The sequence below is a fragment of the Cervus elaphus genome, chromosome 26 (genome assembly GCF_910594005.1).
Source record: "Cervus elaphus chromosome 26, mCerEla1.1, whole genome shotgun sequence".
Lineage (NCBI taxonomy): Eukaryota > Metazoa > Chordata > Mammalia > Artiodactyla > Cervidae > Cervus > Cervus elaphus.
The window spans coordinates 25812801-25884889 of NC_057840.1; the positions used below are offsets into that span (position 1 = coordinate 25812801).

At 36.5% G+C, this 72089-nt stretch overlaps 1 non-coding gene and 1 pseudogene across 1 annotated transcript; both read right to left on the reverse strand.

Annotated features, from left to right (window-relative positions):
* Positions 1–18533: 18533 nt before the first annotated feature.
* LOC122684562 lies at positions 18534–18612 on the reverse strand. Its single transcript, XR_006338100.1, has one exon. It is a non-coding gene; the product is annotated as a small nucleolar RNA SNORD51 (small nucleolar RNA).
* A 7613-nt stretch (positions 18613–26225) lies between these two features.
* Positions 26226–27080, reverse strand: LOC122684435 (annotated as a pseudogene).
* Positions 27081–72089: the final 45009 nt, after the last annotated feature.

A 72089-nucleotide genomic window follows, 5' to 3' on the forward strand; every position in this document is an offset into this window, starting at 1 on the left:
GTAACCATATAGTCAATAAACTCACTAGATTTGTTTGACCTAAAACGAATTAGCTTGTATCAAGTACATTATAGAGATACTAATCTTTAGCCCAATGAAATTTAAGTCTTATAATTTCAGAGAGAAACAGAAAAAAAAATGCAGGATATGAGTTGCCCTCCAATGCATCACTCAAACCCTTTAATTGCCACTCTGGAGGCTGAAAATCTGCAACATGACTTCTTACACTTCTGAGATTTTACTGCATGGATGTGAACAAACTCTGGGTGCATCTGTTTCTATATTTTATATTAAAAAAAAACAGTATACAAGAAGGTGGAGGTGTAGTATATCAAATTCTGATTTGTTAGCGGTTTCCTACTGTTGAAAATTAAACTGGACCAGAATTGAAAGGTGATCATGATCCCCGTATTTTATTACTTTGTGCAATGCTGATGTGTAAGTGGTGGTCAGTTAATATTACATTTGTCCTTTGATACGCAGGAAAGGGAAATTTGGATGCTGAGCAAGCCAGTCAGAAGGCCGGTGTCCCAGTTTAAAGTCAGAGGAATGTTGGGTCAAACCATAAAAATAGAAAATGCCTTAGGACAATAATGAAAGCAACAACATCATCTCTCAAGGTGACCGGGATCTATGTTTCTAAATACAAGATCCTAAGAGAGAAGGATGATGCTTAATGAACTATGTGGGTGAGGAATTTATCTCTCACGCTCATGAGTCATTCAGTTCCTTTTTCAATTTCAAAGGGAACAACTTCAGTTAACCTTCACTGGCAATACAAGGTTATCATTAATAAATAGCCACAGTGTAATAGTTATTATAATTTAGAATAACAGTGATTGGAATAAAGTGTTTTGTAGTCATTGGTGGAAAATATATTCATTCAAAATTATAGACAATATTAGAAGTTATATTTTCATCTTCATTTCTCTTCCTACACACTATAAAGGACCCCAAGTTCTCTCCTTCTTTACTTTTTTTTGCTTATTGTGCTCTAAATAATATTAATCCTATTAATATATCAACAAAGCCTAGTAGTGAAGTGTTTTTAAAAGATCACTCATGAACACAGTAAAAAAAAAAAAAAAGCAGCAGCAGCTCAGACATGCAAAGAATTGTAAAAAGAGTGACTCTCACCCTTACAAGAAGAAGAAAATTAATGATAATTTTCAAACTCAACAGTGAACTGAGGTTTCAGGACAGTCAGATAATCATAAATTTGAGAAAGAGAGCTGCCTAAGGGAGAAAGGGATCCTGAACACTTGCTTAAATTGAGGCAGCCATCACTGAGTTTCATATAAGCCAATATGAAGCTATAAGATAAGCTATAGCTGAATCTTCTGAATTAATAAGCGCTGAATGTAAAGAAAGAATCGTGCAGAGCTTTCCTGTGGTACTAATTGGGAGAGCAAAATAGAGCAGCAGTCTGTAACAATAGCAAAACAAAGCTGTCTTCCCTATTTTGCCGTGGACCACACACCTTCACCTGCTGGAGTCAGAAAAGGAAAGTGAAAAAAAAGTCACTAACCAGGGGAGGGGCAGGAGGATTTACTCCACCCAGCACTGTGGCTGGAGGAGGGACATGTGTTGAGCGTGCCCTGACCCAGAAATACAGCACCTGACTAAGACTGATGTTTAATTAGAAGTGCAAGCTCTTCCCCAGCCTCTATGATCAAGCAGGCATGAACTGAGTAAAAATAATAACAGTACAGTTAAGAGAGATGAAAGACATATTATCTCTAGAGACCAGCACAAAGGAAAGATTTAAACCCAGGTAGAAAGCAGACATTAAGAAACTGACCTCTGAAAAACCAGGTCCTTCCTTAATCATAAGGTATCAGAAAAGGGGTTTGAATCCTATAATGCACTGAGGATATTCATAGCAACAGCGTATCTCAATTAAGCCCATCTACTAAGGACCTGATGAAGAAATGAAACATTCACCTCTGAGCATTAAAAAAAAAAAAAAAAACTTAACATCATCATCTACTTTCTTACATAATATCTCTAGCTTTCATTAAAAGTTACGAGGCATAAAATCTATAAGGAAAAGCATACTTTGAAGCCATAAAGCATTCACCAGGACCAAACTCTGATATGATATACACAGTAGAAACAATCAGAAGAGCAATTTAAAATAACTTTGTGAACTTGGATTAGCTTTAAATATACATTAAAAACTCTAGGACAACGACTTAAAAAGGTAAAAAATATAAAATATAACAATGCAAATATGTTAAGAAAGGAAAGTAATGGAATCATGAGTGGTAGAAAAGAAATGAAGACAAAAACAGGAAAAAAAAAACATACAACAAATAGAAAACAGTAACAAATATGGAGGCTATTAATCCAACTATACTAATAAATACTTTGAACATCAATGGCTTATATACACCAGTTAAAGGAGATTATAAGAATGGATTAAAAAACACAACCTAACTATATATGTTGTCTACAAAATCCCATTTTAAATATAAAGACACATATAGATAAGAAGCCAATGGATGGAGAAAAATGTATAATTCTAAAACTAGAATGTTAGTCACTCAGTCGTGTCCAACTCTTTGCAACCCCATGGACTGCAGCCCACCAGGCTTCTTCTCCATGGAATTCTCTAGGCAAGAGTACTGGAGTGGGCAGCCATTCCCTTCTCCAAGGTATCCTACCGACCTAGGGATCAAACTCGTGTCTCCTGCATTGTAGGCAGATTCTTTACCATCTGAGCCACAAGGGAAGTCTGCTAACACTATTCCCTCCCCATCACAAAAACAAGGCAGGAGTAACTATGTTAATTTCAGACAGAGCAGACTTCAAAGCAAGGAAAGTTATCAGGATAAAAAAGGGTACATACATACATAATGATAAAGGAATCAGTTCTCCAAGAAGACATAACAATCCTTAATAATTCTACAATTAAGAACAGAATGTCAAATTATGTGAGGCAGAAACTGATAGAATTCCTCCCAAGGAGAAATTGTTACCCCTTTCTCAGAAATGGACAGAACTAGTGGGCAGAAAAGCTATGAACAACCTAAAGAGCATATTAAAAAGCAGAGACATTACTTTGATGACAAAGGTCCATCTAGTCGAAGCTATGATTTTTCCAGTACTCATGTATGGATGTGAGAGTTGGACTATAAAGAAAGCTGAGCAGCAAAGAATTGATGCTTCTGAACTGTGGTGCTGGAGAAGACACTAGAGAGTCCCTAGGACTGCAAGGAGATCCAACCAGTCCATCTTAAAGGAAATCAGTCCTAAATATTCACTGGAAAGACTGATGCTGAAGCTGAAACTCCAATATTTTGGCCACCTGGTGCAAAGAACTGACTCATTGGAAAAGACCCTGATGCTGGGGAAGATTGAAGGCAGGAGGAGAAGAGGATGAGAGGATGAGATGGCTGGATGGCATCACCGACTCGATGGACATGAGTTTGAGCAAGCTTTGGGAGTTGGTGATGGACAGGGAAGCCTGGCGTGCTGTAGTACATGGGGTCGCAAGAGTCAGACACGACTGAGAGACTGAACTGAACCGAACAATACCTTGTGCAACAATAACAGAATAAATATTTTTCTCAAACTTGCATGGAGCATCTACCAAGACATCACATTCTGAGTCATATTTTAACTGAGATACACTTTAGCAAATTTAAAAAGAGAAATGATTTAAGTTTTCCAATTGAGCCGCTATGGTTCCCACTGTAAGGTCTGGCCTTCAGAAAAGAGTAATTATGTAGCTCTGTGAAGATGGTGGGGCTTCCTCACAAATTTATTTCTTAAGTATTGGTGAAAGGTATGCCCTCTGGATCCTCCTAGTGTGGGTGAGTAGGTCTTAAATGACAGATCCACTCTAATGTTTCAATGGCCCTGAGCCTCTGAACCTCTGCAGTTCTTTTTTTATTATTATTATTGGAGTATAATTGCTTTACAATGTTGTGTTAGTTTATGCTGTAAAACAAAGTGAGTCAGCTATACACATACATACATTCCCTCACTCTAGAACCTCCGCTCCCAACAACTCCATCCCAGACCTCTAAGCTGTCAGCTGTCACAGAGCACCTCGCTGAGTTACCTATGTTACACAACAGCTTCCGACTAGCTAGCTATTTTACACGTGATGGTATGTATATGTCAATGTTACTCTCTCAATTTGTCCCACCTTCTCCTTCCCCCGATTAAACCAAGGGAGATCTAGCATTTCCAATTCACTCATGATCAGCTACCTTTTGGTCAGGAACATAAACGCTGCATTCCAAAGGGGTTTTGTCACTTTATCAGCAATCTATGAATATTCCAATTGTTTCAAATCTTTGCTAATACTTGACTGTGCTAGTATTTTATTTTTTTATTTTTTGCCATTTTAATAGATGTGTAATCTTATTTTATTATGGTTTTAATTTGCACTTCCCTCATGACTAGGGCTCCATAGCATTTTTTCACATGCACAGTGAACAGTTACATATATTCTTATAAAGTATCTCTTCAATTTTTCACCCATTTATAGTGTTGTTTTATTTATACTGCTTTTCTTTTATGGATGAATCTTAAGAAATATAAATACTTGAGCTATAAAAATATTTTCAGGATATAAGGTATTTTCAAATTTATTTATTACAATATTTTCTCCTAATTTATGGCCTGAATTTTCATTTTCTTACAGTGACTTTCAATGAAGAGAAGTTTTTGATTTGGATGGAGTCCAGTTCATCATTTTTTTCTTTTTTGCACTGTGATTTCTTTGTCCCACCTGAAAATCATAGTCAGTAACAATCATTTTCTACTACATACATTTTGTGGTTGTCTGTTTCACAAATTTTATAACTGTTGCTTTTATAATCAGGTCTATGATCTATATTGAGTTAAATTATTATTATGTACCATGTGAAACAAGAGTCAAGATTTACTTTTTAACTATATATAGAGAGACCCAGTTGCTTCTGTACCAGTTGTTGAAAATACTATCTTTTCTCTTATACAACTGCCTTGCCATCCTTGTCAAAAACTAACACAAATGTGCCTCAATTATCATAACAGTATAGGAAATTTTGCAACCAGCTAATTTATGTCACATAACTCTGGCCTTTTTAAATAATAATACATGGTAAAAATGGATTTTAAGAATTTTTTGTTGCTACATTTATTTTAGAATCAGCTTATCAATTTCTACAAAGAAAAAAATTCATTGAGATATTGATTTGGATTGTGTTGATCAATAGATCAATTTGGATCAAATTTCCCTTTTAAAAATATTGTCATCCAACACAGAATCACTGTAAAAATATCCACCTATATAGGCCTTCTTTAATTACTCTCACCAGTGTTTTATAGTTTCTGTTGTAAAATTATTAAACATTTTATTTAACATATACAAAATTGTTCATTTATGAGGCTTTTGATAATTTTCTTGTTCATTTTTAAAAATTATGCCTATCGCTCATTTATACAGTCGGACACGGCTGAGCGACTTCACTTTCACGTTCATGCATTGGAGAAGGAAATGGCCACCCACTCCAGTGTTCTTGCTGGAGAATCCCAGGGACGGGGGGAGCCTGGTGGGCTGCCGTCTATGGGGTCGCACACGGTCGGACACGACTGAAGGGACTTAGCAGCAGCAGCAGCAGCTCATTTATACAAGCGATTTTTTCAATCAACTGTTTCATGGTTTTATAAAGTCAGTTAGTAGTTCTAGCAGCTTTTATTAGACTCCTTAGAATTTCTAAATATACAATGATGACTTCAGCAAATAAAGGCAGTTTAATTCTCTTTACAGGTTGTATGCCCATATTTCTTTTTCTTGATTTAATAATTAGCAAAATATCCAGTTCAATATTAAATGGAAATAGAGTGAAAAATCTTTGTCTTTTCCTAATAATAGTGAATGTACAAAATAATAGTGAATATGCAAAAAAGATCTTCACGATCCAGATAATCACAATGGTGTGATCACCAACCTATAGCCAGACATCCTGGAATGAGAAGTCAAGTAGGCCTTAGGAAGCGTCACTACGAACAAAGCTAGTGGAAGTGATGGAATTCCAGCTGGGCTATTTCAAATCCTAAAAGATGATGCTGTGAAAGTGCTGCACTCAATATGCAAGCTAATTTGGAAACTCAGCAGTGGCCACAGGACTGGAAAAGGTCAGTTTTCATTCCAATTCCAAAGAAAGGCAATGCCAAAGAATGTTCAAATTCATCTCACACACTAGTAAAGCAATGCTCAGAATTCTCCAAGCCAGGCTTCAACAGTACATGAACCATGAACTTCCAGATGCTCAAGAAGATTTAGAAAAGGCAGAGGAATCAGATCAAATTGCCAACACCCAATGGATCATCGAAAAAGCAAGAGAGTTCTAGAAAAATATCTACTTATGCTTTATTGACTATGCCAAACCTTTGACTGTGTGGACCATGATAAACTCTGGAAAATTCTTAAACAGATGGGAATACCAAACCACCTGACATGCCTCTTGAGAAATCTGTATGCAGGTCAGGAAGCAATAGTTAGAACTGGACATGAAACAACAGACTGGTTCCAAATAGGGAAAGGAGTACGTCAAGGCTGTATATTGTCACCCTGCTTATTTAACTTATATGCAGAGTACATCATGAGAAACTCTGGGCTGGATGAAGCACAAGCTAAAATCAAGACTGCTAGGATAAATATCAATAGCCTCAGATATGCAGATAACACCACACTTATGGCAGAAAGCAGGAAGAACTAAAGAGCCTCTTGATGAAAGTGAAGAGAAGAGTGAAAAAGTTGGCTTAAAACTCAACATTAAGAAAACTAAGATTAAAAAAAAAAAAGAAAGAAAACTAAGATCATGGTATCTGGTCCCATCACTTCATGGCAAATAGATGGGGAAACAGTGGAAACAGTGAGAGACTTTATTTTTGGGGCGACAAAATCACTGCAGATGGTGACTGCACCCATGAAATTAAAAGACACTTGCTCCTTGGAAGAAAAGTTATGACCAACCTAGACAGCATATTAAAAAGCAGAGACATTACTTTGCCAAGAAAGGTCCATCTAGTCAAAGCTATGGCTTTTCCAGTATTCATGTATGGATGTGAAAGTTGGACTGTAAAGAAAGCTGAGCGCCGAAGAATTGATGAACTGTGGTGAGAAGACTCTTGAGAGTCCCTTGGACTGCAAGGCGACCCAACCAGTCCATCCTAAAGGAGATCAGTCCTGAATATTCATTCAAAGGACCTATGCTGAAGCAGAAACTCCAATACTTTGGCCCCCTGATGGGAAGAACTGACTGTTTTGAAAATTCCCTGATCCTGGGAAAGATTGAAGGCAGGAGGAGAGGGGATAACAGAGGATGAGGTAGTTGGATGGCATCACCGACTCAATGGACATGAGTTTGAGTAAACTCCAGGAGCTGGTGATGGACAGTGGGGCCTGGTGTACTGCATCCATGGGGTTGCAAAGAGTCGGACATGACTGAGGAACTGAACTGAACTGAACTGAATAATAAGAAGAAAGAATTCAGCTAGTTCTGTCTTAGATATTTTGTTTCTCTCTTTTTAATGTTCATTTTCATTTAAATATTTGTGCAAAACCCAAATAGCTCTTCTAAAATTCATGCTACTTCCATCATCTTTGACATTTTTGGGTCTATTTCTATTGATTTTTTTTTAAAATGTCTGGTTATTGAGTCACATTCCTGCTTCTTGCTGTGTTTAGGTTTTTGAATTGGATGCTGAACTTTGTGAGAATTGCATTAGTGAGTGTGTTTTTTGAAATGTGTTTCTATTAGGAATGGTAAGTGTTGTTTTGGCAGACAGTTACCAGCAGTTTAGTTTGATTCTTTTCAGGTATACACTTTTTTTCTTTTTTCTCTTCCAGTATACTGACACAGAATTGACATGCGCGTGCTAAGTAGTTTCCATCATGTCCAATTCTGTGTGACCCTATGGACCATGTCCCACCAGGCTGTTCTGTCCATGGGATTCTCCAGGCAAGATAGTGGAGTGAGTTGCCATATCCTCGTCCAGGGGAATCTTCTGCCTCAGGGATCAAAGCCACAACTCTTACATCTCCTGCATTGGGAGATAGGTTCTTTACCACTAGTGCCACCTGGAAAGCCAGAATTGACATGTAGTACTGTATTATAGACTTCCCTGGTAGCTCAGACGGTAAAGCGTCTGCCTACGATGCGGGAGACCCGGGCTCAATCCCTGGGTTGGGAAGAGCTCCTGGAGAAGGAAATGGCAACCCACTCCAGTATTCTTGCCTGGAAAATCCCATGGACGGAGGAGCCTGGTAGGTTGCAGTCCATGGGGTCACAAAGAGTCAGATACGACTGAGCGACTTCACTTCTATTTTCACTGTATTATAAGTACACTGTTGAACTTAGACATCAAGAAATGATTATCACAATAAATAAGATGAAATATCCACCATCTCATATGATAAAAAATTAAATACAGGAAACATGTTCTTTCTTATGATGAATACTCTTAGGATTTACTCTCTTAACAACTTCCATATATAATATGTGTGCATGGATGCTAAGTTGCTTCAGTCATGTCTGAGTCTTTGCAACCCTATGGACGATAGCCTGGCAGGTTCCTCTGTCCCTGGGATTTTCCAGGCCAGAATACTGGAGTGGGTTGTGATAACCTCCGTCAGGGGATTTTTCCAACCCAGGGAACGAACCTTTCTCTCCTGCATTGATAGGCAGGTACTTTATCATCAGTGCCACCCAGGAAGACTCCATATATGGTGCTGTTGTTGTTCAGTCATGTCCAGTTTTTGCAACCCCATGGACTGCAGCACACCAGCCTTCCCCATCCTGCACCATGAGTTTGGTCAAACACATGTCCATTGAGTCAGTGATGCCATTCAAACATTGAGTCCTTTGTCATCATCTTCTCCTCTTTCCCTCAATCTTTCCCAGCATCAGGGTCTTTTCCAATGAGTTGGCTCTTTGCATCAGGTGGCCAAAGTAGTGCAGCCTCAGCTTCAGCATCAGTCCTTCCAATGAATGTTCAAGACTAATTACCTTTAGGATGGACTGGTTTGATCTCTTTGCAGCCCAAGGGACTCTCAAGAGTCTTCTCCAGCATCACAGTTCAAAGGCATCAATTCTTGCGCCTCAGACTTTTTAATTGTCCAGCTCTTACATCCATTCATGACTACTGGAAAAACCATAGCTTTGACTATATGAACCCTTGTAGGCAAACTAATGTCTCTATTTTTTAATACACAGTCTAGGTTTGTCTTTTTGCCTTTTCATACTGTTCATGGGGGTGCGGTGCAAAGAACTGACCCATTGGAAAAGACCCTGATGCTAGGAAAGATTGAAGGTAGGAGGAGAAGGGGATGACAGAGGATGAGATGGTTGGATGGCATCACCGATCAGTGGACATGAGCAAGCTTTCGGAGTTGGAGATGGACAGGAAAGCCAGGCATGCTGCAGTCCATGGGGTCACAAAGAGTTGTACATGACTGAGTGACTGAACTGAACTGAGGTTTGTCATTTGTTCATGATATCCATCATCTTGAAAAGTTTATCCTTAGTACTTATTTATCTTACAACTGGAAGTCTGTACCTTTTGACTGCCTTCATCCAATTTCCCCTCGCTCATCGTCTGCCTCCAGTAACAACAAATCGAATTTATTTTGCTATGAGTGAGTTTATTTTTGAAGTATAATTGACCTAAAACACTATATTAGGTTCAGCTACACAACATAGTGATTCAATATTTCTATGCTTTTCACAGTGATTGCCAATTCACTTCAATTCACTCAGTTGTGTCCAACTCTTGCGACCCCATGGACTGCAGCACGCCAGGCTTCCCTGTCCATCACCAACTACCAGAGCTTATTCAAACTTATGTCCATCGAGTCAGTGATGCCATCCAGCCATCTCATCCTCTGTCATCCCCTTCACCTCCTACCTTCAATCTTTCCCAGCATCAGGGTCTTTTGCAATGAGTTGGCTCTTCGCATCAGGTGGCCAAAATACTGGAGTTTCAGCTTCAGCATCAGTCCTTCCAATGACTATTCAGGATTGATTTCCTTTAGGATGGACTGGTTGGACCTCCTTGCAGGCCAAGGGACTCTCAAGAGTCTTCTCCAACACTACAGGTCAAAAGCACTAATTCTCCAATGCTCTGATTTCTGTATAGTCCAACTCTCACATCCATACATGAGTACTGGAAAAACCAAAACTTTGACTAGATGGACCTTTGTTGTCAAAGTAATGTCTTTGCTTTTCAATATGCTGTCTAGGTTGGTCATAACTTTTCTTCCAAGGAGCAAATGTCTTTTAATTTCATGGGTGCAGTCACCATCTAGAGTGATTTTGGAGCCCCCAAAAATAAAGTCTGTCACTGTTACCATTGTTCCCCCATCTATATGCCATGAAATGATGGGACTGGATGCCATGATCTTAATTTTCTGAACGTTGAGTTTTAAACCAGCTTTTTCACTCTCCTCTTTCATTTTCATCAAGAGGCTCTTTAGTTCTTCTTCACTTTCTGCCATAAGGGTGGTGTCATCTGCGTATCTGAGGTTATTGATATTTCTCCTGGCAATCTTGATAAAGCAGCTTGTGCTTTATCCAGCCCAGCATGTCTCATGATGTACTCTGCATATAAGTTAAATAAGCAGGGTGACAAAATACAGCCTTGGCATACTCCTTTCCCTATTTGGAACCAGTCTGTTTGTCCATGTCCAGTTCTAACTGTTGCTTCTTGACCAGCATACAGATTTATCTGGAGGCAGGTAAGGTGGTCTGTTATTCCCAACTCTTTAAGAATTTTCCACAGTTTGTTGTGATCCACACAGTCAAAGCTTTGGCATAGTCAATAAAGCAGAAGTAGATGTTTTTCTGGAACTCCCTTGCTTTCTCTATGATCCAGTGGATGTTGGCAATTTGATCTCTGGCTCCTCTGCCTTTTCTAAATCCAGCTTAAACATCTGGGAGTTCTCAGTTCAGGTACCATTGAAGCTTGACTTGGAGAATTTTGAGCATTACTCTGCTAGTGTGTGAGATGAGTGCAATTGTGTGATAGTTTGAACATTCTCTGCCATTGCCTTTCTTTGGGATTAAAATGAAAACTGACCTTTTCAAGTCCTATGGTCACTCCTGAGTTTTCCAATTTTGCTGGGGTATTGAGTGTGGCACGTTCATAGCATCATCTTTTAGGATTTGAAAAAGCTCAACTGGAATTCCATCACCTTCACTAGCTTTGTTCGTAGTGATGCTTCCTAAGGCACAATTGACTACACATTCCAGGATGTCTGACTCTAGGTGAGTGATCACACCATCGTGGTTATCTGGGTCATGAAGATCTTTTTTGTATAGTTCTTCTCTGTATTCTTGCCACCTCTTCTTAATATCTTCTGCTTCTCTTTGGTCCATACCATTTCTGTCCTTTATTGTGCCCATCTTTGCATGAAATGTTCCCTTGGTATCTCTGATTTTCTTGAAGAGATCTCTAGTCTTTCCCATTCTATTGTTTTCCTCTATTCCTTTACACTGATCACTGAGGAGGGCTTTCTTACCTCTTCTTGCCATTCTTGGAACTCTGCAATCAAATGGGCATATCTTTCCTTTTTTCCTTTGCCTTTCGCTTCTCTTCTCTTCTCAGCTATTTGTAAGGCCTCTTCAGACAACCATTTGGCTTTTTTTTTGCATGTCTTTTTCTTGGAGATTGTCTTGATCCCTGTCTCCTGTATGATGTCACGAACCTCCATCCATAGTTCTTCAGACACTCTATCAGATCTGATCCCTTGAATCTGTTTGTCACGTCCACTGTATATTCATAAGGGATTTGATTCAGGTCATACCTGAATGGTCTAAAGGTATGTCTAAAATTATACTCCTCATCATATAAAGTATTACATAGCATACACATCATACATAGCTATATGTATGGTGTGTGTTTATATATGTGTGTGTGTGTATGTCTGTGTGTGTGTGTATGTGTGTGTGTATATATATATATATATATATATATATGATTATTTTAAGTTGCTAACCTCTTCAGCTCAAACACATTCAGGTTTAATTTTTAAAGCACTTCTAGGAAAGGTTTAGAGTAGCTTCCACTACAAAGGTATTTTACTCTGATAAGGTCTGACCTACTTGGAGTCTCTTCTAAATTCCAACTTACAACTCTCTGGTGGGCTTCTGCTGGCTTTGTACACGTTGACTTTTATATGTGTAAAACTCTTATTCAAGAAAGACTGAAGGAAATGCCTACCGTGTTTCCTAGAGCTCACTTTTCTGCATAACTTTCTTCACTCTGCCCTGTAAATGCTGCTGCCTCCATAGTCCCAGACTTCAGTCACCAACTCCTCATTTCAGTGAGGCCATAGGATTCTGTTTGGGTTCCTCCTTCATGTTCCTAAGGTCCAGAAATTGCCTCCAGCAGAGAAGTGGGAGAATCATAGACTTACCTTATCTTGTTTCCTTCTCTTGGGGATTAGAGTCCTATACTACCTATTTTTTCATGTCTGAAATAGCTTTTCATATATTTTTCCTAATTTTTTTTCACTGTTATGATTAAGGTCATGTATAGCTTTATTATTCTATCAGAGCTGGAAGCAAAATTTAACAGTTTGTCTCTGTTAAAAAACTTTTTAAAAATATCTCTTAAAATAATTTTAGATTTGTAGAAGAGTAAAAAGAATATTACAGAGAATTTATATATATATATATCCCCTACTGTTATCACTTTTACATGTACATTCGTCATGACTAATAAACTGTTCTTACTTCATTCTCATTAATTAGAGGCCATACTTTGTTAAGATTTCATTAGTTTTTCCTGATGTCCTTTTTCTACCCCAGGACTCCATCTATGACACACTACACTCATATGTCTTGTCTTGTTAGGATCCTACACTGTATAGTTTTTCAGCCTCTCCCTGTTTTTGATGACCTCAACAATTTGCTTTTGTTTCCTGCTTTCCTTAAGCTTTGTTAAAAACTTTTGTATATGAATCAAATAAAGAGTGTAATATGTCATTTTATCTACCAAATTAATGAAGTAGTCAAAAATTACAAAACTTTATTTTGATAATTCCCATATAATTGCTCTTCTCTTTAGAGTAACTTATAGCTGTACTTATAAGCTCCAAACATACCTGAATTTCTTTAATGCATTATTTACATTTTTACATATTATTTTATAAGTATCTTTGGGATGAAAACTACAGCATGTTACTCAGATCTCAAAAAGAGCTGGCAGTCATCATGGAGAAAACAGGCAAAATGGTGGAAGGTGCTACATTCATATAATCACAAGAGTGAAGACAGTTAAGCTTCAAAGGACTCTGATTAGGTTGGGGTTAAAGGTCTCATTTCTGTCCCATTGGACAAGGTCCAGTCTAAACAGTCCAGCAATAAACTCCATGCTTGAGAGCAACAGCATTTTAATAGCAAATATCCCATCTGTGATGGCTGTATGTTTAGTTGGCTAGGCTATGACGCCCAGTTCTTTGGTCAGACACTAGTCTACAGGTTGCTGTGAAGGTATTTTTTAAGATGTGATTAACATTTAGAATCAGTGGGTGAGACTAACCCAATCAGTTGAAGGCCATATAAGCAAAGAGTGGTGTCCCCGGGAAAAACATTCTGCTTCTGGACAGTCTTCAGGCTCAAAACTGCAGCACCAGCTCTTGCTGGAATTCTCAACCAGCTGACCTGCTCTGAAGATTTTGGTTTTGCAAGGTCCCACAGTCATGTAGGACAATTAAAATAAATCTCTCTTGTCTCTCTCTCTCTCTCATGTGCTCTCTTTCCCCCTCTCTCTATATGTGTGTGTGTGTGTGTGTGTGTACATATATATATATATATGTCCCTTGAACAACACTGGTTTGAACTGCATAGATCCAGTTACAGGTGGCTATTTTTCAATCATAAATACTACAGTACTACATAATCCCTAGTTATTTGAATCTGCAGATATGCAGAAAATAAAGTATATACAAACAAAGTATATATAAAGTATATACAACTATAAAGTAGATACAAATTTTTGAGTGCATGTAAGGTCAGGGCCTCTAACCCCCAAATTATTTAAAGGTCAGCTGCATATAAAAAAAATCTGAGATTGTTTTTGTTCCCTGAAGAACCCTTAATGATCCACTACCTAATGAACTAGTCGTGGGTCTACCAACGGGAACGGGGAATGGGGAGGGGTTGGGCAAGACAGAGAAGAAAAGTTCTGAAGAGAAATACCTCTCACGGAGTAAGTGTGAGCCTGTGCCCTCCAGAGACCTCTAGCTTCTGCTGCCCTGTGGCTGCTCTCACTCATTCCATTCGAATTAAGTGTCAACAACAACTTACATAATCATACAGCCTAATTTCTTTAGTTCTGCTCTTAATGAGATCCTGCTGGAATTCTAACAGCAGCCCTCAGGGACTTGGCCTGGGCCCAGGTGCTTGCTGCCTTGGGCCAACCCTCAAAGCGGAGTAAGGAATTATTACAAAGTATCAACAAAAAACAGAAAGAAAGAGATATATATTGGAAAATGCAACCTAAGGTTAAAAAAAATAAATCAATAAATAGGGCAAAGATATAATCACTGTTATTGAGAAAGCCTACAACCTGTATTAAAGCTAAAACTGTCTTGATTTTTCTCTTAATATTCTTTGAACTTGCATATTGTTGCAATAGCATCTTAAGCTCTTTATATGTATTTATTAATTTACTTCCAAGCTAACCCTAAAGGTTAAGTGCTATGATAAAATACATTTTCAAGTTGAGAAAGGGAAGGCAGAAGGAGATGAAGTGATTTCTACAAAGTTCCAGAGTTTTAAGTACAAGGGCTGGTTTTGCAGCCAGACAGTATATATCCAGAAGCCACATTTTAAAATATGATGTAGCATTCCCTCCATTGTGTACAGGAAAAAGAAAAAAAAAAAGACAATTTGTCACACTTCCTTCATATTGTTATAAACATCTTTTCTTTCTAGAATAAATAAGGCCCCAAAATCCAAATATGCCAGCTAAAGTATAACAATCAACAAAACTACATTTTCTAGCTATTCTAGTCAACTAAAATTAGAGTACAAATAAATAAACTTAGAAATGAGAACACAAAGTACAATAAATTTTTGAATACATTAATCTTACACCAATACATCAAAATCTAGATAAAATAGCTGATTTTTAAGAGTGTATATAACAGCATATTTACATAAAACTTAGTTACTATAAACTGAACAACATAGTGGAAAAAACTGCTGACACTTTCAAAGAAAATACGTCCAAAAGGTCTCAGGATCACACTGTCACAGGCTGTTTCAACTTGGAAGGCATTTGTAATTCTTTTGTGAACTAAACTTTTACAGAGCATACAGAACAATTTTCTTTTTGTAAAACCAGGAGAATAAGATAGCCTTGATTTAAAAACCCCCAAACTAGTGTATGCTAAGAGAAAATAACTGAAAATACATTTTTCATATTAATATAAACCATAGATCCTAAACATAAAATAGCAAAATTAATATGAAGGTGCATTTATAGAATAATACACCATGATTAGTACATAATTACTCCAAAACTATTAGGCTCATTGAAATAAATCTATTAATAGTCTTTTCAAACTGACAGGACAAAAACAAATAAAACACAAAGTAGAAAACATGCAAAATTATACGATAGGTATAAAAAGTAATCAAATTCAAAATTCATACCTGATTTTTAAAAATAAGACCTTTTATTAAGAAAAACACAGAAAAAAATTGTTTTAAATGGAAAGACTATATCTACTTCAAGCAAACATCTCATGCTTTGAAGTAAAAAGCAGAAGTGCTATGGTATCTCTACTATTTTGTATCTCTGTTCTAAACTTTTTAGACCAGTTTCCTGTGATTGAAAAAAAAAAAAAAAACTAAATGAGAACTGTAAGTACTTGTAAGTAAGAAGCAAACTTACAGCTTCTTACAGATATGATAACGGCTCCTAATAAGGGGCCACCCATCCCTTCTTTTTACAAGATACCAATGTCCTTTGACGAACCAGTTTTCCTGAACTTGAGAAATGGGATTGATTCCCATAAGCCTGTGCCAGTGATGCCATTCCCCTTGCTGGTGATGGATTCACATTTGTGAGTGCTACTAGTCTACAGACTTCACAGATGAACGGTTTATTTTAGCTTGGTGCAGACTACTTCCACTTTCTTTGGCAGATTCACAGGGCCAGAATCCTTGACCTGCTTTGAACGGAATGTTAGAAATCATAGGACTCTCACTGAATCACCTCTATAAATATCTCAATAGGCATATCCTGAAGGACACGTCCTCTCCCACATAAGACGGTTATCCTCCCTAACGTTTGGTTCTGTTTAGCTCTCCCTTCCCAGGAGTCACTGGCCTCAGTGCGACTCAGCAGTCTCCCGGGACTCACAGCAACCTAGCTGGGATGTCTTTCTCACTCCTTCCCTGTCTGCCTTAGCGGGGAAAGGAATTGTGATATAATTTCCTACACACTCATTTCCCCATGTACAACCTTGACGCCATCAGGAAATATCTATATTAATTAACGTTTATTTCTAAAACTGTGATTGACTAATTTATTCTTATCCTTCTCCATTACATATTTTATAAACCATTTAATTACATTATAAGCACTTCTTTCTACCATCACTATTACCTGCATAAAATAGATAATGCAGAAAAACTATAGTTCCTGGCTCATCCTCTGGAGGCAACTACTCTCAGTTATTCTAATTGATCATTTTTTTATGGGGGAGGGGGGGATCTTATAGTTGTATCCGTATTTCTGAAGAATATACTTGAAAAGTTTCATCTTTTAAATTTAAATATTTTCTATTTTATATCCGACAGTAGAAAATTAGATTTTAACATTCTCAGAACCAGATTCTCTCCTATACGTTCCTCACCTACAACCTAAAGCATATGCATGTTCCACTTGCTTTACTGTGACCAATTATATCCCTGTTTTGGCATGATTTCTGTTTCTTCTGTACCCTGCTGTTGAATTTAGTCTTAATATCTCATTTTAGATTATTTCTGTTCAGCCAGTTTCCCCACTGCTGCTGCTGCTGCTAAGTCACTTCAGTTGTGTCCGACTCTGTGCGACCCCATAGACGGCAGCCCACCAGGCTCCCCCGTCTCAGGGATTCTCCAGGCAAGAACACTGGAGTGGGTTGCCATTTCCGTCTCCAATGCATGAAAGTGAAAAGAAAGTGAAGTCGCTCAGTCATGTCCGACTCTTAGCGACCCCATGGACTGCAGCCTACCAGGCTCCTCCGTCCATGGGTTTTTCCAGGCAAGAGTACAGTTTCCCCACAGAATCCTTCATACTCTCTAAATTCCTGCCTAAGAGGCAGAGCCTGGACTTGACTGAGTAACAAAGTTGACGTACTCACCATTCAGTATCCAGAATTTCAAAAAATACTACTACAATATGATGGGGGAGGGGTGAAGGTGGTGTGTGTATGGTGCAAGTTTGCCTTTATACAACAGATAATCAGACATGGCCTCGCCAATGTCAATCATTTCACTGTTTTTAACAGAAATAATACCTAACATAGGGTACAAAAGTGATAAAAGGACTTATTGTAATAAAAGAATTACAGCAAATAAGAAGTATAGTTAGTGACTAAGTCACCTTACCAATTATTCTTTAGGAAGAATAGTTAAGTAGCCTCCTTGTTAACTATAAAAGTACATAATTAAAATTCCTAGAACAAACTTCTGTTAAAGCAGCTCCCCAAATGAGTCATCCACCTTAAGTAAGTTTAAAAACTGAGGAAGTGCCCACAATTATCATAAATTTCACCAAACTACTAAATTTAGGCAAAAACACAGCTTTGCTAAGATTAGAAATTTTGTTACAACTAAATGTTAACCTAAAACCTCCATTTCTTGAAGTGATTAAAGTGATTAAAGGATTTAAAGTGATTAAATCCTATGTGTAGTTACCAAATAATGATTCATTACAGTGAAATGCATTGTATGTTTGGAAGATTTTTAAAGTTATTTGAGCAATTGTAACTAACTAAAACTTAGATTTTTTTCAACTGTTGCTTTTTTTATATAAATAACAAGTTCATTATTTGCAAGTAAATGGGATAATCTACTAATTAGCTGCACTTGTTTTGTGATGAATATTCAATTACCAGAATAGAAAAGAGAAAAGATGCACCATACCTTAGTAAATTAATTTCTTTTTGTAGAGTGAATTTGCATCCACCTGGCAGAAAACAAACAGTCTCTTAGTGAAAGCCTTGGGAGATTGCCAAAATAGAGAAATTAAGGGGTCATTTAACCCTTTCACTCTTTGTCAGAATGACTGTCCCTCACAGATGTCTTCTTTATAATTCCACTGAAATTAATCAGATCTGTCTAAAACTAGTATATTTTGCAGTGCTGAGAACATAAATTAAGTGTTATTTCCTGTCATATTCAAAGATTCCTATATTTCATATAAAGGAAAACTGTAAAGAAATTGTAAAAACTATTCAATTATACACATGCAAGACCAGGTGATGTTTACATGCAATCATAATAATTTTTTTTTCTTTTTTTTTTTTTTTTCTTCTTTGTCAGATAAAAGCAAATCCATCACGAGCTCAGCCGAAAGATGGTGATTTGATTTTATTCATCATGTAGCCATAATAATTTTTTAAAATATTATAAAGTCTATTCCCTGTAGCTCACTCAGTAAAGAATCTGTCTGCAGTGCAGGAGACCCAGGTTCAATCCCTGGGTTGGGAAGATCCCCTGGAGGACGGCATGGCAACCCACTCCAGTATTCTTGCCTGGAGAACCTCATAGACAGAGGAGCCTGGTGGGCTACATTCCATGGAGGTCATGAAGAGTCAGACACCACAGAGTGACTAACACTACTCCTGCTATTACTATTACTACCCAAGGCATTTTCAGCCAGTTGTCAATTATCTTTTTTCTTCCAACGGCAACTTCTGCTTTCCCTTCTCTTGGTATTTATTTTCTCTCCATATCGAGTGATCTCTCCCTCAAGTTTAGAGTCTGAAAACTGAGAAGCCTGATGATTTACCTAGACATCTGTGGAAAGTATCTTGTTTCAGGGAGTTCCAAACCTTACAGTTGTTAGCAGGAAAAAAGATGAGTGGGTCAAGACAGAATGAAGACCACATCTAGGTTTTTGTAGACATTACCATCTTTCACAGTATTCTATAAAGGGGAAAGCAATTATGGCCCTATATCAGCCAGTGTTAAAGCCCAGCATCAAAGGAGGGGCATGCTTGGCTATGTTGAAAACAGAATGGGTAACTTCTAAGTCAGATAAATGCATTAATGTAAAAAGATGATGAATGTGATGCACTGCTAAAAGCACAAGTTGGGAGTCAGGAAATATGATTTTTGCCTCAGTTCTACAGCTAAGTCTTTTAGCTACAGTATTTAGGGTCCTGATACTCACTTGCAAAATGTGGGCATTCCATTTAGAGATTCTAAAGATATCTGCAGATCTAATGTTCTAGAATTATGTGTTTCCTGAATAAGTAATACAAGTCTCAATTTACATCCATCACAGATCATAAAATGAAGTGGTTTAGATTTATTCTGATTGTCCTGGTTGTCTGATCTGTAATCATAAAACAGTATTGCAGCTACTGAACTGTAGTGGCAACAGCTTGTAAAACCTTTCCTTTTACAATGAGCTCTTTCCACTGCAGTGAAATTTGAAAACAGGAGTTTAACTATGTCCAATCCTCATACTGAATTTCATCAGGAAATTTAATCTCATGATACAAGTGAAAATAAGGAGTATTTAATTACTGCCTATTTTCATTAACTAATGATCCAATTTAGAATTGATTAAGGTAGAGTGCCACTATTAGATAAATTTAATACAACAACATTATTTAGAGATGATTGCTCATTCTTTTTCTACTAAAATATAATTGATTATGGGTGGCTTTCCAAGGTGTTTAAAATTATGAATGTGATTTTATTGCTTATCACTTACTTCCTTAATTACTGGTGTTTTAATGATGGACTTACTAGAGAGGAACCATGGGAGTGCCTGTGAGAAAACATATTAATAGAATGGATTTTAAAGTTATGAACCGTGTGCATGTGTGTGTGTGTTTGCACACACATACATACAAGCACCAAGGAAAGGCCATATGAGGACTTAATGAGAAAACAGGAAGAGGGTGCTCACCAACACTGAAGCCATCATCACACTGATCATGGACTTCCTAGCCTCCGTAACTGTGAGAAATAAAAGTCTCTTTTTAAGCTGCCAAGTGTATAGCATTTTGTTATAGCTGCCCAAGCTAAGATAGCAGCCCTCCAGATAAAGATTCCTTATGTTCACATTTTTTTTTAATCTCTACTAGTAAATGTCAGATGACCAGGGCCTCAGAGCTGAGAGCAAAACTTGGAAGCAATGATGGGAAATATCGCATTTGGAGCATTGTACTCTAGGAAACAGGTAGCCTGTTTGTCTCATAAAAAATTAATGAATAAAATGGTGACATGGAAATATTCCTAGGACAAGTTCTGTCTTCTGAACCATTTTTCCAAGAGCTGATGTCCCCTGCACCTTTCTTTCACTGCATGTTCTATATTATTTTGTAATTACCCAATTCTGCATATATCATCCCAACTAGACCACATACATCTTGGACTCATGAGTATGTTTTTATTCATCTTTTTCTTTTTTACCTACAGAACACTTTACAGCACATAATAAATACTCCATACATATTTGATTAATGCATAGTTGAATTAAGGAAACACAAAGGCCCTGGATCACTGGCCTATATACCTCTCATGGGAATCTATAGGTTAAAATATCATTTTGATTTCATCACTTTCTATAAATAATCATGCCTTTTGGAATAATTACTGATTTTGGAAATTAAAGTTCTATATTTCAGACTGACCATAGAAAAACTTACCTAGAAAAGCCAGGTTCTCTTTTTATTTCAATAGAACGCACCATACCTTCATTTGCATACATGACACATGGAATTTACAAGGAAATTACATAAGGCAGAGATATAATACACTTGTATGTCAATCACAGTATCAGATTTTATAAAACAATCTATTAAATTTTTCTTCTGATTGAGAAAACTTCAATCCAACTTCAACCCAGAAACTTCCTCTTCATAGAAGTAAAATGAGTATGAAAATGATAGTACTTATAAAGAACTGTGAGATCCTCAGAGAAGGATACTAAGTCAAAATTTCTACTATTCTCAATTAAATGTGCACAGTATTTGAAATATACCATTTTTCAACTTGAGGAAAATAATTTTTAATTAGGTAAAATGGTTTTACCTAATTCCTTCCTAATGCTACAGTATCCCAAATAATTAATATTCATCATTCAATTCTCAAAAACCTTTTTCATGTTTTTAATGCTCACATTGCACCGCAGAGAATGAAGAGGGATCACTCCCCTCCCAGCTTCATTAGCATTGCAATTTCTTGCCAAGAGAAAGACTCAACCTGATGCACTTGAATTCAAGTTCAAGTTAAAGTGTACAATAATCCAGTTAAACCCTCTCTACAAATCTGACATAAATTAATGAAGTTTCCAAATGTTTTGTCAAACATACATCAAATGATGTAAGAGATCTAGATGGTCCCTTTTTTCAAGCACCACTGAACGTCTTGTCACTAACCTGGAAGAATGTTTTATAAAATTAAATATAAACACACTGCACTTCAAATGGTGACTAATTCATGGCCTGTGTTATATAAAATTACTTTCCAATTACTAGATTGCTAATATTCACTTGATTTTCAATTATCATATCAAGGAATATGACCCTTTTTGTAGTGCTACAAAAAGAAATGCAAAAGGTCAATGAAATATTTATTTGTTTAAATTGTATTGAGGAATAAAGGCATTTATTAAAAAGGGGAAATAATTTCCTAACAGCCCTATATAAATAAAAGGAGTATGAAGAACTGAATGCTATACACATATTACAGCAATTACATGCCATGAGAGGCGTGACAACTTACTCTTGACAAAAACATTACATAAACAAAGATGCTCTTACATTAAGGACCTGGTCGGCAGTTATGAATTTAGGTTTAAATCTTTATAGGAAATGAGAAAATAGAACAGCACATTTCCAATCCTGATTGAGGTCTTCACAATGCCCTGCATCAGAAATGATCGAGATAAAATCAAAAGTACTTGCTTATAAGCAATCACCTGCAAAAAGATGACATTGGTTCATGAAACGCATGTTAAAAATGTGAACATATTACTGAAAAGAGAAAATAAATGTGTCTCTCTGACATGTACAGATTTATATTTTCTATCATGAAAACTATTAGGTTTCCATTTGAAGAAACACTCTTTCTCTAACTGCATTAATACCCGGATATTCCTCAAGATACTATTATATCACCTGCCTAAAGAATAGAAAACACAGTGAAATGAAATTAAGTTTCATCTCAGGATAAAGAATATTTGAAAAAAATGAAATCATTGCAAACAAACATTTTAGTTTCTAACAATCAATACTGTCTACTTCAAGGCACCTAGATATCAGATATGTGTGTGTGTGTGTGTGTGTGTGCGCGTGCGTGCGCACACGCTCAGTCGTGTCTGACTATTTGCAACCCTATGGATTGTAGCATGCTCCTTGGTCCATGGGATTCTCCAGGCAAGAATACTGGAGTGGACTGCCATTTCCTCCTCCAGGGGATCTTCCCAAGCCAGGGATAGAACCCCTGTCTCCTGAGTCTCCTGCATTGTCGGATGGATTCTTTACCACTGAGCCACGTGGGAAGCCCACATAGATATCAAATGGGGAACTGTAAAATCCACTTGTGTTAACAAATGAAAAATTATCAGCTGGTCTTGAAGGGCAAAAAAAAAGCTGGAAAATTATATATCTTTGCTATTATATGCAACAGCAGAGTGAAATCATTGTGAAAGAAATTATGGCCTGAAAAAACCTGTACTATTTACTTTCTAATCCTTTATAGAGACAACAGATAAAAAACACACACTTCAGTATTTTTCCTTTGTCCCAGATATTCAAAACACACACTTACCAGTTTTGGCTTTCCCGTTCCCTCCTCTCTGCCCCCACGCTTGGGCACTCTAAGTGATCTGTCTTTGTCTCCTTGGCACTTTCTCTGTCTGTCTCTCTTCTTATCAATTATTTCTGTCATTTTCACCCTCTTGACTATTGCCCACATTCATCATTCCTTAAATACTAACCATCACTTCCAGAAGTTCATGTTTTATAGAGTAAACCTTACATTACCGTTGTTTAGCCAAACTTCCAGGTGATTCCAGACTCTTCCTATACCCTTCTCTCTGGACATGTTGTTGTTGCTTAGTCGCTGAGTCCTAACCAACTCTTTTGCAACCCATGGACTGTAGCCCACCAGGCTCCTCTGTCCATGAGATTTCCCGGGCAAGAGCACTGGAGTGAGTTGTCATTTCCTTCTCCAGGGGATCTTTCCATCTAGGGATCAAACACTTATCTCCTCCATTGGTAGGAGGATTCTTTACCTCTGAGCCACCTGGGAAGTCCCTCTCTCTGTACATACTCTGGCTTTAATCCTTCATTCTGTCTCGTTATCCCATCAAAGACTGAGTCCCAAGTAGTGGACTGCATACCATCTATGGTCTTCCACACTTTATCATCCCAGACTTATTTCATGTTATCCTAAACTTGTTAGCTCAGTTCTTAGTCTGGCCAGCTAATTCTTAATTCCTGTATGTAGACACATACTACATCCTATTTTAGCCTCTGAGTGTGGGCTCACACAGTTTCCCTCTCCTTATTGGCCTTCACTATTTCCCCTCATTACTCACAAACCAATCTATGACCACTGTCTCCAGGGGACATTTTCAGGACTGTTTCCTGTGATGCCAGTAATCTCTTTGAGCAGACTAGAGGTTTTCAGGTTTGACTGGGCCTACCTATATTTGTCTCCTAGTGCTGCCATCAAAAAATTACACAAACTAGGTTGCAAAGCAAGAGGAATTTATTCTTTCGCAGTTCTGGAAACAAGTCCGAAATCAAGGAGTCAGAAAGGCTTTGTAGCCTCCAATGGTTCTAGGGAAGAATCATCCTTGACTCTTCCTGAAAGAAAAAGTGAAGTTGCTCAGTCGTGTCCAACTCTTTGCAACCCCATGGACTGCAACCCACCAGGCTCCTCTGTCCCCTGAATTTTCCAGGCAAGAGTACTGGAGTGGGTTGCCATTTCCTTGTCCAGGGGATCTTCCTGACCCAGGGATTGAACCCGGGTCTCCCACATTTGCAGGCAGATGCTTTACCGTCTGAGTTACCAGGGAAACCCTCTTCCTACCTTCTGGAAATTGCTGGCAATTTTTGGCACTCATTAGCTTGTAGATGCCTCACTCCAACTTCTGCCTCCATTGCCCCATAACTATTTGTATATCTGCATGTCCCCAAATCTCTTTCTCCTCACCAGAACACCAGACCTTGGATTTAATGCCACATTAATCACGTATGACTTCATCTTAAATTGATTATATCTGTAAAGACCCTGTTTACAAATAAGGCCACATTCATGGATTAGGGCAGTTAGGACTTCTACGTATCTTTTGGGGGAACACAAATCAACCCACAACAGGGACACTCAAAAGCATCTTGACTAACTCATTCATATCATGATCAAGAGAAACTTCAAGTAACCCTGCTTACATAATTTTGTTGTCATTAGAAGTCCACACTTTATGAAGTTACCAGTTTTATTAGCAGACAGCTCAGTAAAAAATAATAATAAAAATAACTTCACTGTAGCCAAAGTACATTAGCCTTGTTTCCCTACTTCTATTCTTGAGCCTATGCAAAATAAAGAGTATTTCCCTGTCAATGTTATAGACCATTAAATTATTAAAGACAACTTATTCTCCCCAAAGACTTCCTTCAGGATACATGTTCCTATTTTATTTTTCTTTTTTTTTTAATATGTCATCAAGAGAGTAAAAACCATGACATGTTTCTCTAAAAAAAAAAAAAAAAAACTGATTTAGCTCTAATCATCTGATTTTGAAAGAACATATTTTATTGTCTACTTCTATATAGAGTTCATTTTATCATAATGGCTTGGATGTCAGATAGATGTGGCTATGAATCCCAAACCTGACACTAAGCAATTGCATTACTATTAAAATAAATAATACCTCTAAGCCTCAATGTCCTTCTTGAGAAATAGAATGCAACATTTGCCATAAAGAGTTAATTAAAGTAATAACAGATAATTAGCACAGTGCTTGGTAGACTTGATAACTGGTAGCTTGTAATAACATAATTTTTATTGGTCTACTATAGAAGTCTAATTTAACACATCAAAACTTGTATTATATTGAGCATGGCCTACAGCCCTTAGTGTTAATTCATGCCCTGACAGCAACATCACAGTTAATATGGATTTGTGTACCTTTCTGCAGTTCTAGCTATTCTTATCCTGCTGACTATCAGAGGGTAGGAACAGAATTGTTCTGATCACACCAAGATACTGTGGAGAGGTGAGCCTAGAAATTTGTTTTTTCACATTGGTAAATGGGTAAATGGTAATGAAACTCTTTCCCTCAAGTTTTGAGTACCACTCTCATCTCTCAAAGAGCAGGTCTCTAAAGAACCTGTGAAATTGGCTGGTTTCTCTAAAGAACTATCTTCTCTTACTTAACCTTTGATCTATTTGCAGGGCCTTAGTTTTCCATTCTGCATATGTTTACCATCAATCCTTGACAAAAGATGCAGAGACTTAGTTTGCTACATGATATGCAGGTAGCTGCTACATGATATCCATTTTCCCACTTGACAAATGATACAGAGACAGTTTGCTACATGATTTTCACATAATTGCTATGTGATATCCACTTTCCCATCATATATACAAAATTAGAGATAGTTTTAAAATGTAAAAGCCAAAGCTATAGAATTTTTCGGGGGTCAATATAAGAGAAGGTCTCATTAGGTTGTGAGGAATTTCTTAACCAATACAGGGAAATTAACTAAAAATAAAGGAAACTATGATAAACACAAGCACGTTAAAAATTTTTTATCACATTTTGCAAGAGATATTGAAAAGGTAGGTTGTAACTTGGCATCTGTAAAAATCTGGATTTGGCACTCATTTGGAAATGGCAATTCTGAATTTCCAAGGATTATTTTAAAAGACTGTACGCTCTTCAGTTAAGTTCTTCTCTCCAAACTAGATTCATGACTTTTTTTTTTTTTATATAATAAGGCTTTGTATTTGTCACCATTAAAAGTCTGATTTTTAAACGGCTTCTTGGACTGGCGTTTCATATCCATCAGCTTGTTCAATTTTAGCACCTGTGCCATCCTTAGTATCTTTTCAGAACTACTACCTTCACCATAATACTCCATTAGTTTCCCCAACTCAGATGTGGGCTTCTACAGCAATTTTACTTTGATAACAAAGACATGATGGAGAAGATAGATTGGCAAGCCTTTTCTAGATCTTTTCTAATGTTGTCTGGACTCAAATTATTGAACACTTCTTTCAAGTAATTTGTCTAAATTTTGAGTCATGATTTCCCTCATCTTCTTCAAAATTTGTGGGGACCCTTGGTCCTAAGTTTAAAAGGTCTTCTGAATCTATTATCTATATATATATATACATGTATATACATATATATTAATAGTTACATGTATATATATACATATGTATGCATTTTATAAAACCAACACAGACCAGATGAATCAAATAATCATCAGTAGTCTTGATCTCAATATAAGCTTTTTTCATGGTCTGCAATTTTTAGATGATAGAGCACATTTTGTCACTGGTAAGATTCATGTCATAGAAGTTGTAAGGCAGTTTTTGCCCAGAATAGTATCAGTAATTAACTTGAATTTTCTAGGTACAGGTTCATTATTCCAAAGCTCATCAAGGTTAACTTCAAAAACACTACCCATGAGATCATCAGATGAAATTTCAGTTTGGGTCCTTGAGACTACTGTTTTTCCAACACTGCTCACATTGTACATAGTTAATTAGTGCTTTTACAACACACCCACATGTCTTATAAAATGGATCAACTATTGATAGTTTCTTCTTGGCTCCTTTTTTGCTGCCTTTTGTAAGATGCTTTTTCTTGCCAATGACCATGGTGCTGCTCTGGGAGCCAAAGGTACACCACTATTTTATTTCATTATTTATTTAGGCAATGCAAAGTTCCTCAACCCAATCAGTAATCTTCAAAAAAGGAAACTACTTAGATATTTTAAAGCCCTTGCATACAATGGGTGAAGAACCATTATTCCATCATTTCCTTGTAACCCAAGTTTTTATTTTTTTCTAATGAAAAGCAGCTTAGAACAGAAAGGATACTTGTTTTGAGAAAATGATAAAGATTATGGTAACATGTTGCTGTGGTCTGAATGTCTGTGTCCCCCTGAAAATCTTATGCTGAACTTTAGTACACAATGCAGTGATATTAGGAGGTAGGGCCCTTATGAATCACTGAGGTCAAAGAGGTAAAGCCCGAAGGAATGGGATTAGTGCTCTTAAATCTCACAGAGTTAGCTCACTCCTTCAGATCTGGAAGAAGGTCTTCACCCAACTATGCTGGTGCCCTAACTTCAAGCCTCTAGCCAGTAAGACAGTGAGAAATAATTTTTGTGGGACTTTGTTACAGTGGCCTGATAAGACACATGGGTTATTTATTTTAGGATTTAATGTTGTCTGAAAATTCTGAAATGATTTTTCAATATAGATTTGAAATAATTATAATTATTTTCTAATAATTATAAATATTTATTTCTACCCTCCTAATATCAAATAAAAACCAATCTGTTTCTTTAAAGTTAAACCATAATTGTCATGTTTTTCTAGTTTCATTAGCTTAATATGTACTTTAGAGTTGCTCTTCAGTTTCGCCTTCTCCAATTAGTAGCATAAGCATTTTCAGCATATAAATATCCTATGAAGTGTAAGAATAATTTAAATAGGGAAATGCTATCACTCATTTTATAGTTATCATTGACAGTCATTCTAATACAATAATTAACTCTAATAAACTGATCACAACCTTGAAAAACATCCTGTTTGAATCAATATAATCCGCCAGCTTCTTGGTTGTCATAGAAACTGATTATAGGAAGCATGTTTAATGCAATATACACTCTATGCATAAACGATTAAACTGCTAAGTTTAAAAATGAGCCTAATCAAAACCATGTTTACCACATCTTTCACTACCACTCTGTTGTATCTAATGCACTGTTTCTGCTTAATCTTGAACCAAAAAACATATACAATATTGGAATCAATAGATAAAGGATGTATTTAGAGCTACTAACTTAAAACAACTAAGCAGAATTTTCTGTGAAAATATCCTTGCTACTCATTACTTTATACAAAATGAATTTTATAAATTCCTTCTTTCCATGGGTTTGAATAAATAGCACTGAAACATAGAAATATTATAACCCAAAAAAGAAGCATCCTTATCTCAACACAGAATATTACTAAGTCTATTGTCAAGCTAAGATATTTTACATGAAAGAAAATCATTTATCACTCAGGAGAAAAGTTAAAAAAAATGTATGAGTAGACGAGGAATATCCATGAAAGACACACAATTATATATAGCTGTATATATACACATACTAATGTACATACATACATATATACACATGTAGAGAGTATGTAGTATATAATTCATGAGAATAGTAGTGTAACCCTGTATCCATCATTCAACTTCAGTGAATAAAAACTTATGCCCAATTTTATCTTTATCCCCACTGGTCAACCCTACATCATATTAAGGGGTTAAACCAAAACATCATTTCGTTCTTCCTTGTATATTTTATGCTTGTTTAGTCAGTTGTGTCCGACTCTGTGTCCCTTTGGACCGTAGCCTTCCAGTCTCCTCTGCCCGTGGGATTTTTCAGACAACAATACTGGAATGGGGTACCATTTCCTTCTCCAGGGGATCTTCCCGACCCAGGGATTGAACCCACCTCTCCTGTGTCTCCTGCATTGCAGGCAGATTCTTTACCCACTGAGCCATGGGGGAAGTTTATATGTATCTCTAAAAATAAGTGATTGCTCAAAAATATGATCATAATATAATCAACTATCATAAAAAGTTATTTATTATCACCAACTATACAATGAGTTTTCTGATTTTCCCAGATGTCTCATAAAAATTTTCCAGTGGATTTTTTGAATCAGGATCCAAATAAGCTCTATGCAATGGAATTAACCAATGTGTCTCTTAGATTTCTCTATATGTGTTTACCTTTTCCTCATTTTAATATTTTTTCTTCCCTCTGGATACTTTCACACAGTCAAAAATTCCCTGACTGCTTCTATATTGTCTTTCAATATATCATCTGTCTTGAATCAGTAGTTACATCTAGAGATTTCATTTTGAATTTAGAAAAAATTCTACATAACAAGTGTTGTGTGCTTGCATCACGAGGCCATAATGACTGGTTATCTCTGTTTTCCTCTGTCAGAAGTCACTAATGATAATTGTCTATGTATTTTTAATGAATTTAGGGTTGCAAAATGGCAATATAATAATTATAATACAGTTATTCATTTATTGGATGAGATCCTTCTATAAAATAAACTACCTTATGAACTCTTTGATTACTACAAAACACAGAGTTTAGATAGTAGATCAGGAATGAAAAGGTCTGATTCCTTTATTTAACAGTTTTCAAACTAAAACATTATTTTCCTAGCATCTTCCAAGAAAATCCATTAGATTGCATTTTACATAGCTTACACCAATATTTAACATTTAAACCATAGCCATAATTTCCCTTCTATGTTTAACTTATATAATAATAGCTTAATTATTCATAGAGACATTTGAGAACTCAAAATATTTACTGATAAATAGGCTTTGTGGGGGTTTCCCCAGTGGCTTATCAGTAAAGAATCTGCCTGAAATGCAGGGGCCACAGGAGCCACGGGTTGAGGCCTGGGTCAGGAAAATCCCCTGGAGCAGGACATTGAAACCCACTCCAGTATTCTTGCCTGGAGAACCCCATGGACAAGGAGCCTGGCAGGCTACACAGTCCATAGGGTCACAAAGAGGTGGACGCAACTGAAGCGCCTTACCAGGCACGCACACAGAGGCTTTGTGGGGGAATTCTGACTAGGAGTAAGTAAGGCCACTCCTTCAATTATGAATGAATAATGCCTTTCAGTTTACTTTTATGGGTGTTACAAATAATTGCTAATATGATCTCAATTTTATTGCATCAAGTAATATTTTCCAATATAACTTACTGATAAATATTTTACATTTCTATGCTGCAAAGTATGAGACCTGAAAGGGGCAGACAATGTGGTGTGAGAAGCCTGCTTGAATGCATATTTCAAAGAAAAATATATATGGTATCACTTATATATAGATAGATTGAAAATAAATTATATATATACACACACACATATATAATCTTTAGAATTCTTTACATGGAAGAAATGTTTATATATTACATGACCATAAAGGAACACATTTTATCTTTATTATTTAATTAACATCATTAAGTATCTCCTTGTAGTTTGAAAAGCCAACGAGTTTAAGCTTACATTTTTCCTCTTGTACGACTTAATTTAAAATCTTCAAACTTCAAAATTATTTAAAAACTCTCGTGACTATTCAAACACTGATTTCTTTCTTAATATCCAGGGTAACGAATTACTTAAAGAGAAATGGAAAAAGATTAACCCACTTTGAACAACAAATTTATGATTTAAGTATAGCTAAATTCAACTAGTTTTAACAAATTTTACTACTGTGTTTCTGTTCACATTAAAGCATTTTGAAGATAATTACTGTAACTTATAAAGGAATAAGCATACATCCAATTAGAATATAACCTTTGCTGCTTTTAATCAACAAGGTTGGCTATGTGATTTCTGGAGTCCTTAAAATATGTTAACAAAGAAATTACATAGAAATAATAACATATTTGGAATTATTTTAAGATTAAAATTTTTAACTTAAATACTATACATAAAAATAAAATTTGAGATTTATAAACCCTGTCTTTAAGGATTAATCTTTAGGAATTCTTTGTGCAGAATAGTAAGAATGTATTAAACAAAATAACAATATAATTATTATGTCCATGTAAAACACACAGTATATCTGCACACATGTGATATATCAATTTTTTCTTTCAATTTATTGTAAGATATATTTAGCAATGCATTGTAGTTGTCAAATCACTCTCTCAGCCAACTTACTATTAATAACAAGTCCAAGGAGATGACTATTGAAATGCCATTAGCTAACCAGTAAAGAACATGATTGTATTCCACATTATCTTTATTAACTGCTTGTGAAAAACTTGTAGGTTTTATAAATTATAGTCTATACAATATAATTCCAAAATAATAAGACTTCATGTGACTGGTCGATTATCAAATTTTTGATTAAAAATTAAATGTTTTAATTTGTGAATGTTGTCTTCATGAAGAATCCCCAAATAAGAGAATTTAAGCTCAAATTATCTAACATAAGTGGAAAAAAACTTAAATACTGAAAAGTTAAAAATATTTGATGTACAGGTATCCATAGACACCCTGCTAACTGTTGATTATAAACAGAATAATTATATTTTTAATTTTCTAAAGAAGTATAGTTTGAGAGTGAAAGTAAACACTAGCAATAATTATGCTGAAACTATGTGTGTAAAATTTAAGTCTGTCAAGGGCAGCAAGGACATCCTGGCTACATTGAAATAACCACAACAAATTGGCCCCTACCTTCTTAGAACTCATTATAGTATCATAGCTTTTTTCAACATAATAAAATATAAATTTCTAAATTATTTAAGAGATGAATAGTTATAATCATAATGGAACTGAGTGTGATAAGAACAAGGCTCTATTATCAAGCTTGCTACCCATGTCAACAATATGATGTGGCAACCATACTTACAATGCAAACCTTTGTCTTATTACATATCTTTTAACCTTGCTCTGCTATTACAATTTTTTCCACCAGATGGTAGCCAATAAAAGCAAGAAACAAATATATTAACAGTTAAAAGAAATAAAATTAAATTGAAACAAAACAAAATAAATATTGATTAAAGCTGGAAATACAATTATGCACACCAAAATTCTATATATCAAATAAATACAATCATTTTTAAACTTCTTTTTTAAACAAGAATTGTTTCAATACTGATTTTATGCAAATTCTTTAGGGTTAACTTGGATTTCTAGGCCCAGACTGGTAAACAATATAGAGAGGAAAATGCTAACCTGGAGCACTGGGGCCAGTGCTCATTTTTGTATAGATCATTCACAAACATATAGATACAAACTTATCTCAAAGATTCCTGAAGTCATTGCTTATTTAAAAGAACCATTGTGATATTCTAAAATATAATTTTTAGAATATGTATTTTTATGACAGTTCTTTTTTAAAAATCAATCCATCCTTCTTATCTTGCAAAAATCGGATATATGGAATTATTTCCTCTGTGTGGAATCCTCTCTTCTGGCCTTGTTAGTCTTGGTTTGAACATGAAGTATTCATTATTTGCAAAAACCAATTATCATCGCTGTCTGGATACATTAAGATTTTTTTCTACAAGTCTTTTCCTCTCTATCACATTTTAGGCAACAGTTTATATGAATTATTCATAGTTCCCATATTGTAGGGAAGTTTTTTTTATTAAATTTGATCATAATAATAGTTATTACCCCAGTCATGGCATTTTTATGAGTCTTCTTCAATGCCATTACCTGGAAAGATTTCAATCAAGAAATATAAAAGATGCAAATCAATTTCCATAATAAAATTAAACTGTACCATCTACTCCTTCACTCCAGCAATAGAGCTGATTGACAGCCTTTTCCTGATAGCTTGAGCAGATAAAATTCAGATACAGAAGCAGAGAATGGCAGATTATTTGCTTTTAAGAATTTCAGTGGCTTTTCCTTCATTGTTGCTATTTGCTGCTTGCTAATCTCACTGAAACATAATATTTAACAGAATCTGTATACAAATTTATTTGCAAGCATAGTATTCTCTTCCCTGAAAGGAGCTGATTTTTCTTTAGTAGCTGTGCTTATAACAGAGTAAACAAAGTATTAAGTGCTATGATATTGTTTTCCTCCTAATGACAGTGTAACTCTATTCAGTACAACAAAAATGCTATGCTTTTAGGAGGAAAGAATGATTAGTTTGTTCCTGGATGCCAATTTTTAACAACAAAAAAAGGCAGATCTTTATGGTAATAATTTGCTTCTAAAAATATATATCAGATTCTGCTGTCACACAGTGATGGGAGATGTTCAGTTAAGTTGGACTATAAGATTTCAGGAGTTGGAGTCAAAAATTTTCACAGTAAGAGGTTATGAGGCCTGAGAGCAGAACTGCTGTGACTATGTGCCGTACATCCCCTAGGTTGGAAGAGAGAGTCTGCAGAACTCTGACCACACCCTGTTCCTCCTCAAATCACTGAGTGATGGTCCAGGGCGTCCACCAACCATCTAATTCCACTCCTCCCTAAAGGTATTACAAGATTTGAACAGAATATGAGATACCAACAATGATATTTTACAAGAATGACTCCAGCATTCAGGCAGTGGCACCAAATAGAGGTCTTGCGACTTGATTCCTTGTTGTTCTCTTCAACGCATATCCACAGTTAATAACATGGGCTTAACACCTAAAATGTTTTCAGCTTAATATCTCATACATTTTTTGTAACATGTACTTTCACAAATACTTCTGTGTTTGGAGGTGGTATTAAAATATAATTAGAAACAAATAACTTTTAGTGAGGCAAGATAAAAAATGCTTTTCCCATCAAAGCATGTTTTTGGAGGCACTGCGCCCGGGGGCCCGTAGTCGTGGCATGCTTGCCCTGATCACTATACAGGGTTTTCCTGTCTCAATATGCCTGGTTCTGTCACCATCCAGGCTCTTGCAACATGTCCATATTCTCATGTTGTCTCAACATGGATCCATCGTGGCCTGTGCTGGCCCAGTGTGGTGGGGTGGGGTGGGGTCTGTCATGACATGCCTGGCTTTTTCCATCAGGGTGATGGGGGGTTCTTTTTGTTGTGGCAAGCCTGGTGTCCACCATGCCACATCAGGGCATATCATGGCTAATCTGGTCTGTTGCAACACACCCAGACCGTCATTATACGTGGGGTTCTTTCATGACACGTCCAGGCACGCTCAGACTAGGGGTTCTGACAGATAAGGAAACTGAGGCCTGAACAGGGACAAGTTGATGGGTCACATGATCAGTAAGCATAGGAAGAGTAACAGAAATCCCAAGCAGCTGAGTCAGGCCTTCCCGTGAATGTAGCCCCACTGGTGGTCCCAGGCAGCACCAACCCAGCCATGTACCCCAGATACCCCAAGTGGAGCAGATGGAGCCACGGCATGCAGAGTTCCTGCAGGTACAGCCAGCTGCCTCACACAAGGCATTTGCCCTTCTCAACCTTGGAGACCCCTCCGGTCCTCTGTCCTGCGTTTTTCCTACCTCCCAGCCACCCCTGCCACTCCTAGGGACATCACTGCTTTCCTGGGCATGTCCTCAGCGCCTCCTGGTGGCCACCCAGGGCCCAAGCTGCAGAGTCAGGCCATCATGGATGTTCAGGCTCACACGTGGCTCTTTAACCCAACTGCGTTCTGAAGCAGGGTCCCACCGTGATGCTGAGGCCTAAACCCTCCTCCTGGGGAGCAGATGATCCCCAGACCAGCTTTGTCCCCAGCGTGCTCCAGCTTCAGGTTGTTCATTTACCAAATGCCCACTATGGCACAGAGCATCTGATTTTTATGTAGGACTCTGAGTTTCCTTTTATTTTGTTTGGCCCAGGAGTCAGCAAGTTACTGGACTTCTTGTTGTCAGCGCCAGTCTGGGAAAAGTCTGTTCTGATAGCTACAGGGTAGTTAGGAAAGCTGGATTCTGAGCAGGCCTGTTGGGAGGGCCCTGATGCTGATGACCTTTGGAGGCTCTGAGCTCTAAAGACCCATCTGCTCTGAACCAATGTCTCTCCTCTGATTCAGTTAGGGTTCAAGTGGAAACACCTGGCCACAGAGAGCAGGGGATTTGTCACAGGTGTTTGAACTTCGGTGACTGTAGGGATTGCTTAATTTAAGCTATCTCTGGAAGGGATGTCCTTGAGTCTCACTCTCGAGCTTGAAGCCCCAGGGCAAGCTGTCGGGACAGAGGGACATGAGGCAGCCGGGAGTGAGGACATGCTGGAATCCACAGGCACAGGCACATTTGGGACTAAGTAATCTTAGGTTCCTGACATGACGTACCAAGAATGGCACATCACTTTTGTGGTATTGCCAAAAATGTATACATTAATGAATCAAGGGATAGACTGAGAAAATGTCAGAGGTCAGGGGAGTTGAAAGAGACCTGATAGCAAAGTGTAATGTGGCATCCTGGATCCTGACACAGAAGAGACATCAGTGGGAAAATGGAGAAATTTGAATAAAGCTTGTAGTTTAGTAAATAGCATTGTAAAAAATAGTCAGAAACTAATTTTTTAAAAACAAACTGAATCACTTATGCATATTGTTACTAATAGAACAAAGTTTTGTTTTGTTTTTAAACAAAATTTGCTATACTGAGTGAAGTCAGACAAAGACAAATATCATGACATGGCTCATATGTGGAATCTAAAAAAATTTGCTGCAAATGACCTTATTTACAAAACAGAAATAGAGTCACAGATGTAGATAACAAACATGTGTACCAAGGCAGGGAAAAGGAATATATTGGGAGACTAGGATTGATATATAAATACTCCTATATATAAAATAGATAACAATTAAGAACTCACTCTATAGTGCAGAGAACTTTACTCAATGCTCTGTAATGAACTATTTGGGAAAAGAATCTAAAAAATAGTGGATATATGTGTATGTATAGCTGATTTGCTTTGCTGTATAGCAGAAACATTGTAACATCAACTATCAGTTCAGTTCAGTTCAGTTCAGTGGCTCAGTCGTGTCCGACTCTGCAACCCCATGAATCACAGCACGCTGGGCCACCCTGTCCATCACCAACTCCCAGAGTTTACTCAAACTCATGCCCATCGAGTTGGTGATACCATCCAACCATCTCATCCTCTGTCGTCCCCTTCTCCTCCTGCCCCCAATCCCTCCCAGCATCAGGGTCTTTTCCAATAAGTCAGCTCCTCACATGAGGCGGCCCAAGTATTGGAGTTTCAGCTTCAGCATCTATACTGTGATAAAACTCATTAAAAATAAAATCTGGCATTGAAGAAATCTGACAGCATAGTTAAAATAAGTCCCTGAATCTTCCCTTACCTTACTTTCATGTGAAGATGTTTCCAGATGAAAAATAAATTGGACTACAAATAAGCAGCAGCGGTTTTCTCAGCCAATTCAGTTTTGAAATTCTTTAATAGGTGATGTGCCCTTGGTGTTTGTTCAACTTGAAAATTCATCTCAGTTTATTCTATATATTTCACTTTCTCAGATATAAAAAGAAACTCTGAGAGATCATGCAAATCCTAATCGACTGAATGATTAGCCAGCACTGGAGGAACATCTTGTGTCTGGCTGTTTTGCTGAAAATGCTTTTTCTTTTCATATGGAAAAAAATAAGTTAAAACAAGTCAACCTTATCCAAATATATTATTATTATTCAACAATCTTTTCAGTTGACTTTTTAATAATTATAGACTAACAGAAGACAACATAACTAACAAATATATTGGTAGGGCAGTTTTGCAAAGACTTACTCAACTGAAACACTTGTTTTGGAAGAAAGTAAGGTTTATAAAGAATCCCCAAATGTTCTGTGAATTCTATTAGGCATGAAATAATGTTATCATTTATTCATTGAAGTCTGACTATAGACAGATGAGAATCTGCTGACAAATGGGAAAGTAAATATGTAAAAATTTCCCTAGGAAGTTTCTGAATATGTAAATATTTCCCCAGCAGAATGTCTATAAAGTACTAAGAAGTTTAAGCACAGTCACAACCAATGACTTCCCTCAGATACCTAGGTTACTTCTGACCTGGATCTATTAATAAAGAAACTAAAATATTCTTCAGATTTGCCAGAATAGGTTGCCTGAACAGTTGGTTTTGACCGTTGTGGAGTTTTGTTTTGTTTTTTTGCCTAATTTGTTTGCCTGTTTATTCTTCCATATATACTGACATACCTGTGCAAGTGAAATTCATTTGCACAAAGTGGAATTTTTTCTTTTAAAAAAACCAAGGAATGTCTATGCACTAGTTTATATTAAAAAGAAGTATTACTGAATTGTGTGCTATGTTGAAGGCAAATGTTATAAAGATGTGGTGTTTGTGCGTGTGTGTGTCTGGGTGTGTACATGCATGTTAACATGGCAGCCATCAGCTCTGGCAAGTAGCTTAGGCTTGTAGAAAAAAAATGTATATATATATATAAAATCTGTCTCTATGGTCACTAGGAGGAATCAGACTGGAGAATCCACTATTTACTCTCCCTGGTCAATCATAAACTTAATCCATTGTTATTATGAGACTACTGACTAAAACAACCCTGTTTATTATTTCATGTAATTACGGAATATAAATAGGCAACCAATAGGAAATATAAATTTTAATCTAATCTTACTTTCATTTTAAAATGTTAAAATTTTTCTGACAAGTGCTAATATTGCTTAGCTAAAATTTACTGAGCTATGTTCTTTAGCAAATATAAGAATATCTAAATTACTTGGAAAGGACGATGGAAAGTCAGTAGAATTGACAAGTGATTCTTGCTGACCTTACATGTTACAAAAAAAATGAAAATAAATATAAGCATAACTTTGTGTCGGGATGGAGAACCTGTATAAAGAAAGTAAATGGTGCCCCTTAAGAGTTTCTTTTGATAGAAAAGTGGTCCACTAAAGCCCACTTTTGAGAAGTGGGAGTATCTAAATATTTAGGCATTCATCAAGAAAAGTGATTTTCGATATGGCAATTCTAGAAGAAGTCTCTGGCTCATCTAGTCAGGAAAATATTCAGAAATAAAATATTGGCTTTTTGATCACTATTAATATGTATTACCCCATATGTGAATAACATGTAGTTAATTAACAACATTTAGCTTGTCATTGTGTTTTCATGTGTATCCACAAAGGGGATAAGGAAAGTGCTTTTATATTATAGTAACACAACATTTTTGTGGAAATTATTCACTTCAATTAGCATAGCACACATATTTATATGCACTAAGGGTCTCAGAGCCTTAATCAGCACTTGTTCTTAAATACGATTTCAAAATAAGCCACCATAATGCAAAAATAATAAAATAAACCCTATACTTTGGCACAGTGTGAGGTTATAGGTCTAATATTCTGGTTTGTGCAGTTTCTTTATACCATAATTAAACACAGTGAATGGCATTTACTAATTGTTTAGAGTCAGAGCATAGCTATAAATTGTATATTTGGGGATAATTTTTAGAAATGTGATAAAGGTAGGGGTTGAAATGGGTGGACGTGGGCTCTGTATATGTGGATATCATATCACTGGTAAAAACGAGCAATGGCAGGAAGACCTGTGATGGTCTGAACAGACTGGAACTGGAGTTCTGTATGCCCTCCCCTGACTATAAACCAAAACTATTTCGGCGTCAATCAGTGTATCTCCTTACACATGGGCATTTCAAAATGCTAACAGAACAGGCCAATATGGGGTAATAACATAACAATGAGATAAGTTTTACTCTAGCCAAAGCAGACTTTAAACACTAAGTTTAAGATATTAGAAATTAAATCAACGTAAAGTGTTTAATACTAACATAATACACGAAAAGATGCCAACCGTTGTCCCTGGTTTGAATCACCTATACGGTGTTATCAAGTGTTATGTCCTAAGACAAACTCTGCAGTCTCTAATAGTCTAAAACAATGTGTTGTTTTTTTTTCTTTCACCCCAGGAGGAGTATTAGATACAGACCTAAGCTAATTTTAAAAAATGAATTAAACATATAATATTTGTATTTAAAAACCAATATGTATAAATCAAATAACATTTTGTTATCCATGTATTTATTTGCATGTTTTACAATATTTATAATATTTTAAATACTTGAATATGAAAAGTCATGGTTTGGCATTTAAACGTATGGTTTTATCAGATTTTGAAAGGATTATATTAAATGAATTTGTGATCAATGTTTCAATATTTGAGATGATTCGATTATAAAAAGTTGAAACTGTTTTACTTCCAGCTATGTGGTTAGTATCACATTTTAGAAACGTTTCAATAGGACCATATCTAAGGAATTCCCTGGTGACCCAGTGGTTAGAACTCTGCACTTTCACTGCCAAGGGCCAGGTTCAGTCCCTGGTCGAGGAACTGAGATCTCACAAGCCATAAGGCATGGCCAAAAAAAACTTATCTAATAAGTGGAGTGTTAAACAAATTAGCAATAAAAATGTGTTGAATATTTCTTTCCACATGAATAAAAGTTCCTTTGAGTATTCTAAAACATTAAGCAAAATATGTAACATTGAAGAGATGAAAATACATTTCAGGACTGAGCAAATACCTTATTATTCAAGGATAAGTAAATATTTTTTGAAATAATGAGAAAATGGCCTTGGTGATGACAGAAACAATGTGGTTTCAGAAAAAAGTACTACAGACATATTTAGGAAGTATTTGTCCTAACCCACAATAAGATTCAAGAAAGCATTAAATCTGTAAAACCAATGGTAAAAGACAAGAACACAATAATAAAGCCATTCAAACAGAGATAAAAAGAGAGCTGACAAGAAGCAGCAGGCAAAAATAAAGGTGTTTCAAGACTCAAGCAATGAAAATAAAGAAAGAAAAACAATGACATACTTCAAGCCATATTAGATTCAAAAATATATAATCATCTCTTTTATACCATTATTGTGGCAATGAAACTACAAAATTAACCTTAATCAAATTCTTAAACCTTGAAAAAGCAATGGTTTTTCCACTTACATCAATGATATTTTTAGTTTTATACTTTTGCCAGAATCTGGTTTCATACTTGTTGCAAGAACTATAGGGGTGAGTTTAAAAAAAATAAAATAAAAATACCATTATAATGTGAAAGACCAAATTCAGGAAGACCTTCAGATTACAAACACAAGGTCAAAAACAAGATAAAATAGAAGAAACTTATTTAAATGTAGGAAAGGTAGTACAAATTCCAATTATGGATTATTGGTATCTGAAGAATAAAACAAATTCATACATAATAATAATAATATAAATAATCATTATCTGCATTAAATAAATTCCTAAACTTGCATGTGTATAAGCATCAATTCAGGGGAGATACAAGGTTACACACAAATCTGTTAACCTTAGATTTATTTATTAATATAATAAACACAAAGAAAAAAGAAGGAAAGGTACATATCTCTGAGAGAGAGTTTCAGAAGTTCAAGAATTTATGCTATTTTTCTACTTATGACAAGGCAACAAAATATATGATATGCAGGAGTCAGAATCCTTGAAAAGAGATGAAAGAAATAACAAACAAAACCGTAACTCTTATTTTAAAACGTCGGAGTTGATTAAGTTGTAAGTTGCAGATGATGTAGAGTTTAATAAAATAATACTTTCAGGCAACAAGTAAAAGGCCTCAAATTCTGACTATCCTAAAACATCAAGCTCAAAAATAAGTATAAAAGAATATATATAAAATGAATAAGCATTTTAACCAGTTAACCACATTAATCCAATAAATACCTATGAATATATATTAGAAAATGCCCAGAGGGCACCAAATTAATTACAAAACTCAATATATTAAATTTTTAGGGCTGACATAACAAAGCAGCACATACAAGGTGGCTTAAAACAAGAGAAATTTATTGTCTTATTGTTCTGGAGGTTAGAAGTCCAAAATCAAGGTGTTGGCAGGATCATATGCCCTATAAAACTAGGAGAGAGGAATTCTTCCTTGCCTCTTTCCAGTTTCTGGTGGTCTACCCACTATCTTTGAAATCACTTGCCTTACAGCTACACAGCTCCAATCTCGACCTTCATTGCCACATGGCCTGCCTGCGTGTCTCTGAGTCTCCATACATTCATCTTCTTCTAAGGATACCAGACACACTGGGTTAGTAGCCCACCCTGTATCTGTATGACGTCTTCTTAACTTCAGCAATTATGTGTGCAATGATCGTATTTCCAGATAAGATCACATTTTGTTGCAGTGGGATTTCAAAGTATATTTTGGGGAAGTGAACAAAATTCAACCCAGAACACTCTGGGTTGGCCAGAAACACATTTCTTCACACATAAATGCAGGGAGATAACATTTATAGTCCGTGTTTTGCTTTCCTACTCTTTACCCCAAGTGCTACTCTCAATATGCCAGCAAATGTGGAAAACTCAGCAATGGGCACAGGACTGGGAAGGGTCAGTTTTCATTCCAATCCCAAAGAAAGACAATGCCAAAGAATCTTCAAACTAACAAACAATTGTGCTCATCTCACATGCTAGCAAAGTAATGCTCAAAATCCTTCAAGCTAGGATTCAACAGTTTGTGAACCAAGAACTTCCAGATAGACAAGCTGGATTTAGAAAAGGCAGAAGAACCACAGATCAAATTGTCAACCTTCTTTGGGTCACAGTAAAAGCAAGAGAATTCCAGAAAAATATCTAGTTCTGCTTCATTGACTACACTAAAGCCTTTAACTGTGTCAAGAACAACAAACTGTGGAAAATTCTTAAAGAGATGGAAATACCAGACCATCTTACCTTCCTTCCAAGAAACCTGTATGTGGGTCAAGAAGCAAGTTACAAGAGGGCATGGAACAACGGACTGGTTCAAAGTTGGAAAAAGAGTACAACAAGGCTGTAGATTGTCACCCTGCTTATTTACCTTCTATGAAGAGTGTATCATGCAAAATGCCAGGCTGGATGAATCACAAGCTGAATCAAGATTTCCAGGAAGACTGGAGCCTATATACAGAATGAAGTAAGCCAGAAAGAAAAACAGCAATACAGTATACTAACACATATATATGGAATTTAGAAAGATGGTAACGATAACCCTGTATGTGAGACAGAAGAGAGACACAGATGTACTGAATGGTCTTTTGGACTCTGTGGGAGAGGTCGAGGGCAGGATGACATGGGAGAATGGCATTGAAACATGTAAATTATCATATGTGAAGTGAACCGCCAGTCCAGGTTCGATGCATGAATGATATAGGATGCTCGGGGCTGGTGCACTGGGATGACCCAGAGGGATGGGATGGGGAGGGAGTAGGGAGGGGGTCCAGGATGGGGAACACATGTACACCCATGGCGGATTCAAGTCAGTGTATGGCAAAACCAATACAATGTTGTAAAGTAAAATAAATAAATAATTTAAATTTAAAAATTTTTTAAACTTAAAGATTTCCAGGAGAAATATCAAGTCTCAGGTATGTAGATGATATCCCTCTAATGGCAGAAAGCAAACAGGAAGTAAAGAGCCTCTGGTTGTTGTTGTTTAGTCATTAAGTCATGTTCAGCTCTTCTGAGACTCCATGAACTACAGCCTGCTAGGCTCCTCTGACTATAGGATTTCCTAAGCAAAAATGCTGGAATGGGTTGCCATTTCCTTCTCCAGGGGATCTTCCCAACACAGGGATCAAACCTGTGTCTCCCAGGTGAATTCTTCACTACTGAGATACCAGAGAAGCCCATAAAGAGCCTCTTGATAAGGGTGAAAGAGGAGAGTGAAAAAGCTAGCTTAAAACTCAACATTGAAAAAACTAAGATCATGGTATCCAGCCCCAACACTTCATGGCAAGTGGATGCGGGAAAAGTGGAAGCAGTGGCAGATTTTATTTTCCTGAGCTCCAAAATCACTGCAGATGGTGACTGCAGCCATGACATTAAAAGATGCTTACTTCTTGGAAGAAAAGCAATAACAAACCTAGACAGCATATTGAAAAGCAAAGACATTACTAAAGACATTACTTCACTGACAAAGATCTGTCAAGTCAAAGCTATGGTTTTTCCAGTAGTCATGTATGGATGTGACAGTTGAACCATAAAGAAGGCTGAGTACTGAAGAATTGACGCTTTCAAATTATGGTGCTGGAGAAGACTCTCGAGAGCCTCTTGGACAGCAAGGCGATCAAATCAGTCAATCCTAAAGGAAACCAACCCTGAGCATTTATTGGAAGGACTGATGCTGAAACTGAAGTTCCAATACCTCAGCCACCTGATATAAAGAGCCGACTCGTTGGAAAAGACCCTAAGGCTGGGAAAGATTGAAGACAGGATGGAAAGGGGACGACAGAGGATGAGATGATTGGATGGCATCACCAACTCAAAGGACATGAGTTTGAGCAAACTCTGGGATATAGTAAAGGATAGGGAAGCCTGGTGTGCTGTTCATAGGGTTGCAAAGAGTCGGACACGACTTAGCATCTGAACAACAACAACAACCCCATCGGTAAGAGAAGTTTTCCCACCCTACAGTTATGGGGATGGCCAAACACATGGCATCCAACACTGGACAGATGAGAAGGTCAATAACAGTTTTTGACTCACGGAGACTCACAGCTGAGGAGTGGAGCACACCACACATCACAGGGCCAGGACTGCACTTGAGGACACAGTGAACAAAGAGAAATTATGGGAAGCAGGCTCTATTGTAACAAGAGGATGAAGTAACCTCTGGTCCCCACAGGAAGACATGTTGTCTTGAGTAATTCCACGGACTTAAAAGGAACTGAAGCCTGCCACTCAGAGATAAGCAGGCACTATACCCAGTCCCAAGGATAAGGAAAGTTATTTACATGGAAGATCTTACAAGTGGGAGTAAAACAGGTAGAGTTACTTGCAGTTAAACCATCTTATTTTACCAAACAAGACAATTCTTAATACTGAAACTTAATTTCAGGCCTTATAACAAACTGACATGCTGATGTCTTGACATAAATTTAAGCTTTAGTAATAACTTAGACTTTTAGGGAGCAGGAGAAGTGCCTTCCTAGGAAGTGAAATAGATACTTAACCAGGAAGAAGGAGGCAACATGGTGAAGTGGTCATCAAAACATGAACTTTAGAGATATGACTCTTTTGGGGCAGTAAAAGCAATTGAGGGAACTGTGTGATACTGGGGTAGGGAATGGAGGTTACCAAAGGGCATTAACTACATTAATAAGTGCCTGTGGCAATAGTGATACCAGCAGGGGCATCAAATTGCTATTTTGAAACTTAAATAAGAGTTCTTTGAGGAGCACATTTCATTGCTTCTCAATTAACCCAGTTGCTTGAGACTGGAGACACAAACTTTTCAGTGAATTCTTTCTGCAAGTGTCCAGCATCTTGTTTTCTGAGAAATGGAATGATTACCTTGGTGCTATCAGTATTGTCTGGAAATCCTCCAAAGGGTAGAAGGGGTGTCATGGTGAGGCCCTATACTGTGTCCTTGGTTTATATAAAAACATCTGTTACCTTCATTTATATTTTGGGTATTTTTGAGGGAAAAGATTCACAGAGTTCTTCTGCCAGAATGTGCAAATCTTAGGCAATGACAAACAGTTGATTAAAATGTGTAGCTTTACCCGTTTATTGGCAAATCAGTCCACTGCTAAGACTGCTGCCTGAAGTTTGAGCAGCTATGCGGACTCTGGATCTTGTCCTTTATCACGAGACCCAGTTAAGGGGTGAAAAGAAGGAACATTCCACTAAGCTCCGACAGGTATAACGGCATCAATGCCATCAGTAAGATCCACAAACTAAACTCCTTTTGCTATTCACTCAGTTCATCTCAAGAGGCTCTCCAAGTAGCTATGCAACTTCAGAGAGAGCTGAAGTTCTCCAGTACCACAATATCTGGCAAGGGCCTAAGCATAAGGGAGGCCATCTCCTTTTGCAGGTGAGATACGCCAGAGGATCTAGGTTTGATGCGATCCTATAGCAAGGATGGGCTTCCCTTGTGGCTCAGCTGGTAAAGAATCTGTCTGCAATGCAGAAGACCTGGGTTCAATCCCTGGGTTAGGAAGATCCCCTAGAGAAGGGAAGGACTACCCACTCTGGTATTCTGGCCTGGAGAATTCCATGGACTACAGTCCATGGGGTCGCAAAGAGTTGGACACGACTGAGTGACCTTCACTTTCACTTTATAGCAAGGAAGCCTCAGTAGCTGTGCTAAGCATGTGGGATGCTGCTTCCATGACTGCACATGACTGCACAATTGGCAGATGAATGCAGAAAGTCACAGATCTAAAACCCCGTGAAAGCTTTGAGTTCCAGGAGATCCCAGCACATACTTAACAATCATAGCTCTAATGGGGATCAGGAGGACAGTTTCTTGTATCAGAAACCTAAGAACATTGTATGGCCATCATGGATGGTCTAGAGATTTCAGAAAGCATGAAAGAGGAGACTGGTAAAGACTCTTCATCAAAGGTGTCTCAGGAGAACTAATGGGGGGTCTTCCCTAGTGGCTCATATGGTAAAGAATCTGCCTGCAATGCAGGAGACCTGGGTTCAATCTCTGAGTTGCGAAGATCCCCTGGAGAAGGGAATGGCTACCACTCCAGTATTCTTGCCTGGAGAATTCCATGGACAGAGGAGACTGGCAGGCTACAGTTCAAAAGGTTGCAAAGAGTCAGGCACAACCAAGCAAGTAACACTAACACATTTAGGAAGATTCTTAGTCTTTGGTGGAGGATGTTCCACTCAAGATGGGCTGGTTTGAAGGTAAGAGTATTCATGGGCTTAAGTAAAATTTGTAAACAAGGAATATATCACTTCAAAACCTAAAACAGCCTAAAAGAATTTAAGGGCAAGTTAATAGCTGTTTCTTGGACAATGTTAGGGATGGAAGGACACTTTGTTCATCAAAAAATATCCAGGAATTTATCCAAGGTGGTAAGATCTTTTTTATCTGTAAGGCAAGAGCCCATCCACTTTTTTGTAAGGTCTTTTGTAAATATCCATATGTCCTTAATAAGTATATCAAATAAATCTCTTTGGATGAAGATATCAATACAATGTATTATTTTTGCTCCTGGAGAAAGCTGAATGCAGTTAGGATGTTGCTTGCAAAGATTATGTGTGACAAAAGAAGTACTGAGTTACTCCAACCAGTAGCCAGGTTGAGGTGTGTTGTACCACTAAAGTAAAGGCAAAATTGGGCTGAGGAGGCTGTTGAAACAGGCACTGAACAGAATTTTAGGAAAATCTATAATAGGAAAATACTTAGGGTATGGAGGTCATAATGGGTGGGACCACAGCATCAAGACTGCAGTAATCTATGGCAAATAATTAATCATTCCTTCCAGGCTTAAGAGCTGGACTGTTAAAATGAAAAGTAGTGAAGTAGTGGGGATATTAACCCCTTCAGTTTTAAGTTTTATATTAATAGAATATCCTTCAATCCTCAAAGGCCCTATTTTAATTTATACTGAACTGCATTAACTATTTCAACAGAGCACAAGTCAGGGTGGGTAGTCACTTCAAAGAGTCCCATTTGCCATGACAATTGCAGGCACCAAAGACTTAATTTTACTTTGTTACTCAGTGAGTCACAGCATCCATGCACACTTTTCGAGTGTCCTAAAATTAGAACAATGTATTCTAAGACCATGGGCAAGGCAATACTCCTGATGGTTAAGGTAAGGCATGTATATTTGTCTTCTATGCTATATCCAGCAATCCCTGCCTCTTAAGATTTTTGTGGGTACCCTGTTTAAATTTAGTGAAACCCCCAGATATAACTGTAATTTGAGTTCTAGTATTAATTAACACCATGAAGATTAGACAGTTAGTGAATTTCAGTAGATGTTAATTCAGAACCTATACTGTAAGGGGCCAAAAGCCAATCAATGTCTTTTATATTATTCTTATCTTTGTGTAAAAATTGTTTTAGGCAATTTTGGCTTTCCAGTTGGGTTAAATAGTGGAGGATTTTTTTCAGTTTAACTATTTGTTTTCTCTTCTTGAATACAGTTTTCTTTCATTCTATTTTCCTTTTTCTTTTTGCTCACTGAATATACTTGGAAGAGGAAGGGTTGTATCATTTTGATATTTATAAATGTTTTGCTCCAGACAGCCTCAAATATGAAAGGACCTCCCCCATGGCCATGGTTGTTTTATGGCGTTTGAAGACTCCAAACTTAAGTCAGGTTTGAAATAACTTTTTGACTGTGCCATAATTCTTCATCTGTTTTGTTTTGTTTTTTTTTTTTCCTATAACCCTGAGGATCAGGTTCTTTATTTCAACAGCGGCAAAGACAGGAGAATGGCCCACTGCAATAACTTTGGGTCCACAACCCTGAGATTGGCATATTGCTGATGGAGAGTTTTGAAGTCTCCAACTAAAATAGTCATTTTAATTCATCAGATTTTTATTCATATATTTTGCTCGGTATACAAACATTTAGGATTCCTGTCTCTTATCAAAAATCAACCCTAGCATCATTAGGTAATGTCTCTGTTTATCCCTGGTTCTAGTCCTTATTCAAAACTCTATGACATGAATATAGCCACACTGGCTTTAACTGGTGGGTGTTTGCATACATTTCTTCTTCCATCCTTTCACTTTTAACCATTCTGCATATTTATATTTTCAGATGGTTTTCTGTTGAATGTATATACCTAAATATGAATTTATATTACATTTAGCATGTTTTGTCTTTTAATTGGTGCCCTTAGACCATTTAGATGTAAAATAATCTTATATTTCTAGATTAAAATCTACTATATTGCTAGTTGTTTTCTAATTCTTTCCATAATTTTCTTCCTTTTTTCTTGTCTTATTCCTATATTTGTACTCATTGTGTATTTTTTCATGATTTCATATTTTTCTATAACTACTATTCATATCTATTTTAAATAAATGCTTTAGTGACTCTCCTAAGATTTACAGCTTACAGTTTTCCTTAATCAATTTACTGTCCAATAATAGTATCTTACCTTGCATATACAACAAAAGTTAAAAATCAAACAGCTAGAATTTTCAAAATAATATAAAAAAATATATATTTAGAAAATCCATGGTATATGATTTCAAGTCATGGATTACACCTACAGTAACAAAGAGACTATGACATTGACAAGGTGTAAAATGAAATGAGAGAGGCTACTGAGTAGAAACACACATATATATGATGTCTCCAAATATAATTATGGATTTGTCTGTACCTCTATTAATAAACATAGAATAAAGGGGAATAATAATGAAACCATTAAAAAAATTGAAATAAAAGCTGAAAGTGTATTTATACAAATTTCAGCCCTGTAGGTTTCATAGGCAATTGTTGACAAGCACAAAGATAGCTCAGTTGGTAAAAAATCTGCCTGCAATGAAGGAGACCCCGGTTTGATTCCTTGGTCAGGAAGATCTGCTGGAGAAGGGATAGGCTACCCACTCCAGTATTCTTGGGCTTTGCTAGTGACTCATCTGTTAAAGAATCTGCCTGCAATGTGGAAGACCTGGGTTTGATCCCTGGGTTGGGAAGATCATCTGGAAAAGGGAAAGGCTACCCATTCCAGTATTCTGGCCTAGAGAATTCCACGGACTGTATATTCCATGGAGTCCCAAAGAGTTGGACACGACTGAGAGTTTCACTTTCACTTTCATGCAAAGAAGAGAAAATGACAACAAATATTTCAAACTATGGAAATATATTCATAGATATGTCTGTATACAGGAAAATCAAAATACCATCCCAGTATAAGATGTATAAGAATATCATTTATGAAAATAAATGTAAAATAAACCAGGAATATGTAATGATATGATCATTCAATATAGATCCCACAGGAATCTGGTCTTAGTAGGAACAGAAAGTAGTCAAAAATCTGCCCTTGTGTAGCATAAGCCATGACTCAAAGCCATTTTATTGACCCATATATGTTTCACAACAAATTGTTATTAAAAGACATAAAAATCTAGACACTTTTATTGCAATTTCTACTTTCTCCAGCATCCAATAAAAACTACTAGTCATACAAACCAGCAGTAAATTCAACCCCTAATCAAAGAGAAAACATATTCAACAGAAAAAGTAACTGAATGATAGAAATAATGGAACTACTAGACAAGAATGTGAAAATGGCTATTATAAATGCATATACATATTTAAAAGGAAACTTAAACAAAATGTGCACTTAGTCGCTCAGTCGTGTCTGACTCGTTGCAACCCCATGGACTGTAGCCCTCCAGGCTCCTCTGTCCATGGGGATTCTCCGGGCAAGAATACTGGAGTGGGTTGCCATTCCCTTTTCCAGAGGATCATCACAACTCAGGGACTGAACCTGGGTCTCCTAAACTGCAGGCAGATTCTTCACCACTGAGCCACCAGGGAAGCCCTTAAACATAATGAAGAAGGTAGAAAATGAAAAGAAACTAAAGGTAAGTTCATACCAAAAATACAATATTTGAAATTATTAAACCATATAAAAGAGAACAAAGCCTGAAAAAGTGGTCTAACATATGAAAAATTATTGTCCCAGAAATAAAAGAGAAAACAGAGATGGAATATTTTTTTAAATAGTGGGCAATTTTTTTTCAAATTTGAAGAAGATATACATCAAAAGATTCAAGAAATTGAATAAGTTCCAAACAAGATAAACACCCATACAGAAATAAGACTCACCTTCTCACACACACATATACACAAAGGCATATCATAATTAAATAGAAGAAAATATGTGATAAGAAAAACCTGAATAAAAGCTAAAGGAAGAAAAGACTATTACATACAAAGGAGATAACTAAGAATTATCACACACTTTCCATCAGAAATGTTGCAAACAAAAAATGTAATGGAATGCTATCTTTAAAGAAAATACCATTCAAAAGTGAAAGATTAAGCAAAATTTTATTTTTCCGCAAATGAAAACTGTGACAATTTCACTGGTAACATCTTTATACTAAAAGAGCTATTAAAAGTTCTTCAGCAGAAGGAAAAGATAACAGATGGAAACTTATATGTTGAACACTGAGGAAAGAGGGTCAAAATGGTGAATATGTGAGTAAAAATAGACAATTTTGTTTTCTCACTTATAATTTATATAGGAGATAATTTATTTTCAAGCAAAAATAGCATATAATATTTTGATGTTCAAAAGCATGTCGAAGATAAATGCATGGCAGCAGTAGCATGAAGGGTAGTAGGAAGGAGATGAAACTTTACTACTATAGAGGTCTCATCCTTACAGGAGAAGTGCTATGCAATAGATAGCACTATGGATGAACTTTGATATGATGCATAATATAAACCTGAGATTAATCAATGGTAAATCAAGCTACAGTAGAAATAAAATAGAACACTAACAAATATTCACTTAATACAAAGTGCAGCATAACAAATAAGAAATAATAAAGAACACAGTAGATATCTAGAATATATAAAGCAATACAATGCATTCAAATCTAGCCAATTAAAAGATAGAGACTATCAGAATAGACATCGTCAGACTTGTCTAAAACACCCAACTATACACTGGTTACAAGAAATTCACCTTAAATACCAATACACCAATAAGTTAAAATTAAAGTAACTGAAAAAAGATATAAGAACACTAAGATTAAGAAATCTGAAGTGTCCATACTAACAACAGACATAAAAAACTTCAGAAAAGGTATAACACCACTGTTGATAAAGAGTAATATTTCCTATGAAAGGGGCCAATTCGTCAAAAAAAAAACTTAGTGATCCTAAATGAATATGCACTAAACAGAACTTTATGAGGCAAAATCTAACAGAACAGAAAGGAAGAATGCATAAGTCTGAATTACAGTAAAAGATTTTAACACTTTAATGGCAGCAACTGATAGACCAAGTGTATAGAAGGATTAAAGAAGACTTCGAAAACAACTAACCCTAACCGACATTTGTAGAATACTCCAGCCACCAGCGGCAACACCCAGACTGTCTTTAGGTACCTGTGGTGGGCTCGGTTGCTCAGTTGTGTCAGCTCTTTGCGACCCCATGGACTGCAGCCTGCCAGGCTTCTCTGTCCATGGGATTTTCCCGATAAGAACACTGGAGCGGGTTGCCACTTTCTCCTCCAGGGGATCTTCTCCACCGAGGGTGGGAACCTGGGTTTCTTGCACCTCCTGCATTGGCAGGTGGATTCTTTACAACTGAGCTACCTGGGAAGCACCAAGTACCTGTGAAACACTAACCAATTTAGCCCATGTTCTGTCTAAAACAATAAATTGGAAAGGATGAAATAATACATATTATGAATTCTGAAAATAATAAAACTATTTTCAGAAATCCAAAAAGAAGGATATCCTGAATACCCATAAACATATCTTTAAATAAACTTCAGGTCAAGTAATAAATCTGTAGACAAATTATACAATATTTTGAACTGAATAAAAATGAGAGGTGAGATGATGTCAAACTGTTACTCAAAAGGAATTTGCAGCTTTGAGTGATAAAAATTACATTCAGTTAAGTGCAGTGCAGTCACTCAGTTGTGTCCAACTCTTTGCAATCCCAGAGACTGCAGCATGCCAGGCTTTCCTGTCTGTCACCAACTTCCGGAACTTGCTCAAACTCATGTCCATCTAGCCGGTGATGCCATCCCCTTCTCCTCCTGCCTTCAATCTTTCCCAGCATCAGGGTCTTTTCCAATGAGTCAGCTCTTTGCATTAGGTGGCCAAAGTATTGGAGCTAGAGATGATATAAAATTAATGCTCTAAACTTCAACAAAAATAAGAAAATCAAAATAGAAAATTAAGACCAAAGTAAAAGGACAGAAGCAATAACACATTTTATTTTCTTGGGCTCCAAACACAGTGACTGCAGCCAAAAAATTAAAAGACACTGGCTCCTTAGAAGAAAGCTATGACAAATCTAAACAGTGTATTAAAAGCAAAGATATCACTTTGCTGACAAAAAGTCTGTACAGTCAAACTATGGTTTTTCCAGTAGTCATGTACAGATGTGAGAGTTAGACCACAAAGAAAGCTGAGTGCCAAAGAATTGATGCTTTCAAACTGTGGTACTGGAGAAGGCTTTTGAGAGTCCCTTGGGATACAAGGAGATCAAATCAATCAATCCCAAAGGAAATCTACTCTGAATATTCATTGTAACAACTCATGCTGAAGCTGAAGCTCCGATATTTTGGCTACCTAATGCAAAAAGACCCTGATGCTAGATTGAAGGCAGAAGGAGAATATTGTGAGAAAGAATGAGATGGTTAGATAGTATCACCAATTCAATGGACATGAATTTTAGCAAACTCCAGAAGAGAGGAAAGACAGGGAAGCCTGGCACGCTGCAGTCCATGAGTCACAAAGAGTCAGAGGTGACTTAGTGACTGAACAACAACAAAAAGACAGAAAAAAATTACACAAGAAAGAAAGCATAAATCAACAAAAAGAAAAATAAACAACAGAAATTGAGAAATCAATGAAAACAAAGTTTTTCTTTAAAAAAAATCCATAAAACTAATTACACACAAAGGAGAAGATAAATCAACAACACCAGAAAATGAATAAGAGTTATAACTACAGATCCTAGAGACAATGAAATATTAACAAAAGAATATTATGAAGACTTTTATGATAATACATTGGACAACTTTGTTGAAATGAACAAAAAGTAAATTATAATTTTATTAAATTTATAAAAATGAATTTATTAAACATATAAATCTACTAAATAATTTGCAAAAAATAATGAAGAAATAAATAATCTGAATGACCCCATCACTAGTAATAATCTGACTTCATAATTGAAAATCTTCCCATTACAAATTCTCCCAGGCCTGGATAACTTCATTGGAGAATTATACCAAACATTTAAGAACAGAAATAATACCAGTCATATAAAAAGGATAATCATATTTCATTGTACATAAAAATTATGTAACATTAAAATTTCAATATCTGACATTTACCTGAAAATCAGCCACACTTTTTGTTTAGTTATGTGTTACCTATGACTCCTTTCACATTACAATGGGAGAGCTGAGTAGTGGCAAGGGGACCATATGTGGTGAGGTCTTTGCTTATGACTGCTGCTTGGTACACACACAAATCAAGAGTGATGCAATTATCACATAACCCTTTTCAGAAATGTACCTGTGCCGTGATTTATAAGAAAAATTGAAAATACATACACATACAGAAAATATTGATAATTTTTTACTAAATAAAATTTGATAAATTCTATTCATCAAGACCCAATTAGCAATAGGTAGAATTTACAACTTACATTCAGTATATGTATGAAGTACACATATGAAGAATTCACAGAAGATATTAGGCAAATGTCCTACAACGTATTAAAAGGTATTCAAGATCATGAGAAACCATTAAAATAAAATTAAAACCATAATAAGCTATCAGTACCTCCCTGCTAGAATGAGTTGAGTTTATGCCCTCATTTGTGTCCGACTCTTTGTGACCCCATGAACTGCAACCCACCAAACTCCTCTTGCCTGGATTTTCCAAGAAATGGCAGCGGAACCAGCAACACTTAATACCTACTGATAAACACAGACCCACAGGTATAATAATAGCTAAATGAAAAGAACAGGAAGGTCTCAGGCCTTTTAACAACTTCTGCCTCTTAAATAACTCATATTGCTTGACGTTTGGGATACCAATTCCACTTGTCCTGCTTCCTCTTTGGCCACCAAGTTTTTGCACAGTTGATGATGTTTCTTCTATTTATCCTATAAATGTTGGATTTTTTTCCCTCACTGCTTTGTCAGATTCTCTTTTAATTCTCACTCTATATGCTACACTAAAAAGATTATCGATTGCTATTGCTGCAAGAGATGTATCACAAAAATAGTTCTTTCTCCTGACATCCAGATCTATATGTCAAAAATACCTATTCCAAAAAAAAAAAAAAAATACCTATTCCAAATTCTCACTTGAATATCTTATTGGCATCTTCAAACCATTTCCTATATTAAATTCATCACATTAAATCAAATATCCACCCTTCTAGTTCATAGATTCTAGGTTCTAGTTCATAGGTTCTAGTTCATAGATACAGTATTACCAGATAAAATACAGAACACTCAGCTAAAGTTGAATATCAGAAAAAAAGAAAATGAATAATTTTGTATAAGTATGCCAAAAATAGTCTGAGGCCTACTTATACAAAAAAAAATTATTCATTGTTTTACTGAAATTCAACTTTAATTGGATATCCTGTATTTTTTTTTCTATTTAAGTAATCAGTCATTCTTACCATGATAGCCCTCTTTTTTGTCTCTCTCTCTCTCTCTCTCTCTCTCTCTCTCTCTCAGGACACACCTGGCCAATCACCAAATATGTTTCAGTTACCACTAAATGATTCCCAAGTCTGCTCTGTATCTCTAAATAGTTTAGTTGCTAACACCTTCATCACAAATTTTCCAGTCTCTTAGTTTCTTAATTGCCATTTTTGTCTCCTTTCTCTGCAGTGTTGTCAAATAACTCAAATCTGACCATTTTACTTCCTTGAATAATATCTTCCTATGATTTCTAATTATACTGAGTGCCAAGCAAATCCTTACATTTAACTTTTAAAGCCCTCAATGATCTGTTCTCGGACTTTCTATGAGCCTAATTTCATGTTAAACCCTCCCCTCCAAACTGTAGTGCTACAAACACATGACTATCTTTTAGTCTGCCAAGAGGGACACACACTGTCTCCGAGCTCCATGTCTTCACAAACTCAGCATCATTTTTTCAGTGAGACTATCTCTGACTGATCACACAAGATTAATTTTCCACTGCAAATTTCCCAGCAGTTTCTTTCATTTTTCCATCTGTGCCTTACTACTGATATAGTCTTTATTTCCGTGTACAGTTTAAAGTCCACAAGCACATATACCATATCTACTTTTTTATGTTTCAGTTGATTGATCAACATATCTAAATAACTGTATATGGGATAGATAAATGAGTTTTTTTTAAGTATTATTATAGTGAGTGCTACCAATAAAAGCAAACTTATTTCCTAATTGACATTTTTCTGTATTCAAATAACTCTCGAATATTTTTTATAGCCATGTTAGCAAGCTGGTCAGCAGACATCCTACAAACTCTACCTTGCCATCTGTCAAGAATAACAACGAAAACTGTAAACAGCCCAATTTAGACTACCTTTAGTATGGATAAAGAGGATAAGTATGTTTAAACTAGGCCAAGGAGAAAATTACTGTATCATAAATATGAATTTTAATGAAGACCCAGATGTCAAGCAGGAATTAGAGTTCAGTTCAGTTGCTCAGTTGTGTCTGACTCTTTGCAACCCCATGAACTGCAGCACGTCAGGCCTCCCTGTCCAACACCAAATCCCGGAGTTTACTCAAATTCATGCCTGTCGAGTCGGTGATGCCATCCAGCCATCTCATCCTCTGTCGTCCCCTTCTTCTCCTGCTCCCAATCCCTCCCAGCATCAGGGTCTTTTCCAATGAGTCAACTCTTCACATGAGGTGGCCAAAGTATTGGAGTTTCAGCTTCAGCATCAGTCCTTCCAATGAACACCCAGGACAGATCTCCTTTCAGGATGGACTGGTTGTATCTCCTTGCACTCCAAGAGTCTTCTCCAACACCACAGTTCAAAAGCATCAATCTTTCGACGCTCAGTTTTCTTTATAGTCCAACTCTTACATCCATACATGACCACTGGAAAAACCATAGCCTTGACCAGACAGACCTTTGTTGGCAAAGTAACATCTCTATTTTTAATATACTGTCTAGGTTGCTCATAACTTTCCTTCCAAGGAGTAAGCGTCTTTTAATTTCATGGCTGCAATCACCATCTGCAGTGATTTTGGAGCCCAAAAAAATAAAGTCTGACACTGTTTCCACTGTTTCTCCATCTATTTGCCATGAAGTGATGGGACCGGATGCCATGATCTTAGTTTTCTGAATGTTGAGCTTTAAGCCAACTTTTTCACACTCCTCTTTCACTTTCATCAAGAGGCTCTTTAGTTCTTCTTCACTTTCTGCCATAAGGGTGGTGTCATATGCATATCTGAGGTTATTGATATTTTTTCCAGCAATCTTGATTCTAGCTTGTGTGTCTTCCAGCCCAGCGTTTCTCATGATGTACTCTGCATATAAGTTAAATAAGCAGGGTGACAATATACAGCCTTGATGAATTCCTTTTCCTATTTGGAACCAGTCTGTTGTTCCATGTCCAGTTCTAACTGCTGCTTCCTGACCTGTAAACAGGTTTCTCAAGAAGAAGGTCAGGTGGTCTTGTATGCCCATCTCTTTCAGAATTTTCCACACTTTATTGTTATCCACACAGTCAAAGGCTGTGATATAGTCAATAAAACAGAAATAGATGTTTTTCTGGAACTCTCTTGCTTTTTCAATGATCCAGAAGATGTTGGCAATTTGATCTCTGGTTCCTCTGCCTTTTCTAAAACCAGCTTGAACATCTGGAAGTTCACAGTTCACGTATTGCTGAAGCCTGGCTTGGAGAATTTTGAGCATTACTTTGCTAGCATGTGAGATGAGCACAATTGTGCGGTAGTTTGAGCATTCTTTGGCATTGCCTTTCTTTGGGATTGGAATGAAAACTGACCTTTTCCAGTCCTGTGGCCACTGCTGAGTTTTCCAAATTTGCTGGCATATTGAGTACAGCACTTTCACAGCATTATCTTTCAGGATTTGAAATAGCTCAACTGTAATTCCATCACCTCCACTAGCTTTGTTTGTAGTGATGCTTTCTAAGACCCACTTGACTTCACATTCCAGGATGTCTGGCTCTAGGCCAGTGATCACACCATCGTGATTATCTGGGTCGTGAAGATCTTTTTTGTACAGTTCTTTTGTGTATTCTTGCCACCTCTTCTTAATATCTTCTGTTTCTGTTAGGTCCATACCATTTCTGTCCTTTATCGAACTCATCTTTGCATGAAATGTTCCCTTGGTGTCTCTAATTTTCTTGAAGAGATCTCTAGCCTTTCCCATTCTGTTGTTTTCCTCTATTTCTTTGCATTGATCACTGAGGAAGGCTTTCTTAACTCTCCTGGCTATTCTTTGGAACTCTGCATTCAAATGGAAATATCTTTCCTTTTCTCCTTTGCTTTTCGCTTCTTTTCTTTTCACAGCTATTTGTAAGGCCTCCTCAGACAACCATTTTGCCTTTTTGTGTTTCTTTTCCATGGAGATGGTCTTGATCCCTGCCTCCTGTACAATGTCACAAACCTCCGTCCATAGTTCATCAGGCACTCTGTCTATCAGATCTAGTCCTTTAAATCTATTTCTCACTTCCACTGTATAGTCATAAGGGATTTGATTTAGGTCATACCTGAATGGTCTAGTGGTTTTCCCTACTTTCTCCAATTTAAGTCTGAATTTGGCAATAAGGAGTTCATGATCTGAGCCACAGTCAGATCCTGGTCTTGTTTTTGCTGACTGTATAGAGCTTCTCCATCTGTGGCTGCAAAGAATATAATCAGTCTGATTTCGGTGTTGACCATCTGGTGATGTCCATGTGTAGAGTCTTCTCTTGTGTTGTGGAAGAGGGTGTTTGCTATGACCAATGTGAGTTAGAGTAGGGGATGTCAAATAGAATATCATAACCAGATGTGGACAGAGCAATTAGGAAACCAACACTGGGACTGAAAAAGTCAAGAATACAGATTGATATTTGGGATTGTTTTTGCTCATGCTGATAACTATACACCATGACTCTCTTTTGGCATTCTGGCATTTTTCTAAAGGTCAAGATAATGAGACAATATTACAGAGCAGCTAGTCCTCACAGAAAGGCATGTTCTAGCCACCTAGCAACACAAACTTCCTCCCAGTTTTGTAATTAATTCTAAAAAATTTTCTAATCTGGAATTTTAACACCTTATTTCATCTTGTTTTGTGACTTAATGTTTTTAAGTCACATCTTAACTTTCCAAATAGACTCTAAGTTCCTTTAAAACAAACATTTTTCTCCCATACAATAAAATCTCCAAGTTAATAATGTATGGGAGATTCACAAGCATATTGAGATGTCTGTATTTTATCTATTATTTAACTATTTAACTATATATTTAACTATTAGACTTCCCTGGTGGCTCAGACGGTAAAGCGTCTGCTTACAATGTGGGAGACCTGGATTCGATCCCTGGGTCGAGAAGATCCTCTGGAGAAGGAAATGGAAACCCACTCCAGTACTCTTGCCTGGAAAATCCCATGGATGGAGGCTACAGCCCATGGGGTGGCAAAGAGTCAGACACGACTGAGTGACTTCACAACTATTATACATAATTTAATAATTAAAGAGTGCCCAGTACAAAAAAATAAGTTACTTCAAAAAGAAATGATTAACTAGTCATTACCAGGTATAAGACACAAAAGTATTGGAGGGGCATCAAGAGAATTAATGCCAGGTATTAGGTACTTATGAAATTATCAGAAGGACCTCAGGGCTTAACACGGGACCAATAAGTTGAGGTGAGCCCCCTCCAGCAGCTGAGATGTGGCCATCAGGAAGGTGCTGCTGCCGCCAACCCTATTGTCCCACAAATGTCATGTCCAACCAAGAGGTGAACTGACACTCACGTGCAGGACTCAGCTGCTGTCAGTGGATGTAAACGTCCAATCAGCTCTCATTGCTAACTTCAGCCACTACAGAAGTTTCCTCTGATTCACTTTCACCTTTGAAGCTCATGTGAGTGCATTTTCTTAATGGACCAAGTTTGCACAGCAAATCCTAGCTGAAATGGAATCTTAAAAAATGCCATTTTTAACTTTTCAGTATCTTTAATTGGAATAGGATGGAACTGTAATTGAGAAAGTCAGTCCTCAATAATATCCCTCCTCATCACCTCTCCCTCCTCCCTCACTGCCCCATACTGATAATGTTTTGTCACCCAGCAGGATTTTGTTTCCCTAAAAATACTGAAGTAAAGAGAACCAGAAGTTAAGCCACAGGCTGGCTGAAAAATATCTCCAAAAGGTATATCTGATAAAGAGCCATTATCCAAAATGCACAAAGATCTCTTAAAATTCAACAATAAAAATTAATAACTATATTTCAAAATGAGAAAAAGGTTTGAAAACTTTACCCAAGATAGTATACAGATATCCAATAAGCACATTAAGAACATAAAATTACATATGCTCAAAATCATATATCATTAGGGAGTTGCAGATTAAGACAATAAAATACCACTACACACTCAATAGAACAACCAAATTCCAGAACACAGACAACACTAAATGTGGCAAGGATGTGGAACAATAAGAACTCTCACTTGTCACTGGTGGGAATGCAAAATGGTACAGCCACTTTTGAAGACAGTTTGGTTACTTCCTTATAACACTAAATATACTCTTACCATATGATCATGCTCCTTGGTAATATATCAAAAGGAGCGGAAAATGTATGTCCACACAAAAACCTGCACACCAATGTTTATAGCAACTTTACTTATAATTGCCAAAACTTGAAGGCAATCAAGATGTCCTTCAGTAAGTGAACAGTGTAATCCACCAAGACAATGGAATATTGTTCAGCACTAAAAAGAACAATCAAGTCAGGAAAAGACATAGAGGAAACTTACATGCACATTACTAGTTAAAGAAGTCAATGCAAGAAGCCTACCTACTGTATGATTCCAATTATTTGACATTTCAGAAAAGGCAAATACTATGGAGACAGAAAAAATGTCAGGGTTTGTTAGAAGTTCACAGGTAGGGAAAAAGAGGGGGAACACAGGCTTTTAGGACAGCGAAAACACTCTGCATGGTGTTATAATGGTGTATACATGTCATTATACTTTTATCAATCCCATAGAATATAAACTATGAGCCCTGGATGATAATGATATATCAGTGTAGCTTCATTAATTGCAAAAGTAAACATTCTGGGATGATATGATGATGGTCGGCTAGGCTGTGAGTGTGTGTACTTTCCTCACAATTTTTCTTTGAGTAAAAAGTATTAATGAAAAATGGGGGCAGTAAAAAGAATATAAAATTAAGTAATGAATTTATCTTCAGGATGGCAATTAAAGATAGTAGAATTCAGTACATTTTCATTAAATATAACTATATTGAACAAAGCAGATATTAAATTGACATCTAAACATACTTTGGGAAGAGGATCAAAATCTAACATTATCTAACCTGTTATTTTGCTGAAGGACTTCGCTGGTGGCCTATTCAAAATCATGCTAGTACCATTTCCATTTTATCAAACATGAGCATGTATCTTACCATTAATTTCTTGGTCAAATTAATTATTGTGAACTTAGGAACTAAGATCACTTTGCAGGATATAACAATGAGTTGATATAATTATAGCCAAATTATATTTCAATATCATATTCAAGAAAATAGAATAATGTATAATTAAATATAGGTATGCCCCTAGGTTTTCATGATTTGTAACATGGTGACCTTGATATTAACATGAAGAGGGTATATAATTATGCTGAAGGATTACAAGGAACAGCTTTGGTAGCACATAACAATACCTGATTTTTTGTGGGGGGAGGGCGAATGGTTTAGTGTCTTATCTGTGATGCTCACTTGCCTTGCTGACATAAGCAGGTTTTAAGTGAGAGTTTCTTTTCTTTGCATTTAAAGCAACTTGGTTCTTGAAAAATATTCTGTTTACATGAGCCAACTGACTTTATTAAAAGCCAAAGAAAATTTATAAATGGTTTGCTACAGACTGAAATGATTATGGTAACAAAAGATTGAAGAAACTTGTGCTTCCTATAACCTGTTAATGATAGTGATCCTCAGCTTATGAACAATATGCTTGTTTTTATTTGGCAGTAAACCTAACACAATATTGATAATATATGTATACATATGTATTGTTTTAAGGTCCAACAGCAGACATTCACAATCAAACATCATTTGTAATGAGTAACATCATTTGTAATGAGTAATGTTAACAGCATAAATCCTTCATTTTAGAACAATGTCCATTTGAAATGACTTCTCATACTATATAAATGCTTGCTTCTTTTTGCATGAATTTCAGGGTTACATCATCATTTGAATTAGCTTCACCAGGTCAATTTCCTTTACCCCGTTTGATCTAACTGAAGATTACCTATTCATTCAAAGACTTTGAGATTCTGGAAAGCATCTTCTGACACTGTTTTCTTCCCTCCCTCCAATCCTGTTTCCAATGTATAGGCTCCTTATTATTATACAAAAATATATCATGAATTGAACACAATATAAGGGAATCAATAAAGCACCCAAATGAATCACAAAGTTAATGTTTCTTCATTGATTTAAGGATTGTCTCATCATTGTTGTTAGCTACTGTTATGATAGACCTTGTCATAAGTAGAAGCCTAAAATACCAGACAATGATTATTTTTCACCAAAAATTGATAAGAAATAAAGCAATTAGAAATCAGTACTTTTTAAAAGAAGTTCAGTTGAATTCAGAGGAATCTCTAAATTTTCAGTATTAAATAAAAGATACTATAGGAATGTACTTTAGAAAAGATAAGAATATTATGGTCTGAGAGGCATAAAGCGCTACCCTGAAATTTTCCACAAGACAGGCATCATTCAAGTGGTGAATTTGTAGCTATAAATAAAGTGGTTTCCCTCATAAATTTTACTTAACTCCTATGTGCATAGTGCCACCAACAGGAAAGACATGAACTATCAAATAATAATGTATTTAAAATTCAAAGAGAAGCCATAGTCTTTTAATAATATTGAAGAGTAATAAGAATTATTCTCTGCTACGGCATGTCTGTGAGCCATTCTAGTCTTGCCTCCTAGCAGTAGAGTCTAAGTAACTTTACACTGTGCTTTCTCTAATCAGGAGCAACAACCTTCATCCAGGTAACTTGTGACATTCAAATGCTTCCAAGATGACCCACAGTATGACTATTGTTTTATTACTGTAACACAGAACACATACATACAAACTGGAATAAAATTCCAGAAAACAATATTTAATCTTATTAAATGCATTATGCTTTGATACTTCACTTTTCTGTTATATTCTTTTTCACATTTTTTTCTTCATTATCATGGAATAAACTCCATCACCATTGCATTCTCATGTACTAAGCTCCATGAGGGCCTCGTTTACCTTTACATATCTCCACCTTAGTCAGTGCCAAACCCATACTTAATTAAATGCACTGAAAAAAAGAGAATATCAAAATTCTGCCCATAGAAAACATTTCTTCAAATTCTGAAATGCTTTGAGAGAATAATTTAAACATTTAAGCTTGAGTGATAAAAGTAAGGCTACTGGCATTGGTAAGCAAGGCTTGCTGGAAATGGAAACCAGTTAGAGGTCAATAAAGGAAAGTGGGAAAAGAAGTGAAAACCTCTGAAAGATATAAATGTGTGTATGCTTAGACGCTCAGTCATGTCCTACTCTTCGCAACCCCAAGGGCTGTAGCCTGTCAGGCTTCTCTGTCCATGGGATTCTCCAGGCAAGAATACTGGAGTAGGTTGCCATGCCCTCCTCCAAGGGAACTTCCCAACCCAAGAATAGAACCCAGGTCTCCCACATTGCAAGCAGATTCTTTACCATCTGAGCCACCAGGGAAACCTCAGAATACTGGTATGGGTAGCCTATTCTTTCTCCAGGGAATCTTTTCGACTGAGGAATCGAACCGGGGTCTGCTACATTGCAGATGGATTCTTTACTGGATGAGCTACCAGGGAAGCCCAAAAGACATAAGATCTACTAGCAAATAATACACTAGCAAATCTGTTCTTTTTTTCCTTCTGTGTGGTGGTTGTCTCTGTCATTATGTTTGCTGTAGATTTCCCCAGGCCATTCTGTAAATTATACTATGAAGATGACTTTGATGCTTCTGATATGTGTTATCCTAAAAAGCCACTGATAACAGCTCATAGAATGTAACCTTCAGAAAAGTGGTTCTCCTACTGTAATTCAATCAAGTCTAGTCTCCAAACACCCGACTGTGCTTATATTTTAGCTAAAGCTTTTATGACCCTAACATTTTTAATAGTGCTTTTATGAATAGTATTCAATACTAAACACTAATTGTTGTATGTATATGTACATATATATTTACACATGTATATAGATAAATATATGTATATTTCAACGAGAAGCATCATATATTCTTTAAAGTGCTAAATCTACATTTATATATTTAACAGGTGAAAAAACTTTAAAAATAAAGTTCGAGAAACCATTTTTCCTCACCCATTTTATTACAGTTCAAGCAAGTTATTAAGTGATATTGCTAAAATGTTTAAACACAATACAATTCATATAGTAAATAAATACTGTGTATTCCCTGTGAGACCTTCAAAAAAACTGTCCCAAAGGACAAGTTACAGATACTTTACACAAGAGAGCTCAGTAAGGGAGGGAAAAGAAAGGACACAGAGTAACATTTTTAAAAGATTTTACGAAAATATCATTTAATAGTTTAAAGAACTCTCCCCCCCCACCCCGCGAAATAAAAAATAAAGTTTTATGAGAAGTACTACTAAGAGCTCTGGTTACCATGCAGGCTGCGTTGAAGGGAAAGTCAATCAAATTTCCTTAGGTTATTGGGAAGCATTTTCAAAGACAATGCAAATAATGAATACACTAAGGGAGTTTATATATTCAGACCATTTCTATAAACACAAAGTCAAAGATCTTTCTGAAATGAGACAGGTATAACTGGTGTGAATAATGAGGCTTCTTGTACTTCTACCTCCTCCTCTTTTTTAACCATCCTTTGTCCTATTCTTCCTCTCTTTCTTTTTGGCTATTCTTTTTCTTATCCTCCTCTCCCCGCATGTCTTTTTCTTTTCATCTTATGTTTTAATATAAAAATAATGCTTTTATGGTATAATGTGAACTTCAGAAGCTCTGAAATTAGGCATATTACAGTTTGAATTTTAGTTTTTTATGTGACTTTAGATGAATTACATAAAGCTTATAAGCACTGGTTTTCTTATCTGCAAATTTTGGAAACACAACCTGCAGGATGGTGACAGCCTTAAGTAAAACTTGTAAAACCCCACCACAATAACTAGAAAATACTAATTCCTTAATGTATAGTTGATATTTCTGCTATTATGCTGAGTTATTATGATTTTATGAATATGGAATTATATTAATGAAATCAATTGTGTAATTTTTGTTATCTGAGCTTTCTTAATATTCAGAAGCATAATCTCCTTCACATAACTTTTAAACTTATGTATGACCCTATACAATTTTCAATATGACTAAAAAATTACAGATATATACTGCTGATAGGTAACCACAGTTAAGTATGGAGAAGCCCCAGCAGACAGAATTCCTATACATTTGAAAATTTCTAATATATATATATATATATATTTTAGTACAAAGTAAGAAACATAAAAGAAATTAAGAAAGACTCAACTGATTATACAAAACAAGGTGCTAAGCATTCAATCAGAATCAAACTTTATACACAGGGTGAGGAAACGTTCTGCAGGATACTCTAGCGGTAGAAGCATGATATTATGAATTTGTCAAAACACAAAGAATGAAGGCTACAGACACAGAGAACAGACTCGTGGTCGCTAATGGACAGGAGGGTTGGGGGAGGGATGGAGTCGGAGTTTGGGGTTAGCAGATGCAAAATACAGAGAATGGATAAACAACAAGCTACTACTATATAGCACAGGGAACAATATTCAATATCCTGTGATGAACCATAATGGAAAAGAGTATGAAAAAGAATGTAAATATATTGTTGTTGTACAGCTGACTGTGGCACAGATCATCAGCTCTTCACAGGAGAATTCAGGCTTAAACTAAAGAAAACCACTAGGACAGTCAGGTACAAATTAAATCCATTATATACATGTGTATGTGTGTGTGTGTGACTTCCCTGATGGCTCAGACGGTAAAGCATCTGCCTACAATGTGGGAGACCTGGGTTCAATCCCTGGGTCGGGAAGAGCTCCTGGAAAAGGAAATGGCAACCCACTCCAGTATTCTCACCTGGAAAATCCCATGGACGGAGAAACCTGGTAGGCTATAGCCCATGGGGTCACAAAGAGTCGGACACGACTGAGCAGCTTCACTTTCACTTTCATGTATAATTGAATCACTTTGCAGTATAGCAGAAATTTAAAAAAAAAATTGTAAATCAACTCTACTTCAATTAAAAAATAAAAATAAAACAGTGAATTCTAATGCAAACTATGGACTTTAGCTAACAATAGAAACCACTGATAATGGTTCATCAATGGAACACATGTACCACACCAAAGCAAGATATTAATTAAAAGAGAAATTTGGCAGGAATGAGGAGAAGGGAGTATATGAGAATTCTGTGTTCTTTCTGCTCAATGTTTCTATAAACCTAAAATTGGCTCTAGAAATAAGCCTATTATTTTTTAAAAATCCATATATATATATATATATATATGTATATATATATATCTGCTAAAATAGAAGATGTCTGGTATCTTTATTGAGGACGGGCATTTATTTCTTCATGCAAAATATTAAAGTGAAATTTAGACTGTGAGGTTTAAATTACAATTATATTTATTTTGTATTTAACATCTAGTCAAAAAGGAGTCCACTGCATCACTTGGGTGCAATCTCACAAACAACAGAATGATCTCAGTTAAGTTTCCAAGGAAAACCATTCAACATCAAATAATCCAAGACTATGCCCCAACCACTAATGCTGAAGAAGCTGAAGTTGACTAGTTCTGTGAAGACCTACAAGACCTTATTTAACTAACACCAAAAACAGATGTCCTTTTTACCACAGGGGATTGGAATACAAAAACAGGAAGTCAAGAGGTACACAGAATAACAGGCAAGTTTGGCCCTGGAGTACAAAGTAAAGTAAGGAAAAGGCTAACAGAGTTTTGTCAAGAGAACATGCTGGTCATAGAAAACATACTTTTCCAATAACCCAAGAGACAACTCTCCACATGGACATCACCAGATGGTCAATACTGAAATCAGATTATGTTCTTTGCAGCCAGAGATGGTGGAAAATTGATATAGTCAGCAAAAAGACGCCCTAGAGCTGACTGTGGCTCAGATAATGAACTCCTTATTGCACAATTAAGGTTTAAATTGAAAAAAGAAGGAAAAACCACTAGGCCATTCAGGTATGACCTATATCAGAAATCCCTTATGATTATACAGTGGAGGTGACAAATAGTTTCAAGGGATTAGATCTGGTAGACAGAGTTCCTGAAAAACTGTGGACAGAAGTTTCTAACACTGTACAGGAGGTGGTGATCAAAAACATCCAAAATAAAAAAGAAATCAAGAAGGAAAGTGATTGAGAAGGCCTTACAAATAGCTGAGAAAAGAAGAGAAGAGAAAGACAAAGGAAAAAGGAAAAGATATACCCAACTGCGGAGAAGGCAATGGCACCCCACTCCAGTACTCTTGCCTGGAAAATCCCATGGATGGAGGAGCCTGGTAGGCTGTGGTCCATGGGGTCGCTAAGAGTTGGACACGACTGAGCGACTTCACTTTCACACATTGGAGAAGGAAATGGCAACCCACTCCAGTGTTCTTGCCTGGAGAATTCCAGGGACAGGGGAGCCTGGTGGGCTGCCGTCTATGGGATCACACAGAGTCAGACACAACTGAAGTAACTTAGCAGCAGCAGCAGCAGCATACCCAACTGAATGCAGAGTGCCAGAGAATAACAAGGATAGACAAGAAAGCCTTCCTACATGAACAACAGAGGAAAACAATAAAAAGGCAAAGACTATAGATCTCTTCAAGAAAAGATATCAACAGAACATTTCATGCAAGGATGGGAGTGATAAGGACCTAACAGAAGTAGAAGAGATAAAGAGGTGGCAAGAATACACAGAACAATACAAAAAAGGTCTTAATGACCCAGATAACCAAGATAGTGTGGTCTCTTACCTAGAGCCAGACAGCCTGGAGTGTGAAGTCAAGTGGGCCTTAGGAAGCATTACTATGAACAAAACTAGCGGAGGTGATGTAATTCCAGCTGAGCTATTTCAAATCCTAAAAGATGATGCTGTTAAAGTGTTACACTCAATATGCCAGCAAATTCAGAAAACTTAGCAGTGGCCACAAGATGGCAAAAGATCAGTTTTCATTCCAGTTCCAAATAAGGGCTTTGCCAAAGAATGTTCAAACTACCACACAATTGTACTCATTTCACATGCCAGCAAGGTAATGCTCAAAATCCTTCACGTTAGGTTTCATCAGTACATGAACAGAGAACATCCAGATGTATAAGCTGGGTTTAGAAAAGGCAGAGGAACCAGAGATCAAATTGCCAACATTAACTGGATCATGGAGAAAGCAAGGGAGTTTCGGAAAAACATCTATTTCTGTTTCACTGACTATGCTAAAGCCTTTGACTATGTGAACTACAACAAACTGTGGAAAATTCTTAAAGAGATAGGAATACCAGATCACCTTATCTGCCTCCTGAGAAGCCTGCTTGCTTATTTTACTCATACGCAGAGTACATCACACAAAATGGCTGATGAATCACAAGTTGGAATCAAGATTGCTGGGAGAAATATCAACAACCTCAGATATGCAGATACCACCATTATAACGGAAAAAAGTAAAGAAAAACTAAACAGTCTCTTGATGGAGATGAGAAAGGAGAGTGAAAAACCTGGCGTGAAACTCAACATTAAAAAAACTAAGATTATGGTATCCAGTCCCATCACTTCACGGCAAAATAGAAGGGGGAAAAAATAGAAGCAGTGACAGATTTTATTTTCTTGGGTTCCAAAATCACTGTGAATGATGACTACAGCCATGAAATAAAAGACACTTCTTCCTTGGAAGGGAAGCTGTGATAAATCTAGACAGTGTATTAAAAAGCAGAGTCATGAATTTGCTGAAAAGGACTGTATGGTCAAAGCTATGGTTTTTCCAGCAGTCATGTACAGATGTGAGAGTTGGACCATAAAGAAGACTAAGCAATGAAGAATTGATGCCTTTGAATTGTGGTGCTAGAGAAGACACTTGAGAGTCCCTTGGTCTGCAAGATCAAACCATTCAATCTTAAAGGAAATCTACCTTGAATATTCATTAGAAGGACTATTGCTGAAGCTGAAGTTCCAACACTAAGGCCACCTGATGTGAAGAGCCAACTCTTTGGAAAAAAACCCTGATGCTAGGAAAGACTGAAGGCAAAAGGAGAGGGGACGACAGAGGATGAGATGGTTAGATACCATCACTGGCTCAAAGGACATAAATTTGAGCAAACTCTGGGAGATAATGGAGGACAGAAGCCTGGCGTGCTGAGGTCTGTGAGGTCTCAAAGCACTGGACATGACTTAGCACCTGAACAACAACAAATTTAACATCTATCCATGCTTTTGCACTATGGATATACAAGTAGGTCTGAATGAGAATTAAGAAAATTTAAGGCTTTTATACAGCCTAATGTTTAAGTTATTACTTTTAATGAAATAGTAATCCTAGTATTGACCTATTTAGTGGGTACTGTCTCTGTTTCAGATACGATGCAAAGTATTTTATGAACATCATAAAAAAGCTTTTCATAATTTCTAAGGAAGAAATCATTATCAAGAAAGTCTACTCACTGAGATATTTATATACTATTATATCTTGGAGAACAATGAAAACAGATGCAATTAATTATTTTAACTTAATTAAAAATCCATGATTTATTAATAGTACTCATTCTGGGCTCTCTGTGTTTGCAATGTGTGTTTACAAGGATAATGATTAAGATATAGCTCTGTTAAATATCCATTCCATTAGGCATGTTTATAATATCTCCTAGGTGTATTTTATTACACACTGGTAAATAAGAGTCTCAACTCAAAAATTCACAAGATATTACTGGTTATATTATTTCTGCTACTAAACATATATAGTGAAAAATATCCAATACATTCTTGTTTCACTTTAAATCTCTTTGTTATAGAGCATACTATTACTGCGTGAATATGAAATTGCAAATACCACAGGACTTATGAAACCATACCAGGGAGTATCAGTCCAGAAAAGAACAACTTGTTAAAAATTAGTGATGCCTATGTGAAAAATACTTTATTTGAAGAAACACAAATATGCCAACTAAGTTAAGATCTTTAAAACATCAGAAAAATCAGTTACATATATCAAGAACAATCAACGGCTTAACTCAAGTCATTTGAAGAAAATAACTAGAGAAGTCAAGTGGTATGTCAAAGATTTAGCTGACCATAAATGATCCATTATAATATAATCATAAGGCACTGTCCCTTTGGGCAAAAGGAGCAGTATATGATAATTCAGTTCAGTTCAGTTGTTCAGTCGTGTCCGACTCTTTGTGACCCCATGAACCGCAGCACGCCAGGCCTCCCTGTCCATCACCAACTCCCAGAGTTTACTCAAACTCATGCCCATCGAGTCGGTGATGCCATCCAGCCATCTCATCCTCTGTCGTCCCCTTCTTCTCCTGCCCCCCAATCCCTCACAGCATCAGGGTCTTTTCCAATGAGTCAACTCTTCACATGAGGTGGCCAAAGTATTGGAGTTTTAGCTTCAACATCAGTCCTTCCAATGAACACCCAGGACTGATCTCCTTTAGGATGGACTGGTTGGATCTCCTTGCAGTCCAAGGGACTCTCAAGAGTCTCCTCCAACACCACAGTTCAAAAGCATCAACTCTTTGGCGCTCAGCTTTCTTCACAGTCCAACTCTCACATCCATACATGACCACTGGAAAAGCCATAGCCTTGACTAAAAACAAGTTCTGATTAACAACAGTTGCTTGTATATTTTTGAGATTAATCCTTTGTTGCTTCGTTTGCTATTATTTTCTCCCATTCTAAAGGCTTCTTTTCACCTTGCTTATAGTTTCCTTTGAGGGATGGGATGGGGAGGGAGGCGGGAGGGGGGATCAGGATGGGGAACACATGTAAATCCATGGCTGATTCATGTCAATGTATGGCAAAAACCACTACAATACTGTAAAGTAACTAGCCTCCAACTAATAAAAATGAATTTAAAAAAATAAATAAACAAATAAAGTCACCCAATGAGGAAAAAAGAAAGAAAGAAAGAATAAAAACTAACAATAATGAAACAAACAAAGCAAAAATTATTCAGTCTTGTTTTTGCTTTTTCTCAGACATCTTGTAACTTGTCTTTAAAATTTCCATTTTAGGAATGTAGTCACATCTCAGATAAATAATATCACCTATGTTGACAGATGTTAGATTCATAATAAATCACTACTGTATATGGGAATTAAGCTCTGTTCTCTGTCCATCCATGATTATTCAGTTTATCTACTCCCATGTACTCTGGTATTTAAAAATATATATAAACTCAAATGTTTGAGGGGAGGCCCCACTCTCTCATTAATAATAAGTCTTTGTCTCGCGTGACTTTACAGGATCTTTTATCATCTTATACCTTTCACTCAAATGTCTCAGTCAATTAGAAAAGTAAAATACAGAATTTCACTTTATAAAGTAATGACTTGTCTGAGAGAGGAAAATTCCTGGATAACCCAAAAATACCAATTCATCAAAACAAGTGATTTTTTTAGTTAAATGCTTTTTTTGGATCAAAAGCTGCCAAACCAACTTGAAATAGCAGTTGATAATATTTACACTTTGACTTTGTACTCAATATGAAATATTTGTAATAAATTTTCTCATCTTAAAAAAGTCAGTACAGATGAAGAAATTTTATCATCTTTAGTACTATGCTTGCTACACTTAGCTTAAGGATCCAAACAACAATGGATGCCATCTTATAACCCATGAAATGAAGAGAGGGGGAGAATAAAGTAAAGAGAGAATGTCGACTACAGACTGTGTTGTCTAGATACCATATAACTTTCTATAGTTATGTATTTTTGGCTTTGTGTGGCTCAGGAAATGTTAGTCTCTTCTCAGTTTGACAATCAGATAAATTATTCCTCTCCCCATGAGAAGGAACAAATGAGGGAATGGAAAACTAAGTATGAAGTAATAACTCCCAAACTCTTCCTCTAGGACCATAAAGAGCCTATAATAGAAAATAGAGTTTCATATCAACCATATTTAGTTTCATTTAATATATTTTCTTCAACAGTTATAGTTATTTGCCAATCATTTGCAATAAACAAATTTTAACTAAATTGTTCCAGTTGGGTGTAAAAGATTTCTGAATAGGAATATTCCCTTATCTCTTACTTTTCTGAATCATCATTCTCAAGAAAAACTTGCAGAAATAGTTAATGAAGAACATTATGTGACAAATATGATTTTATGAATCTTGTCTAAAAATATTGATTGCCTTCTAATTAACTGACATCACAAAACACATGGCAATTTTACTGTGTGGCTATTGGGTGCATCTCAAAATAAAGTCTGCAACAATTTCCACGGTCTGTTTTTTTTTTCTTGTCTATAGTCAATTCTTCATATCATATAATTTTAAACTAACTAAGGTAGTTTCTAGGCTTCCCAGGTGGTTTAGTGGGTAAAGAAAGAATCCGCCTGCAATGCAGAAGGCACAGGAGACATGGGTTTGATCCTTGAGTAGGAAAGATCCCCTGGAGGAGGGCAGGGTAACCCACTCCAGTGTTCCTGCCTGGGAAATCCCATGGACAGAGGAGCCTGGTGGTCTCCAGTCCATAGGGTTGCAGAGTCAGACACAACTAAATCCACTAAGCAAGAGTAAGGTAGTTTCCAGTAAGGGATGACAGAATTGTTCTAATTAGTTGTCCTGACATTTTCAGAAGTTTTGAAACCTGTGGCTGGTGAGATTACTACTCCAATGAACTTCACATCTTTCAAAAGAGCAAGCTAGGAAAAAATTCTTTAGGGACTCATCGGTTAAAATGCAAACAAACCAAAGTAGCAAACTATATTTTAAACACTGCACAATATACTTTTTTTAATTTCAAAAACTTTTAGAAATCGATCCAAGTCCAAACAATAAAAGCAGAGATGAAAATAAGCTGAACAAATTTAACAAAGCTTATTGTGATGAAATAAAGAAATTTCACTTTATGATTTTATTAGAAAATACACATGGAATAAGGGGAGAGAAGAGAGTTATACCATAAATCTTCTTCCAGATAAAATAAATAGTATGTGTTTTTGTTGTGTTTAGCTCCTCCTGGATTGAAAGAGAGAATATTATCTATTTCCCTAGTGTTCCATTGAACCAAGATGTTATAGGGATATAAAAATAGATGTTACATGTTAGATTATGAAACCTTTCCTCTATTCAATCTTGTTTGAGTTCAAAGCTGTTTTAGAAGAAAACAGGAAAGTGTACATATTCAAGCTTTAAAAA